The 70,230-nt window shown below is 30.8% G+C and overlaps 5 protein-coding genes and 1 long non-coding RNA gene across 9 annotated transcripts; 3 read left to right on the top strand and 3 right to left on the bottom strand.

Moving 5' to 3' along the window:
- Positions 1-10,403: 10,403 nt before the first annotated feature.
- LOC108480829 (E3 ubiquitin-protein ligase RZFP34-like) lies at positions 10,404-13,401 on the top strand. Of its 4 annotated transcripts, none has more exons than XM_053026504.1 (13): positions 10,404-10,628; positions 10,880-10,989; positions 11,122-11,209; positions 11,310-11,369; positions 11,911-11,943; positions 12,045-12,122; positions 12,211-12,254; positions 12,374-12,427; positions 12,520-12,602; positions 12,691-12,782; positions 12,872-12,941; positions 13,068-13,247; positions 13,353-13,401. In XM_053026504.1, exons 2-13 carry the CDS (start codon positions 10,986-10,988, stop codon positions 13,398-13,400), a joined length of 834 nt encoding a protein of 277 aa, XP_052882464.1. In that variant the 5' UTR covers positions 10,404-10,628; positions 10,880-10,985; the 3' UTR covers position 13,401. The 4 variants fall into 4 exon arrangements, with proteins under 4 accessions (XP_052882464.1, XP_052882466.1, XP_052882456.1 ...); XM_053026496.1 differs by having other exon boundaries at positions 10,406-10,628; positions 12,374-12,414; XM_053026506.1 differs by lacking the exon at positions 10,880-10,989 and having other exon boundaries at positions 10,405-10,628.
- A 13,804-nt stretch (positions 13,402-27,205) lies between these two features.
- Positions 27,206-30,543, bottom strand: LOC108480281 (protein SOSEKI 3). The gene is made up of 6 exons (XM_053026510.1): positions 29,771-30,543; positions 29,619-29,688; positions 29,369-29,484; positions 28,371-29,268; positions 27,683-27,948; positions 27,206-27,568 (listed from the first exon to the last, which is right to left on the bottom strand). The coding sequence occupies exons 1-6, from the start codon at positions 29,976-29,978 to the stop codon at positions 27,543-27,545; spliced, it is 1,584 nt and encodes a 527-aa protein (XP_052882470.1). The 5' UTR covers positions 29,979-30,543; the 3' UTR covers positions 27,206-27,542.
- Positions 30,544-35,598: 5,055 nt separating this feature from the next.
- Positions 35,599-43,972, top strand: LOC108483405 (DNA ligase 1). The gene is made up of 17 exons (XM_017786782.2): positions 35,599-36,676; positions 36,784-36,900; positions 37,287-37,388; positions 37,467-37,583; positions 38,143-38,373; positions 38,470-38,564; positions 39,190-39,277; positions 39,811-39,942; positions 40,753-40,865; positions 41,008-41,109; positions 41,202-41,263; positions 41,407-41,478; positions 41,568-41,641; positions 41,745-41,801; positions 43,191-43,268; positions 43,475-43,552; positions 43,683-43,972. Exons 1-17 carry the CDS (start codon positions 35,864-35,866, stop codon positions 43,749-43,751), a joined length of 2,400 nt encoding a protein of 799 aa, XP_017642271.1. The 5' UTR covers positions 35,599-35,863; the 3' UTR covers positions 43,752-43,972.
- Positions 43,973-44,092: 120 nt separating this feature from the next.
- Positions 44,093-46,083, top strand: LOC128291462 (uncharacterized). The gene is made up of 2 exons (XR_008281255.1): positions 44,093-44,400; positions 45,098-46,083. It is a non-coding gene; the product is annotated as an uncharacterized LOC128291462 (long non-coding RNA).
- LOC108482093 (uncharacterized) lies at positions 45,765-47,486 on the bottom strand. The gene is made up of 2 exons (XM_017785197.2): positions 47,291-47,486; positions 45,765-47,191 (listed from the first exon to the last, which is right to left on the bottom strand). The coding sequence occupies exons 1-2, from the start codon at positions 47,342-47,344 to the stop codon at positions 46,535-46,537; spliced, it is 711 nt and encodes a 236-aa protein (XP_017640686.1). The 5' UTR covers positions 47,345-47,486; the 3' UTR covers positions 45,765-46,534.
- A 16,457-nt stretch (positions 47,487-63,943) lies between these two features.
- Positions 63,944-69,595, bottom strand: LOC108480367 (uncharacterized). Its single transcript, XM_017783346.2, has 13 exons — positions 69,196-69,595; positions 68,584-68,761; positions 68,409-68,471; positions 68,169-68,274; positions 67,891-67,995; positions 67,727-67,803; positions 67,518-67,632; positions 66,858-66,930; positions 66,298-66,492; positions 66,023-66,143; positions 64,994-65,218; positions 64,866-64,917; positions 63,944-64,271 (listed from the first exon to the last, which is right to left on the bottom strand). The coding sequence occupies exons 1-12, from the start codon at positions 69,270-69,272 to the stop codon at positions 64,870-64,872; spliced, it is 1,383 nt and encodes a 460-aa protein (XP_017638835.1). The 5' UTR covers positions 69,273-69,595; the 3' UTR covers positions 63,944-64,271; positions 64,866-64,869.
- Between the last annotated feature and the right edge of the window lie 635 nt (positions 69,596-70,230).

The raw sequence follows: 70,230 nt of genomic DNA on the forward strand, positions 1-70,230 counted from the left end.
CAGATCGATCCGAGAGTAATGTTTGCTCGTCTGAGTGCGTATGATGATGGAAGTCTGTTGGTGAGTTGCAAGTGAGGCCAACTTTGGTGGATCAGATTAAGGAAAAACAGTTGAACGATGAGTCTTTGGTCGCTCGTTTTCAACAAGTTAAGGAAGGGGAACTTCGAGTTTGGGAGCGAAGAGACGATGCAACAAAGAATACCCTCATCTGTTTGGATTAGGTAAATTTCGAGGACGAAATTTCTCTAAGGAGGGTAGAGTTATAACGCCCCAATTTTCGGGAATTCTGTGAATGTTGACAAAATTTCATGTTTTGATTTTGTCATTTGTGAGTGAAATTATGAAATAGGACCTATGTGAAAATGTTTGAAAATGCTATAGGCTAAATTGAAGTGGCCAAATAAATAGGAGTGCAAAATAGGAGGATTTGCATGATAAACCTTCCATTTTACATGAAGTGGCTAGCCATCATGTTGTTGTAGACAATATGAGTACTTGATATCCATAATTTATGGTACAAATTGATACAAATTGATAATGGGTTAGGTAAATGTTCCATGATAATGGATTAGGTAAATATTCCATGATAATGGGTTAGGTAAATGTTTCATGATAATGGTTTAGGTAAATGTTTCATGATAAGAAATTCATGTCTTTTGTATTAAAGAATTAAATGGATGAAATATGAAGTTTTATTAAAAGAAAAAGGGGTGAAAAGAACAAAGTTTTGTCCATCTTTGTTCATCCTAGCCTAAAGTTAGAGAAGAGAAAGGAGAGGAGAAAGCTCTTAAATGTTCGGTCACTTGGGGAAGAAAATTGAAGGTAAGTTCATGGTAGTTTGCTTCTATCTTGATGTTCATGAGTTCTTCTTGATTCTATCTTAACTCTTGAAGCATATTTTGATTTTTAGTTGTGTTGTGAGCATTTAGTCATGAATTAAAATGAAGGAAATGGTATTAAAATGAAGGAAATGGTTGTTGTTTGATGTTCTTTTGATGAAAAATGGAAGATAGGTGAAGTTGAGCCAAACAAATGAGCATGCATGTGCCTTAGATGTTAAAGGGAAAAATCAGCTAACATGTTGTGCTTTAAAATGATGAAATGGAGATTATACTTAAGTAAAATCATAGATATGTGATGATTGATTGGTGATATACATGTTTAAATAACATGCATGCAAGTTAGGTGTGAAAGAGTGATTTGGTAATAAAATCTGCTTGGGACAGCAGCAGTAACGTGACTTTGGAAAATCACCATAAATTGTGGGAGAAGAAGTAGAAGCTGAATAAAATATGTAATTAAAGCTTATTGAGTCTAGTTTCTAATGAAATAAACAAGAACATATTTTGAATTCTGTACAATGAGAAATTTGATTCGTAATGAAGGGTGGTCAGATTAGTCAAACAGTGAAACATGGGAAACTTTGAGAAAAATCTGGTATTGATCGGCTAAACCAAAAATTCTGAAAATTTAATGGATAAAAGATATATGAGTCTATTTTCAAGGAAAATTAATGGCACTTGATTTGGAGTTTCGTAGCTCCAGCTATAAATAATTTAGTGACTGTTGCTCAGGAAGACAGCTTGCAGTGAAATTATGATTATGTGGTAAACATTGATAAAAATTTGTTAATGAGTTGCTTATTGATTTCTTATAAGCTTACTATGATCTGTAGGTGTGGTTGGCCGAATATTGTAAGGGATTAATACGTAGTTCGTATTTGAATAGTTAGATTAACGTGTTAGTAATCCAATTGTAGGCGGTTCGTGTGTGGATCTCAATCAAGATATCGTCATGCAAATGTGTGTAACTAACACCCTCTTTCTTAGTCTAGATCGGCAAAAGCCGAAAAGCCGAAATGCCGAAAACTGGTATTTTGTAGATTTGCGAGTGTGCGAATGCTCGTGAGGTAAATCGATTAATGTTTTTGGTAAGCTGTAAAATTTGGACTGCAAAGTGCATGATTTCTGTGCCCTCAATATTTTTGGGCTTAATGGGCCAAAATTGGAATGATGGGCCAACGGACCCAATTCGGTAAGAACCCTCGGTACGTGATTCTGTTAGTACGTGAAAAGTAGGAATATGCATGAAAAACCCTAAAATAGATAAATTACTGAAATACCTTTAAAAGTGGAAAATTTACAGTTTTACCCCTAGTAGATGAATTACCGAAATACCCCTAGGGTTAAATTGACCTAAATGCATGTTTGACTGTTGTTATTTACTGCATGCCATGTTATTATCTGATGCATGGGACTGGGATATTGACGGAGGAAGTACTGAAAGTAGCTTGTCCACGTCTTGGAGGCTTTGCCTCAATTCTTCGATAATCGAGCAGCGAAGGCTGCAAGCTGTGGAGTGTTAATGGGTGGGTTGAGCTATTCCCCACATGGAGTGTATGGCTGGTACGGGTAGAGTGTAGTGGTTGGTGGGTTGAGTAGTCTCCCAAATGGGCTTGCATATGTTCTTGATGTTGCATGTATTTTGAAATGGGCCTATGGGCCATCTCATTATCTGAATAAGGGCTAAGGCCCGTTTATTATAATCTGAAAAGGCTCTGGCCCAGTACCACTGTTACCCAAATGGGCTTGCATATGTTATTGATGTTGCATGTATTTTGAAATGGGTCTATGGGCCATACTGTTATCTGAATAAGGGGCTAAGGCCCGGTTATTGTAATCTGAAAGGGCTCTAGCCCAAGACCATCATTACTGAATGGGCTTAGGCCCATTAGGCTTGAGTGACTTGGGCTTTGAAGGGTTTTCCTTACACACTGAGTTTCCCCAAACTCACCCTTTTATTTTCATCCACGCAGAAATCCCCAACCATAGTGGGCTTGGAGTTGTGAGGGAATTGAGTGGCCACCCGCTCAAAGTTTGATTTTCTTTTGGTGAACTGGACATCCTTTTATTTACATTTGAAGTTTTGGGCTTTTAAATGTAATAAGGCCGCTTAATTATTTTGATGGTTTTAATATGTATTACTAAGATAGGTAATACTTATATTTAACTGTTGAAACTGGATAGCTTTAGTAGCGTTTTCAAAAACAACAGTTGATTTCAAAATAACACGACAACAAGCAAAGCTTCCGCAATGAAAGTATTTTTCCAAAATTAATCACTTTTCCTAAAAATGACTTAATCAAATCGGTTTCCTAGAAATATCCATGACATTAAGGTGTGGCAATGGCGGTATGCATGTCTAGGATTGGATCCGAAGGAGCTTGGTATAGCGATCCGATGGACTCACCACCTCTTTTAGGTTTCCTACGGTGCATAGCTTCCATTCACTTTAACCCTTAATGAATTAATCTTTTGAACATCAAGTACGATTTTCTGGACTTAGAAAGGAAATTTTTTTTTTTACGTTTTTGATGTGGCATGCCGGATCCGGCCATAACTTCTGGGCCGGGTTTGGGGTGCTACAGACATTACTTGTATAGTGAGAAATGCTATATTTATACTGATAATTAAAGTCTCAACTACCTTTTATCTCAAAAGGAGTTAAATTTGAGACAACATCGGTGGATAGAGCTTTTAAAGGATTATGATTGTGTTATTGATTATCATCCGGGAAAGGCTAATGTTGTATCTGATACATTGAGTAGAAAAGCAACGATTGAATTACAAGCAATGTTTTCACAGCTCAGTATTAGTGATGATGGAAGTCTGTTGGCCAAATTAAGAATTAAACTAGTAATTTAACCGAATTAAGTCAGTACAGTTAGAAGTTGATAATATAATGAAGAAGAAAGAAATGGTTCAGAATGGCATGTCAGAGAATTTCAGCATTGATGATAATGGATGTTTGAAATTTCATAATTGGATTTGTGTACCAGATGTTTCAGAATTGAAAGAGTTGATACTTCGTGAAGCACATAACAGTCTTTTTGCATTGCATCCGGGAAGAATAAAAATGTATCGTAATCTACGAGAATCTTATTGGTGACCAGATATGAAAAGAGATATAGTTTAACTTGTCAAAAAGTTAAAGCAAAGCATCAAGTTCCTACTGGATTACTTCAGCCTATTAATATTCCTGAATGGAAATAAGATTATATTACGATGGATTTTGTAAAGGGGTTACTAGAAGAAAAATGCTAGTTGGGTGATTGTTGATCAGCTAACAAAATCGGCTCATTTTATAGCGGTCAGAACTGATTAGTTACTTTAAAAACTTGCTGAAGTTTACATTCGAAAAATTGTGAGATTGCATGGTATTCCTGTGTCGAAAATCTTTGATCAAGATCCACGGTTCACATCAAGATTTTAAAGACAGTTGCGTGAATTACTTGGTACTCGACTCAGTTTTAGCACAGTTTTCCATCCACAGACTGACGGACAATCTGAGCGGGTTATTCAGATTTTAGAAGATATGCTTCATGCTTGTGTTATTGATTTTGAATCTGGTTAGGAGCGTTATTTACCTTTGGCTGAGTTTGTATAGAATAATAGTTTCTAATCAAATATTCAAATGGCTCCGCATGAAGCTTTATATGGTCGTAGATGTCGATCACCTGTATGTTGAATGGAATTGAATGAAAGAAAAATGATTGGGCTGGAGATAATTCAAGAAACAGGGGATACTGTTAAAAAGATTTGAGAAAAGCTAAAGGCAACTTTCGACAGGTAAAAATTATATGCAAATTTTAAATGTAGGGATATTGAGTACTCTGCCGGCTATAAAATATTCCTTAAAGTATCACATTGGAAGAAAATTTTGAGATTTGGTCGAAAGGGAAAATTGAGTCTTCGTTTTATTGGGTCGTATGAGATTGTGGAAAGAGTTGGGCCAATTGCCTACCGTTTGGTGTTGCCTCCAGAATTACAGAAAATTCATTATGTTTTTCATGTTTCAGTACTAAGAAGATATTGATCAAACCCTTCTCATGTTATTTCAACGGAAGATATTAAAATTTGACCTGATTTGTCATATGAAGAAAAGCCGGTTGATATTTTAGCACGATAAGTAAAAGAGTTGCGAAATAAACAGGTTCTATTAGTAAAAGTATTGTGGCAAAGTCATTGTATCGAAGAAGTAACTTGGGAACCGGAAGAAACTATGAGATCTCACTACCTCCACCTATTTTCAAGTAAAATTCGAGGACGAAATTTATTAAGGGGGAAAAATGTAACGACCCGAAATTTACAGTTATCAAAAAGTATATTTTCGGGTTTTTATTTTCGTAAAACAAATTCGTAAATATTTATTAAAAATATTTACGAAGTTAGTTATGCGGTTAATTAGGTTTTAGTTAGGAGAATTAGCTTGAATGAAGGTTAATTAGGTATAATGATTAAATTGAAGAAAGTGTGAAAGCTTAATTATAGATTAAAGAAAAGTGAAGGGACTAAATTAGTAATTAAACCATAAATGACAAGTGTATGGAAAATATAATTCCATGTGCGTAAATAATATACATATATTAAATAATAAATTTGCTTATTATATAAGTAATTATTATATTATATTATATTATATTATAATAATAATAATAATAACAAAACATAAAAGAAAAGAAAAGAAAGAACATAATTGGGAATGAAACAGGGAAAAGAAAGAAGAAAAAGAAAGAAAAGATAGGAAAAAATTAGGGTTTCAAGGGTTCAAACTCAAATTGGTAAGTCAATTTAGTCTCTTTTCTTGAGAATTTTATGTTTTTAGTATCCTAGAACTAAATACTACTTGATCTATGTGGAAATTTTAGAAGTTAGTGAATTTTTAGATGTTGTTCATGTTGAATAAATTGAAGAATTTGGAGTTAAATTGATAGAATTTCAAGTTAAAAGTGAAAAAGGGATTGAATTGTGAAACAAATTATAAGTTTTGAAGTAATAGGGACTAAATTGTAAAATTTTAAAATTAGGGTTTTATGGTGAAATTAGAGAGTTGAAATTAGTTTAAAGAGGAAATTGAATAAGATATGGAATTAGTTTTGGAAGAAAAAGAGTTAGTTTGATTTAATGACTAAATTAGAATTTAGACAAAAGTTGTGTATAAATTGAACTATTCAATGTTAAATTGTAGTGTATTGATAAATTTTAATTGTTTTGATTTCTATAGCTAACGTTGAGCCGGAGACCTCGGCTAGAAAAGGAAAACACAAGATTAACGAGGAGTAGCTCGAGAATTACGATTTGTATTTCTATAATCCGAAGCTAATTATTAATTGTTGTATTTATTATTTAATATATGGTAAGTGGAATTGATGTGAGTATTGCTATTTAATTGAATTGAATTGAATTGAATTATGAGTATTTGTGATTATTTGAAATGTGTATTGATTGGAAATTGAAAAGTTATTTGAAAACCCTATTAACTATATCGGGCTGAGTCGGATATAGTTGGCATGCCATAGGATTGAAAGTGTTCAGGGATACTTCGACCACGAGTCGATGAGACACTGGGTGTCAAACTATTACTTCGGATAAATTCGATGAGGTACTAGGTACCAATTTACTTCCACATAGTTGATGAGACATTGGGTGTCAATTTATTACCTAGAATTATCTGATGAGGCACTGGGTGCCATACTGGTGTGTTTTGGTTGGATTCGTGTATCCACCAAAGTCAAAGTCTTGTTAATAGGCTTGAATGAATAAATTGGCAATATGAATGATATTGAATGATATGGATCATGAAATTGGAATAGATTGAATTGAATTGTTCAAATAGAAAAACATGTATCATGGAAAGATTATTGAAATTGATAGATGATTGTGAGAATTAAGTTGAGAAAAGCTATTGAGATAGTTATTGATGAAGGTTGAATACATAATAAATGATTTATCTATGAATTGATTAATTGAATGATTAAGGATTTTAAATTATTAAAATGTTTATGTTTTATCATTTTATTTAAAGCAATCGGATTATAAAAATATCACTGAGTTTATACTCAGCGTACGGTTTGTTTCCGTGCACAGGTTAGGTTAAAGTCGAATTGCTGAATCAGCATCCAAAGCCGATCCAGAACTCAAAGTGGTGAAGTATGTTTCTTTTTGGTAATGGAATATACCTAGGATGATGTGTTTGTCATTTTGGGAAATGTTTGTAAATGATGTTGTAATATGATAATGGTTGGTTATATATGATATGTTAAGGTTATCAAATGATAACTTTTAGTAGAAAATTAGTATGAAATTAGAGTTGGTTTGAATGGTGTTCAATTAGATTGATTTGAATAATATATGCAAAGTACCTATGAAAGTACATTGGTTAGGTCATTACATTAATGATTTTCATAAATTTTAGATTTATTTGAATGTGTTTTGGATTGGTTGAACATTTGGTTATTGAGTTGCTTGTTATTTAAGTTTGCAGGGTTGGTAAACTTGATGTTTAAGGTTCATTTTGAGTCCACATGGCTTCGCACACCGGCATGTGACTACACCGTGTAAGACACACGGTTTATGCATAGGCATGTGGTTAGACCGTGTGTCCCCTGCAACTTAAAATTTTCAAAACAAAATTCTCAGGTATTACCACACGGGTAGAGACACGGGCGTGTGTCTCAACCGTTTGAGTAATACGACCTAGCACACGGGAGTGTGACTAGCCGTATGACCTAAGTTAGAGAGTTACATGAGGTCCGATACGGCTTAAAGCACGAGCGTGTCCCTGGGCCACATGGGCTTGTGAACACTGTATTTAGGAAAAATTTTGAAATTACACGAAAAATTTTCTATACTTTCGATTAAGTCCCAATTTGTTTCTAACATGTGATTTGGGCCTCGAGGGCTCAATAAATGGAAATTATGATTTAAATTATGATGTGTATGTTATATTATTATATGATTGTTCGTATTTGTTCTGAAATGTTCGGTAATGCTCTATAACCTTACTCCGGTAATTGATAAGAGTTAAGGGGTGTTAAACAGGTGGTCTTGTTCCCAAGCCCAGATTGAGGGATCCGTGATGGCTAGTCATAAAGGCGCCCAGATGGAGTTCGAGAGCTGGCTATGGGCCCTCTTCAGGTAGCTTGTCATGTTGACATGAGTCCACGTCCAAAAGGGGTATAACAAAAGTCTAAAAAATAATTAAATAATATGCTCACCATCATTTTAACTATTTTCTGTGAAACTTCTACCTTTCATATCTATTTTACGGTTTATATTTGAGGTTTAAAATTGTCCCTCCAAACATGTCGTTTCTAATATTTAAATTTACACTTTACTTTAGAAGTGAAATGTGCCATCCAACACTAGTTAATATTTTTAGCGTCCATTAGCTTGATAATAATCCATGCATCATTAACTTCATAATAAATTGCTTTTGAAGTTAATATGATTGCATGGGAATTTTTGAAAAAAAAAATACTAATAGTATATATAGACATCCAATTTCGCTCGAGTCTAAAATCAAAATTTTCTAAACCACTTTAGTTTTGCTAGATTTTAGTGGATGGAAGTTAAAGTCCATAAAATTAAACTTTGATTCGGCTTAATTGAATTCTTTTTATACAATATTAAGAATTATTCATAATTTCTTCCAAACCTTAAAAAAAAAAAGATAAACACATTTGTTAGCTTGATGGAATAAACCAAAAATGCCAAGAGTAGGTGAATTGGCCTTTAAAAATTTTGGTGAAAGCAAAAAAAAAAAAAAAACAATGAACACAGAATTTAGTGGCTCGACTCCAATTGTTTACTCCATTAACTTAGCTTTTCACCACTAAGGATTTTTTCAAATTCACCAAAGTTGATTAGAATCAATAAATGATGGAAGATGTGAAAGTTGATTTTTTTGGTATTTGGATTAAATTTAAATTCTACAGTAATTATTGTTGAGAAAATTTTATTTGAATATCATCTAATCCGAATAAGATTAGGTTGATCAAATTTATTTGGACATTGAACATCAATTGATCAAAGTTGATCTATGTCGGTCAAATTAGTCAGTACCAATGATTTTTATTTTTAATTTTCTTTAGAGTATGTATTTTTAAATTATTTTTGAAATTTTTAAAAGTAGAACTAAATTTTTAACCTTTTTTTAAATTTTTAAATTTTAAAATTTTCATTTTAATTTTTCTATAATTTGTATTTTATTTTTAAAATGTTTAAATATTTTTATATTTTTTAGATTTTTAGATTTAGAATTTTCTAATATATATTAATTAAATGTTGTTAAACTCCATCGGCTAAAATGGAGGACAAAATGAATTTTAAGTACCAAAATGTGTAAAAAATAGGTACTAAAGTGAAAAAATTGATATAATTTAGAGGTAAAATAGTGAACATAATCTTTTTAATAGAAAATAAGGATTTAATTTTTAATTTTATAAATATAGAGACTAAATCTTGAATTTATAAGTTTATAGATATTCATAAAATTTTATTTTAAATAAAAAATTATTGCGTTTAGTGTTTGAAAATAAATAATATAATTTAAATAAATAATTAATCTTTGTTAAATGAAATTAATTTTGATTGTTCAAATTTCTTTATTTTTATCTAAAATAAACTAAGAGCAAATATTTGGTACATTGTCAATGGAGTTTTAGATTTTATAAGTAGGATAAAGAGGTTGACAAATGTCTCATGAAAATTTAGTAAAATATTAAAAAATATTTTTAAAAATACGTAAGACTTTTTAAAACTACTCGTGGAATAAAAATATATATTATCAATGTACCAAATGTCAACCCATAAATTAATAGTAGGTGGAGTGTGTTATATACTAGGATTTTGAATTATTTCTTATAAATATTTCAATTTTACAAAAGTAATTGGTCCAATTTTAGTTGGTGTCTTTGCCATACTTAAAATTAAAATTTAGTTGTTATATTTTATTTTTCGCATAACCAATCAATGTTAAGTCTAATGGTATGACACATTGCACTTTTAAGGGGAAAGACGTGTATTAATCTTAAAAATAACATTATTAGAGGGGTAGCCATGAACACCGAACACATTGAAAAATGGACATAAAAAGTATCAAAAAAATTTATTTTGGCATAATTTAATATTTTATTTTTACAATGTTAACACATTAAACATTTCGATTAAAATATTTTGGCATAATTTAAAACACTCGTTCCAACACAAAAATATTCACAACACAAGGAGTTGTAAAAGGGGTTTTTTGGAAAAAAAATTTACCAACATTTTAATTGAAACAATTAATCGTGTTTATTAAAGTTGAGGGATGAAATTATGTTAAATTAAGTTAATATGAATTAAATTTCAAATTTAAGCAAAGAAAAGGGACCAAAACCACAATTTAATCAAAATAATTTCCATGATAAAAATACTATTTTCTGTAATTGAGGATAGTAGCGCGTGATACCATTTATGTGGCGCTTGTGATAGAAAACATTCATTTCAACCATAAAAGTTTCATCCCAAAACTACCCTTAGAGGGAACCACTAATTTTGAGTGGGAACTAAAAACAAAATATTGAACTTAAATGTAATTTACTAACCTTCCTTTTTGCCGTTGTTTTCCCGCCTGCCGCTTTTCCTTTCATTTTATAAAAACCATGGGAAACTTCCCCGTAACTCCGAACTCGGAATCCGGAACCCAACTCACTCTTAACTCGTCGAATGAGTTAGCACTATCAGCTTGTTGATTCAGAATAGAAGCTTTCTTTGGGTTATCCTAATATAAGATCGCGTTAATACCGGGTACGTTATCGAGAAAAAAATCACAGATATATAAGACAGTTTCTAATTATAGTGATTTAATGACTCGATACACACTAATATCTCCATCATCTGTTTGATTAATTGCCTCACCTGGTAAAGCTCTTGTTTGTATCTGAGTCAGCTCATTTCAAATCCACCCATATAAAAACCTTTGATTTTTCCCAAATAGTTTGTTCTAAAGAAAGCGTTGGATATTTTGTTTGGGTTTGGGTTTGGGTTTTTTTTTCCAGAGTATGGAAGGTGTATGTGAGACAAAGTCATGTACAACTGAGTTGAAATCTGTTGAATTTGGGAATCATCAAAATGGTTCTTTGATGGAGACTGGATTAGGGAATTATGGGTAACATCACGTTTTCTTTGCTTTTCAATTAATCTTCCGGGTTTTTTTTTTTTTGGTTTGATTGATTGATTGATTTGGTGATATATAATTTGTGGGTTGTTTTCTCTTTTTCTCATCGGTGTATATAATTAGGTGTTCACATTATAGAAGAAGGTGTAAGATCAGAGCACCTTGTTGCAATGAGGTTTTTTATTGCAGACATTGCCATAATGAATCTAAGGTAACCCGTATTTTCTTAAAGAAAAAAGTGTTGATATTTATGGGGTTAATAATTAGCTTTTAGCTGATCCTTCTTTTTGTTTTCTGGAAAAAAAAAAAAGAATTCCCCGGAATCTAGTCCTCTTAAGCAGCATGACATTCCACGCCATGAAGTTGAAAAGGTTTGTTTATATATATGTATATCTGTATATAATTTGTGCTCCTTTGAAATGGCTTGTTTACTGATATGTCAAATAGTTCTACATGATGGCAATGTGGAAGGGATTGCTGTAGAAATTAATTAATGAGATAACTCTAATATTACCCTGCTAAGAGTTCCTTTTGTTTCCATATCTAAGGGCAAAAATTAACACAAAAAAGGAAAAGAGAAATAGGACAGCAAATATGTGGTTATCAAATTGAATTCTTGCCTACGCTTTTTTCATTTTGGTGGTTCTTTTTTCATGCCCTTTTTGAGTGACAAAAAGCAAGTACGTAACTACAAAGAATCTGAAGGAGTTAACAATTATCATTATCTCCTTTATAAGTTTGTTGTATCCTTAACAATATGTTTGGTTCTTAAATTTATGTGACAAATATCTTTGCTTTGTGACTTACATTTAATCTCCAATAAAGCAAATCCTTAATTTGTTAGAAAGCTTATAATTATTTCTTTAGATTCTCATTTAAGATTTGTCGAACTTTCTTATTTGTCAATTTCAGGTCATCTGCTCCCTATGTGACACAGAACAAGATGTGAGTGATCCCCTAAACATTGAGATTAAAGTAATATCATTTTCTGTTAAAACCTGAAACACAAATCATTGTTGTTGTAATCTTTTCTTTTATCCGTTCAGGTACAACAGTATTGCATCAATTGTGGAGTCTGTATGGGGAAGTACTTCTGTGGTAAATGTAAATTCTTTGATGATGATGTAAGTCTTTTCTTTCGTTTCTTTGCTGTGAATCTGGCTTGAAAATCTTTAAATGATCGCTTATGTCATAAACTGTCGCATTGATCAGGTTTCTAAAAACCAATATCACTGTGTTGAATGTGGCATATGCAGGTGATTTTTTAGTTATTCTCAAACCTATAGTCTCTACGGAAACCATCTTCTGGATCAGGTTCAGTCTATAACTTGATCATTTTGTGTATCTCATAATCTCTTCCGTGCCTGTTTTGCAGAACCGGAGGCAAGGAGAACTTCTTTCATTGCAACAAATGTGGTAAGTGAAAGAGGTAATGTGTAGTTCAAAACAAATGAAATGCCATCTCCCTTTCTTTTCTTCTTCTCCAACTGTTACTTTGAAGACATTGAATCGCTGCTGCAGGATGTTGTTATTCAAATTTGATGAGGGAAGTACATCGTTGCATTGAGAAGGCAATGCACCACGATTGCCCTATTTGCTTCGAGGTAAACAATAAAGCATCATTCTTTTGATAGCGAAATTGAGGGTGGAAAAGCTGGCTCTTTGTAGGTTCACATCTTCCTTATTCTGCAGTTTCTCTTCGACACAATGAAAGACGTAACCGTTTTACCTTGCGGACACACAATGCATTTGGGATGCTTGAGAGAAATGGAGGAACATTATAGGTAAGCTTTGCTACTTTAATGATTAAAAATCAAGCAAGGATACCGTGAATTTCATCCAATGAGTTCTAATTTATTTTCCAATACCGTAGGTACTCTTGTCCCGTTTGCTCAAAGTCTATCTGTGATATGTCGAAATTGTGGAGAAAGCTTGACAAAGAGGTATACTTATAGAGCTTGTGGCATTGTTATTCTTTTCCAAATGACAGTGTGCTACTGCTTATATATATATATATTATAACTCATTCCCTGGTTCATGACCTTTTGTTATCTCAAACTTCAAAGTAGATTGCTTCAACCCCAATGCCTGCAGTATACCAAAATAAGATGGTATGGATTCTATGCAACGATTGTGGAGCAACTTCAAATGTACAGTTCCATATTGTGGCGCATAAATGCCCGAGTTGCGAGTCCTACAATACGAGACAGACACGTGGAGGCGCCGTTGGTGGTTCCTGCTCTGAGATGGTGAGGTGATCATAGTTTTTAACTTACAGTTTTAGATTCAGACAGATACATTATATTTTTTTTTATTAGATTCTTTACAACATTATATTCTCTCTGTATTTGTAGATGCATTGTGAATACAATCTCGTAGACAAAAAAAAAAAACTTGCATGAATTCGAATTTCAAGTCATTAATTTTATTGATTCCTTTCATCTTTTTCCCGTGTTTTTACCCTTTTATGTATTCAAATTATTGTTGGGAGAATATTCATATCTAATATCGGTACTTACATAAAATGAGAAGTCAAAATAGTATAGCTTTTAACATTTTAGGCTGCATTTGTTTCACTGATAACAATTATTGGTAAATAACTTCTGGAAAATGGATTGATTTTTTGGAAAACTTGTTATTTTCCTGTGTTTGAATGACTTTATTGAAAATATTTTTTGCTATTTAGTAAATTTTATTAAAATTATTTTCTAAAAACATGACATAAATATATTTGTTATAAAATATTATAGTACAATTTCCTGTTGACAATCTAAATTTATTTTACAATAAGATAATATTTTATAATAATTAATATCATATATAAACTTAATTTAAATTACATATATGAGAATACATTTTGACGCATTAGATTTGTAAGGGATAAATGTAGCGAAGCATTATTTAAACAAATATTTATATTTGTAACACACTAAACCCGGTCAAAACGTTCAAACCAAGTTCAGAAGTTACAACATGCATTTCCATGATTACGCAATCATAAGCAACCAAAGCAATCAATAATTCCACAATATTCAACACAACCACAATTTAAACACACAGTTTCCTAAATTCATAACATCATAAAACAAACATTTCTACTAGTAATAATAACTATGCAAGGATCAACGTTTAATATCAAATCGAGCTTCTGTGACACCAACCCAATCAAGCCTGGTTATTACCTAAAATTCAACAATAACATGATAAGTCATGAACTCAGTGCGTAAAACGGAATGAAATGCAACAAGGATAAATTATAAGGATTTCCAGTTCAGTTTTTCAGTTCAACACAGAAGTGTGTTCCTTTTAAGTTCAGAGCGGAGATTCCATAAACTTATATATGTATTATTACAATTTAGAAGTAGTTCAAATCAGACTCAATGCAATGTCCTTATTCCATCTGCTACACATCATCTTCAGCCATCCCAGCACACCACTATAGACATTTAATGCCCATCCATCATTGCACACCTTAATAGTGTTCAAAGACACTTTCACAGAAAACCAGCTTAGCTACTAGCTCAATAAGCAACAAGCACCAGAATCAGAATGCTACTTAATGTGGCATAGCCATGATTTTAGTACAGACCCCACACGTTAATACAGAATGCAGAATCTCCCACCACACGTTAATGCAGAATGCAGTAGTACATATCACATGTTCAGTCATAACAATTCAATACACAGTTAATTATGCAGTTCATTAACAGAGTAGTAGAACAGTGCGCATTCAGGTTTGTGACTCACAGATTGGTATCATATAAGCAAATTTAGTCATTCGTATATCGAGGGAACCAATACCAAAGTTAGGCAACCTTCTTGGCCTCAAAACAGTTTCCGAAAGCAAGTTAATGCCACACAGCCTGGGCACATGCCCATGTGCCTTGGCTGTAACGCCCCCAACCCGAATCCACTGGAATAGAGTTACGGAGCATTACTGGAGTTACCAATTTATTTATCAGATATTTTATTTCATCTAACGTTCATATTTGGAACCAATTAAAATTAAACATATTATCCCTTAAAAGTACTTATTTTTCTTGACATGTTTTACTTGAATTTATTACTCATCTCAATATACTTAATTTACTTGTATCAACGTATCAAAGATAATCACATATTTACATGACATGATAAATATCATTATCTTGCCATTTCTTCATAAACATAAATCAGGTAATTCATTATATCGATATTTCATGCATTTAAAAATACAATTCAAGTTACACTAACTTACCTCGTTGCTTGTTTATGTTTATAATTTTATTAATTCGATATCTTTTCTTTTCCACGTTCAAGTCTTGTATTAAAGTCATCCGGATCTTTATAAATAAATTTGATTTTCGTTTTCATTTATTTAATGTTCTAATACATTCAATTAATGTTCTAAACAAAATTACCATTTTACCCCTAAACTTTTAATTAATGATGATTTCATCCTTAGGCTCAAAAAAATAAAATTCTTGCAATTTAATCCTTATTTCCAGCCGTTATTCTCATACAAATTGATAACAACCCATGAATTCTATAAAATATCAGAATTTTCCATAATTTCAACACTTTTCAATTTAATCCTTAAAACATGTTTTTCCCCGATCTTGAACTAAATAAATAATTTCATTCAATTCTGCAATTTTAAATAATAAAATAATCCATTTCATACAAATTGGTCATTTCTAATATTTTTACAAAATTGCCCATAAAGTTTTACTTTTATTCAATTTAGTCTCTGAGCCTAAAACATTCAAATTAGTCATGCTAGCTGAATATTCATACATATTTTCCTCCTCCTCCTCTCCATTCCACATCCTTAATTTATATAACATGCTACAAGTAACATTATCAATAATTTCACTATTTACTTATATGTATATTCAAAATTGTTCATTTGTGTCATAGTCACTAAATTATTTATATCTTAAGCTACAGAACTCAAAAATAAGATCCTCTAATTTTCCATGAAACTCAACTTACATATATTCTTACCATAAAATTTTTAGAATTTTTGGTTTAACCAATAAGTACAGTTTATTTTTTAAAGTCACCCTTATTCTGTTGCCTGACAGTTCCAACTCTTCTTTACTGAAAATTAATTATCTCATTGTACAGGATTCGGATGATGTTCTTGTTTATTTCTATTGAAAATAGACTCATTCAGGATTTTAAAAATATAACTTTAAGAACCTAATTATTTTTATGCAATTTTTTATGATTTTCAAAAGTCAGAACAGGGGAACCCGAAATCATTCTGACCTTATCTCACAAAATTTATTATATCTCATGATTCAAAATTTCATTGCTTACATGGTTTCTTCTATAAGAAACTAGACTTAATAATATTTAATTTAATATTTTATTAATTCTCTGATTCGATTTATACAATTTTTGGTGATTTTTGAAAGTTAGACCACTGCTGCTGCCCAAAACTGTTTTAGTGCAAAATGTTAATTATTAAGTTTATAACACCCTTATCTCCTTTCTCTACAATATTTCCCACTACTTTCTCTTATTTCTCTTCACTAATATATCAATAACATAGAAAAATATATAAGAAAACTCTACTTTAGCTTTATTTCCATGCTTTTTCAATAATATCAAACTTAAAAATACATGGAAATCTTGATGTTCTTACCTTGTCTTATTGTTTTCAATCTTTTAACTTGATTTCCTCTCTCCTCCAGCTTCTATTTCTTGAATCTAACTTGATATTCTAGCTTCCCATAGTCTCCTTATTATTTTTCTCTGTTGGTAACCATGAAAATTCTTTTGATTTCTAGGTGAAAATGGTGAATTTTTGGTGGAAGGACTAAATTGTAAAGAATGAAAAGTTTCTTTTTTCTCTTCTCTTCTTTCTAACGTGGGATGCATGGACAATGATGGATGGTGTGTTGTTTTTTTCCACACACACACACACACACACACACACACACACATATATAGACTGTCGAAACCATTTTTAAATTTGAAAAATAGGGATCGACTTTAAAAAATGAATTATGGAGTCGCCACCAATCTTTTTTGGTTTAGGTGTGATCGGGTCACCTAATAAATCATTTTATTAAAGTATGGATTTTGACCTACGAAAAATCAAGAAACGGGTTCGGGAGTCGGTTACGCACGAGGAAGGATTAGCGCCCTCGTAACGCCCAAAATTGGTACCTAATTGATTAATTTATGTCCTAATGTCGAAAATTTGAAAAGATTTAAAAATGCAATCTCCTTTTAACAATGTTTGGATAATTCAAATTGGATGCCGAGATTCTCTTGTTTCGAAAGAAAAAAATATTATATCCAGCACGTTATGATACGACATTTCAAACTCTCTATACCAAGGTCATTTTATAATTTCCAAAATTCATGTACTGAAACTGTAGAAAGATATTTGGTTATTTGGTCCAACGATTAAATCGAAACCCAGCACTTTAGGGCACGATTTCTCGAATTTCCAAACACAAAATATTGCCTCATTTTTAATTTAAGAAAACATGGATGAAATTTTAAAAGGATATTTGATTATTTCGGGCAAATAGAAAATCGAAACCCAGTACGTTAGGGCACGATTTCCTGAATTTCCAAACATCAAATATTGCCTTTGTTTTGGGAGATTTTCAAATAAACAATTATAAAACTGGCTCAAAACGCCTTTACTTGTTTTACTAGAAATAAAAATAAGACGACCAATATCAATCAAAACATTGAAATTTGAATCATGATGCAATAACGTAGAAAAATCAAGGTTACAAACATGGAACAATATACATAGATAAAATATTATACAAATGAACAAAAAAAAAACAAATTAACATACACACAACAGTAATGAGCTCACATCCAAGAAACAAATTAGAATAAAATATAACAAGTTTCGTACATAGATGAACAAAAATTAAAATAATAATACAAAAGACTAATAAACGATATGCAACAATAATATATGAAATTATATGAAAATTCAAACAACACATAAAATACAAAATAATATGGAAACAATTTGAAAACTATTAAATATATGAAAATTTAAAATGAACAACCCATGATAGAAGAAGAATAAATTAATAATATATAGATGATTATTAAAAATAAATATTATGAAAGAAAAAGTTTGGAGCAAATAATGTACAAAAGAGAACACATAAGAATGCAGATAATGAAACAAAGTATAAATTATAACAAATTAAAAATGACAACAATGATGATAAAAAATAATAATAATAATATATGACGAAGTCTAAAATAAGTATGTATATACATATATAAAAAAAAGAAAAATAAATCGTATGAATAAAAGTCCAAAATAAACAATATATACATTTAAAATAAATGATATGTATAATAGTTGAAATAAGCATTATGTAAAAACTTGAAATGAACAAATAAAATTGAAATTTGTAAAAAAAATGAACATAAAATGACTTTATATATAAAAATGATAAGTAAATAAACAAACGAATAATTACTAAGTATTTAGCTAATTAATTTAATAGTATGACAATAATAATAATAGTAACAAAAAAATAATAACAAATATAATAAATATAATAATAATAATAATAATAATAATAATAATAATAATGACAGTAATAATACAAATAAGAATACTCAAAATAATAATAAACATAATAATAATAAATATAAGACTCAAATTAATTAATTGTATAGTAAAATGGCAAAAATAATCAAAAAAGGGACCAAATTGAATTGAAACCGAAATTATAAGGATGATTCGAAATGAATAGATGATAATAGGACCAAATTGAACACGTGGGCATCAAAGAGGGACTGAAACGGGAAATAATCTGTAACACTCCCTAACCCCATACCGTCGCCGGTACAAGATTACGAGACATTACTGGTCATTACAGAACATTTTCAGATAATTCATGATATTTACTGTTCATAGTGAAACTGTCCACTTAAGTCATAGTTACTAAATTATTAATATCTGGAGCTACAAAACTCCAAATTAAGTTCCGTTAATTTTCCTTGAAACTAGACTCATATACCTTTCTCCCATAAAATTTCAGAATTTTTGGTCTAGCCAATTGGTACAGTTTATTCATTAAAGTTTCCCCTATTTCAGTTTTTAGCTACTCTGACCTCTGTTCATTACGAATCAATTTTCTCTCTGTATAGAATTAAAAGGGCTATGATGTTTATTTCTATTAAAAATAGACTCAATAAGGAATCTATACATGTAAAGTATAACTCCTAATTATTTTTTTACAATTTTTATTGAATTTCTAAAATAGGAACAAGGGATCTCGAAGTCATTCAGACTCTGTCTCACAACAATTTAAATATCTCATAACATAAAGTTCAATTGCATGTAACGTTTCCTCCATGTGAAGCTAGACTCAATAAGCTTCAATTCCATATTTTATTCAGTCTCTAATTCACTTTCTACTATTTTTTGTGTTTTTTCAAATTTAGACTACTGCTACTGTCCAAATCTGTTTTAGTATAAAATGTTGATAACTAAGTTTATAACATCTTCATTTCTTCTCTCTACAATATTTACCATCACTTCCTCTTATTTCTCTTCACTAACATATCAAAAACATATCATACTTAAGGTTTGGTAACATTTACATAACATACCAAAATATCACTTAACAACTTAGGTACTTTCAAAATGACCAAAAGACATCCTAGGTACAATGCCATTTTCCAAAAAGATAGAAACTTCACCAATTTGAGTTTGGGGATTGGCTTGTATATTGAGTCCTTATACTTTATTACCTAGCTCACAGACGAAACAAACTGCACGAGAATACTCTCGGGTATTTCTATAAACAATAGCTTAATCAACTTTAAAACATGGTAATTCAAACACATTATTGCTATTATTCAATATCAATCATCATTTCAATAACATCAATCAATCAAGACTTTAATAATATTTACTTTATTTAACCTTATTAACATAACTCGGACACCGATGATACACGGATCCAACCCACACTTCGGATAAGCACATAGTGCTTCATCGAACAAATCCGAACTTTAACATTATAGTACACAAAGCACTTCATCGAACAAATCCGAACTTTAACGATGAGTCGACACATAGTGTCTCATCGACTCAAGGTCGGAATATCCCAATACTTCCAATTCCTATGACATGTCAACTATATCCGACTAGCCCGACACTGTTAATAGGGTATTCAAAATAACATTCATTTCAATATGGTAAGAATACTTACCTCATTCACATTTTCATACAACATAAATATCAAATATAACAATAACGATTAAGCTCGGTTTATAGAAATACAAACCACTATTTATCGAATTTAATCGGTATCTTCGTTCACTTTCTCTTTTCCCTTCTTGGATGACGTATCCGGTGCTACGTTAGTTACGGACAATCATACAATTAAAAATCATCAATATACTAATTCATAAAACACATTTTCACTTTCTATCAAACTTTTACAAAAATTCCAATTTCGTCCTTTTCCCATTACTAATCTTCTTTTTTTTCTATAACAAAATCATCATGTTTTCATTTAATCAACTCATTAACAATTTCAAGCTCATAAAAAAATCATCATAAAACATAAATTTTGAGCTCTATACAACTTAGTCCCTAGTTAAACCTAACTTAAAAATTCCTTTAACAAATCACTTCTAACTTCAATTTCTATCAATTTAACCCATAAAACCTCAATTTATTCAACTAAATCAATATCTAAAAATTCTCTATTTTTTCTTCATTTTAACCTCATACATTTAGAACTTTGAATTAGGTATCCATAAACATAAAAATCACAAGAAAATGAGCTAAAACAACTTACCAATCAAGCTTTAGGGCCTTAATCCTCAAATTTTCCCTTTTCCTTTTCTTTCTTTCTTTCTCACGTTTACTCTTTGTAACTCTTTCTATCTTTTTCTTTTCTTTTCCTTTATTCATAAATCTATATTCAATATAATAATATTAATAATATAATATTATTCTAATAAAATAACTTAATCTATAAGAAAAACTACTTTAACACATTTAATATTTTTACCAACTATTACACATGTCACTTAGGGTCTAATTTCTAGATTAGTCCCTTTACTAATCTTTAATCTATAATTAAATTTTTATACCTTATGCAATTTAGTCTTTATTCTAAATTCAAGCTACTTAACTTAATCAAACATTAATCAACCACTCAACTATATTTCATAAATATTTCTAATAAATATTCATGAATTAATTTCACGGAAACAGTACTCAAGACTCAATTTCCGATATCGTAACTTTCGGTTCATTACATAATCCCCCCTCCAAAACGCTCAGCCCCAAGGCAGGCTTAATTGAAAGTCTAAATAAATTATAAGGCCAAAATTAGAAAATGAAAAAAACTTAATTGCAAGCGGATAAAAGGCGAAAGGACTAAAATAGAAAATATCCCATTAATAAAAAACACGCGGATCCTCTAGAAGGGTCGGGTCAGTGCGCTAGTAAGGCTCAAAATGATGCCGTTTTGGGCATTTAAGGCCAGCCCCAAAACGGCGTCGTTTTGGGGAGCCTATAAAACTCACTTTTTTGACAAAAAATTCATTTATTACCTTCCTTCAAAAAAAGAACAAAGTTTCCCCTCACCCTTTTCTCTCTGCAAGTCTGCCTCACCGGCCAAACTCCGGCGCCGACCACCGCCGTCCGCCATCGCCGAAGGTAAAATTTCCTCTCTTTTTTGTATTTTTTAATTATATTTTTAATATGAAAAATATAAATGATTTGATAAAATAAAAGCAATAATAATAAAAGGTTTCGAAAATGAAAAAAAGATAAGGGGAAAAAAGACATTTGCTCGAAAATGTATTTGAATCCCTCTTTTTCTGAACACGTGTGTGTTTTCTATTAAGTTTTGTATGTATTTTTGAATTCAAATCGTCCCCTTTACAATTAAAATTTCGAAGGCTTTATAGCCAAAATACAAGCAGTTTCCTGCTGTTTCTTGTTCAGGTCGCAGGTCGTGGAGAGAAGTGTACGGACGTGGGGCGTGCAATACGCGAGTCGGAAGTCGTGCGCGGGGCATGTGTGGTAACTGCTGGTGGCTGTGGCTGCTGAAGCTTCTAATGTTTAGGGTTTGCTGAAAAGTGTTTTGGGCCTGGGGTATTTTGAGGCTGTTTGGGCTAATTGGGTTAGTCTTAGTTTGGGCTGGGTTTTATTATTTGTAAAAGGATTTGGACATTTAATTTATTTGGTTTATGGTTTTATTATTATTTTTTGTTTTGGTTTTGGTGTGGGCTATAATTGGGTATTTGGGCCCGGGTAAAATTTGGGTCTCACATAGACTAAATAAAATAATAAAATATCCTATTAAAATATTAAATAAATAATAATTATCTAATAAAATATCACCAACATCATCATTACTTTCTAGATTTCTCTCTCTTTCAATTGATCATTTTGCCCTTTGTGATCTTTTAAAATTTCATTCTTGAGTCATCACTTAATTTGGTAAAATTACAATTTAGTCCCTCATAATTCTTCACCTATTCAATTTGGTCCTAATTCATCAATTTTCCTTGGTTTCTAGATCATTCCACCCTTAAAATATTTTCACTATTATTCCTTCAACTTTTTCATATTTACACTTTAATCCCTCAAATTTTAAGTATTTACTCTTGGGCCACAAAACTTTTCTCACTTTTACAATTTAGTCCTTTCTTGAATCAATATGTCATAATATATTTCCCATTGACATAACTTAATTTTCCTCTTCTTGTCACTTTATTTCCTTATTTTACTATATTAAGGATAATATATTACTGTAGAAATTTTCAGGGTGTTATATTGGTCATGTGGATTTTATGCGATGAACAGTAAGTTACACGGCCTAGGCACACGCCTGTGTCTCTGGTCGTATAGTTTTATACCATAAACAGTGAGTTACACGGCTTGGGCACACGCCCGTGTCCCTGGCCGTGTGGTTTTATACCATAAACAATGAGTTACAAGGCTGTTCGCACTGCCTGTCACACGCCCGTGTGATGCACATGGCCTAACCACAAACCCATATGTCTGGCCGTGTGTCATTGATGCCTCCATTTTTGGTGATCCAAAACTTGAAAATATAGAGTTTTCGGTACGCACCTAAGATGATTCCAAAGTAACAACAAAATAGAGGAGTTTCGAAGCCTAACACAACCATTCAATAACGTAATTAATCAAATTTATCAACGGAAATGCACAACTATTCCCAAATACTCATGTCAAAGGCTTCGACACAACTTGCAACAAAACCACACTTACAGCAGATCAAGAACAATTACACAAATTAACGTGATGAGGTTCGCTATTCTCAGTATCCCTGCCTATTAGGGAAACAAACAATTGACCATCAGAGACTCTTGCAATTCACTCGAACAACCATTTCAATTATACAACGAAAAGTAAGAAAGAAACTCGAAAACTTTAAGAATTGACACCAAAACTGACTCAACAACCTCCCGATAGCAAAAGCTAACAGCGCAACGTCAATTAGTTCGAAATCTGTACAACAATTAAAGAGGGAAAACAAAGAAAAAGAAATAGAAGGAAGAAAGGAAGGAAGAAAGGAAAAAGAAAAAATGGAAAAAGAGGAAAGAAAGTAAAACAAAATGGAAAGAACCAATATTAATTGATTTGTCAATTAATTTCCATCCAGACTTCCAGCAGTTAGCAAAAATATTCTCCCTTCATTCTTGTTACCCTTTCACAAAGAATTAAACTTAAGCGACTTGAACTCCATACCTTAAACTCAATCATAAAACACAGAACTACAGATACAGAAATTAATTACTACAGATTTTCACAAACAAGTTCTTAAGATTTTGGGGCGTTATAATATTTATATAATTAAAATATTCATATTTTATATTATGTTAAAATATGTCATAAGTTCCTATATTCTTCATAAATTTAAATTTTGTCATTGTACTTTTATTTTTGGGAATTTATCCTTACTATTTAGATTTTAAAATTTAAGTTCAAATTGTCAAAGACTATTAAAAATATTTTGTTAAATTCAAGTCTATTACATCATCTTTTAGTTACATTATTGCCAAGTGAGTATTTTTATTTGAAAATTGGAGGGACTAAATTCCAAATTTGTGAAGAGTGCATGAACTTATGCCCTATTTTAATCTTTATTTTATAAAATATTTATAATTAATATATTCATAATTGTAATAGATATTTATTATTAAAATATTGATATAAATATTTTAGTAATATATAAAGAATATTATATAAAATTTATTATTGAAATAAAATTGTAATATTAAATAATTTATCAAAATAATAATTTATTATTAATTATATTTATAATTTATTATATTATTAAATATAAACAATTAAAATGTATGTTTAATAATATTAAAAATTATAATATTTTATATTAATGTTTTAATGTTTTTAGATATTTTAAAATTAAAATAATGTGATAATATTATGCTTGATTTAAGTTAATTTTATATAAAAATAAAATTACTTATTCTTTTCAAGATTGTAAGTCAATTTACAGGAAAAATAGCTTATTTTTCAGTTATATTATTTTTATTTTTAAAGAATTTTTATTTTTTCATTTTAAAAAATATAATTTTTTTGTTTAAAATAAGTTTTTTTAATTACGACGTTAAAAGGGTGTAAGACCAAATTGACAAAAAACTGTAAATGTTGAGAGTTAAAAAAGTTTAAAAATTTTAAAAACTAGTAGACTCACGAATTGGTACGAACTACTTGAATAGGGCTAAAATATTAGTTCAAGCTCAATCAATATTTTAAATAATTTTATTTCTTCAAGCCTATTTTTTAGGCATAATATTTTTGTTCAAATATTTTCAAATTTTGGACAAGCCTTTGAACCTAAAATAATCTGACTTTCAAGTAAATAAGATCAAAGGTAAAGTAATGGAAAGCTTGGAGCAATCCCTAATTATCTAATGAAGTGTCGTTTACTTCTAGTTAGTATGTGGATCAACTTGATCGAATAAATAGGAATTTCTTTGAGGAGGCTCGGAAGATCAAAGAAAAATTCACCTTCTAAATTGGGATACTTAAACCAACCCAAAAAATGAGAGGGGAATTGGAATCATCTACGAAAGAGACAAACTCTGGGTCTCAGTTGAGAGAATGGAGTAATCACTGTGTCCCCAACACGAGCCGCTCTATTAGAAAAAGGCCTGAGATGGCAGGTGGGAAATGGTAACTTTTGGTAAGATAACTGGAATGGGCTAGGTCCTCCCCAGTCATTGGTTTCTTTAGGTATCCTTTGCTGTGCAATGGAGTGAACTCTACTGTTCCATTAACACTCTGCTCAGCTTCTCTAGCAATTGTAGAGAACACATATTTGGGAATCTCAATAGCATGGAATGGTGTTTAAGTCCAAAAATCCCTTGGTTCTTGCTTTGTGGAAACTATGGCTAATGCAAATACTTTTTATTTTTTTTTATAGAACCTCCTTAAGAAATAGAATTATGGGTAAAATATGAGAGAAATTTTGACATTCTCCATCGCTTGTTCAAGTGATTAGTTGAAAATAAACACGAATGGGTCTTGGATGGGTAATCTAAGTAAAGTAGGGGTTGAATTTATTATCGGAGATCACAATGGAAATTGAATTACAGACTGTTTTCAACATACCTCGCATGCCACAAGTGTTGAAGCTGAGTTATGGAATTAACTGAACTGGCTGTGAATACATGGATGGTAGTTCAATTATTAGCCTAATCTGAAATGTGATTTTGTGCCATGGGCTCCTCTAGCGGATGGCTACATTACTGTTTCTACTAAACCTACTAATAATAGTTGTTTAATGCAATCAACTGTATCTTAATCATCAAACCATTTAATAGTTGTCCCTATCTGTTTATTGAATTAAACCTGCACAAGAACAGAGCATCTGTACTGTGCTGACAAAGTGTAAAAAACTCGTGTATCCTTTTATTGTTTATAGTTAATGTGACACAGAAACATCAAAATTCTCTTACATCATCACATTCAACCAACCAAACATTATATTTTGTATACTTATTAACATAATCCCAAAATCAGTGCTTTGTCGTCTCGGATTAATTACTTGTCAGAATACATTTATTATTTCAATTAATACATCACTTATATCCCCTGCACTTTGGAAATTTATTTCCGATTCATAAAAATTTTAATTAACATTTAACGAGATAAGAATAATTTCATCACCAATTGTACCCAATTTTTTTTTTAAGATCCTTAGGCATCTTATTTTCAAAAATATATCTTTATAATGATAGACTAAACCTGAAATTTTGAATTAAATCTTTGAATGAATTTTTTTTCAAAACTAATTTTTTATCCATAGAAATATTAAATTTCTTATCAGTTGATCGAATCAAGAAGCAAAAATTATTTAGGGATGTTAGCTGATTTCTTATCAGGTTTTTTTTTTTTTTTTAAATCGATTAAAAAATAAACTGAAAACATATACTTCAGGTACTCTCGAATTTGAATATAATTTAAAACAAGGGACAACGCTAAATACGAAATCTTAAAACCAAATTTCGCAACTTTATTTTATTTTTTTCACTAAACTAGCACTTGATGAATAAAACCAGTGAGATGGCTGACCTTGAACTACGATAACCTCCCCTCACCTAAAACTTTTCCTTGTATATATAATTAAGGCAATTGTGAAATTGCACTGTTGGTCCCCACAAACCTAGCATTGGCAATTGTTACATTATTTAGGTCAATCTCTGCTAGTTTCAAATTCAACAATAAAGGCACTTTTTTTAACTTTACAAAGTGACCCCCACTCAAGGAACAACACACTAGAAGCTCGAAACTAGAGCCATGCCGCTCAAAAAAGCTGTGGGTGGGAAAGTTTGGGCTTTTTTATTTGACCTTTACAGTCAAAACAAACCAAAAAAGGGTTCTTAATCTCAGGGTTAACCTGAAAGTCAACAACATAGGATCTCAAAGTTTCCCACACTCAATGCCTAGGCTCAAACGTAATAATCTACCATGTAACAGCATCCTAGAAGGAAAAGACCTGAGTCACATTCAAGACTGTAGCTATGTTATTTAAGGTTAAATTACTTAGTGGGTCCTTGTACTTTATACAATGACTAAATTGCTTCTTTTTATAGTAGATGGAGTCATTTCCTCTTAGCATAGGGACCCGACGGTGGAATAAATACAGTTTTTGAATCTTTTGAAGCAACAAGCAGGGAACTGCTATGGTGGTAAAAGTTAAAAAATTGCAAAAAGCATAATGAATTAATGATACTGCAACTGTAGTTACATAAAAGCAGGATCTCATAAAAGAAAGCTGATCCAAAAATTTAATCCCTACCATCAGGACTGATATCTACCTTTCTCTTCTTTTCTGCTTTTTTTTTTTTCTTCTCTAGTTTTCCTGATATTTATCTAACTTAACATCATTTGAAATTCAAACCAATTTTGAAAACCCTGTAGTTTTCACCTTAAACAAGATTTGTCAAAAAGGATCCAAGGCCTGATCTTACCTTTAACATGCTGCTTTCCTAGGAGAAACCAACAATGGTATCACAAGGTGCCTTGGATTGGATTATAACCCGAGCTCCTGAAGCAAGCCTGTTGAGGGAAATTACGAGTTTGTCAAACAATACGAAACAATAAATACCATTCATAAGAATAATTCCCGATCATCTGTCTTGAAAATTCTAATGGAGGAGTTATATACTTAACTTTCTTCAATTTTGATCACCTGCTCCTCTTCTCTGAATGAATCCAACCTTTTCGATTGCTTTTTATTAACAGGCTCGGTGAGTCTTCTACTGTCACCAGTGGATATCCCATCAGAGGAGTTTCTTGGTTTCTCAGAGATAGGAGATCTCATGGACTCACTTCTTGGCTGCTTGCTTAGCGAAGCCTTGATAGAGCGGGGGATGCATTTTGAATGACCTGAATTCATCTCTTCTTTGTCTTCAGCTGATTCCAACTCCTTACGAGCCCTACAATTCAACTTTGTTTCATGGGTTTAGCATGAGATACAAAAGAAATGCAGCTGAAGCAACATTATACATATACATGTAGGTGAATCTTTATATATGAGGCATCCTATATGGACAGAAAGAAGGATCTTGTTGACATAAGAGACGCCTAAAGCAGAAAACAATGAAGTTAATGCATGGACTTCACCACATTCATAGGGTCCTAGACTCTAATATATAAGATCTAATCTGAAGCAATTGGGTTAAGTCTTATTGTGCCAAGCTCATAGTTATTTTGAACTATGTCCCCCTTCCCCTATTCTAGGACCTGTGTGATCACAACTGTAAACAAGTATGACCGAATTTCAGAATTCCTTGCTATTTCCGTTAAGAGTTACTGCATTCATTTAATGTCTAATAAACAGATTAAAACACAAACTCACCTATCATCATTATATGAAGAAGAACGTTTCAGAGTGGTATGCCCTTCTCCTTCTTTGAGCATCTTCGTCTCAATCAAGCTACCACTGAAATATTCTTTGTCTTCCAATCTCAGGCCCATCAACCTCGGATTCTCGGATAAGCAATCAAGCTCACCCAACATGATTGAAGTAGAGAACAATGGTGAAGAAAATTTTGAATGGGAAAACCTAGGCCTGTAGGTTGGAACAAGGCCAAAACTATGGTCTTTCACAGATATCGAACCACATGAGATTAACTGCATCAACATGCTTGTTGCCTTGAGCCTAGCATTTGTTGGCATTCGAATATCTTCCTCTTCAAGAATCCTAAAACTATTGATTTTACTAGCATCCGCTCGGATTAGAGATTCCAATGTTTCAGGTTTCCCTCCTGTAGATGATGCACTAGAAGTGGATGGTGGAGAAACTGGATTCCTGCATATCTCGGGATTATCTTTTACACAAGCGTTAGGGACCTGGCTTTGGAAATTCTCATTGCATTCGGGTTCCAAAGACCCATCGTCAGTCGAAACACCCCTTGTACAAGTTTCTCGTGTCTTAGTTCTGTCCGTGTTTTCCTCAGTCTGTGTTGAAGCATCAGCTAACCCATCACTCTTACAAACCTTATACTCGGTCAAACTAAGTGAACAGCCCCAGGAAGAATTCTTTCCATATCTAGACTCTGGCGACGCACCAGATGAACCGGGAGTTGGACGGTTAACTGGAGAAGAGAGCTCATCATCCTGAGAATGCTTTGTTCTCTTCCCAATCAAACTGGAAGAAGATGAAGAATCATCTTGGCTTCTAGAAGAAGACGGTGGTTCAGGCAACTGCTTCAGATTTTGCAATCTACTGCTATTCGCAACTGGACTAAAACGATCTGAACACAAAAATTAACTAGCATTAAAGCTTTAGCCTTACATTTCCTTTTTCTCCCCCTTATGACATCTAATAAAAGTATATCACAAAATTATATTAACCTGAGTTAGATTCTTCGAATAATTCGGAGCCTTTGAGAACGTATTCATTTCCATGGGCCGGAAGAATTAAATCATCTTCAGAAAGATCATGCCATACAAATCCATTCCTATAGCTCCTGCAACAATTAATACTCCAAAAACTAAGGAACCAAAGAAAATAGGATTTATCTCTATTAATTTCCCGGGGTTTCTCAGCAATCAAACAGCATTTAATTTTTTTGAAAGTCTACTTTTAAAAATCTTTTATTACCTTTTGCAAGACCAAGAATACAAGGAAGCCATCCCTCTGCCTCTAAGATTATTAAGCCTTTCAATCACATCTACACAGCACAATAAATCAAGAAAAAATGTATAGAAAAGGAAATTAAAAGAACAAATTTGAAAGTTTTAAATTAAAATTACCCCTCAAATAAAGTCCATCAGGAGAAGAGAGAGGAACTTCAATGAAATGAGGATGCTCGAGCTGGCGATTCCTACAGAGATAATAAACAACCGGAACTTTCCGGTTATGCTGATAGTACTTAGGCGATTTCTCAGTCCAAACTTTAGCTCTCTCCGGACTCACTTGCCTATATTTCTTCATCCTCGTCTCCATCTCCGATCCAAACATGGGTTCCAAACCCTAAACCAAATAGCTTCAAATCTCTAAATTAAATTGAAAAAAAAAAGAGTCATCGAGTCTAGCTCTTCTGTTAGCAAATCAGATCCGTGAAGCGAATCAAACAAGCAAAAAAGAAGGAAAGGTTTGAAACACTGAAAAAAAAGGGGGTGAGAGAGTGGTGAGAGAGTTGGGCTGTTGTAAAGGAAAGAGGAAGAGAATGAAATGATACGGGGTTTCTTCTTTTATTACGGAGGGAAAGCGACGGAGGGGAGAAGGGTGAGGGAATTAATGCCAAAATTGATTGTTTGGACGGTACTGAGAGAAAGTGCAGAAAGAAGAGAAGAAGGAAAAAGGGTGGTGGGGAACTCCAGGGGAAGACTGGGTTTCTTTGGCTGTTTTCGACTGTGATTTGGCAGTCTTGACTGAGAAAGCTTTTGGCTTTGTTCGATCAAGCAACTAAGCAAAGCAGCCTCCCTTTTATACCGATGATTTTCAAAAGTAGGTTTTTAACAGCGATAACATGAATAAAGAAGAACTAGACATCTCCCTGTCTGTTTGTTTAAGTTCGGATTTATTTATCTATGAATATTGTTGTGAATGTATTTTTTAATTGATCGAGAGGTAGTTTGATTTTTATTAGTATTGTTGTCGATGCAGATATATTTAAATTATAATAAAATGTATAATTTTTTATTTATGGACTAGACATGATATTGGAATAAAATTATTTAAAAATAAAAAGTTGAATATATTTATACTTTCAATATTTTTATAAATTTAGTTCCTAAACTTGAATTTAATGAAAGCATGATGATGTCGTTATATAGACTTTTTATAAATATTATAATTTCTTTATATTTTTCATTACATATATTTTAATATTTTCAAGTGGTGATCTTAAAATACCACAATTTTACACATTGAAAAAATTCAAGTTTAGAAGTCAAATTGAAAAAAATGTTAGATTGACTCAAAAAATCAAGGATCAAATTAAATATTTTACCACACCCAAGGGCTACCACAATAATTTATCCTTTTTATATATTTATTTTAAATACTAACGAGGTTTCGCTTATAAACTACAGCATGGAATTGGAGGTTTAAATGCAAAGATGATGACATTGACATGACACGACATAAAAGAATTCCTTGTTATGAAGGGTACTAATGTGACCACTCCTACACCTTACCCCTCCTTCTGTTCATCTGTCCAATGGTCGGTTTATTTTGCACTCGCCTATTTTTAATATGAAATTAATTATTATTTATTGGATAAAGTTTAGAAAATAATAATATTAGTTTTGTTTTTTAGGCCTGTATCCGGCCTGATCTGAAAATAGGTCTAATATTTTGTCTAAACTTAATTCGGATAAAAATATTAAAGTATGAGTTCGGTTTGATGCATGCATATTAATTTTTTATAATATTATTTTATATAAAACAAATTTTAAATAAATAATACATCAAATACACTAAAAATATCACAAATAAATATTTCTTGAAAAATTAAAAATAAATTTAAAAGAATATTTATATTTAAATAACACTAAAATATATATAATTTAACAAGCAAAAATCTTTAAAATAATAGTAAAACTAACAATAAAATAATAATTATACAACACCCAAACAACAACAACAAAATAGTAATAATATAATAGTAAAATGACAGCAAAACACAACAATATTTTTTTTTACAAATTTAGGTCAAGTCGGGGCCAAAAAAAGATTACTTGAGACTTAATCCATTTAAAAAACTGACCTCGTATTTTGCCTATACCCATTTTTTAGATCTATATTTTTTATCAAACCACTTTTTAAGCAAACATTTAAACCGAGCAGATGGACTTACACATTATCAGATCTATGTAGAGGGGTATAAAAGAGCTAAAATAATAAGTAAAGTATTGACATCACGAAGGACCACTAGGTTTTCTAATTAGAGAAACAATATTTAAAATGAAATTATCACATACTAATATATTAAAGTCTTTGTCCACCCAAAACTATATAATGCTATGATTGAGAAATTATAGTGACCTTATCTCGTTGGTGAGGGTCATAAATAAAAACTACTCCACTTGCACCATCCATCACATGCCCTCAATTCTACTTTAACACTGACCTATTGATAACAAATAATATAAGTCTATGCGCATAAGATTATTTTTGCGAGATAAACATATGAATTTTATTTTAATATATAGTTTAATATATAAATTTTAATTTAGTGCAATTATTTACATAAAATTATATTTTTATTCAATTATACACATTTAAAAATAAATATATTTATTTATTTTCATATTGAATTAATATAATAGTTTGTTATGCAATATATCAATGTAAAATGGTGCTAATTTGATCGTATTGTTAATAAATTCTAAAATTTTAGTCAAATCAATATTTAATGTATAAAATTGCATGAAATTAAAGTTTATATATAACATTGCATGTTGGATCGAAATTCATGTATAATTTTAATATTTATCTCTTTTTTGCTAACGAAGTTTCGATATTGTTGATAAAAGTAGAGATAATGTTTCAAATTTAAATTTATGTAAGTTGTTTTTAAAATTATTTTGATTTAAATTTCACTTGATTTTGAATATAGTTAATTCGGATAAATATATATATAAATTTAAGGAAATAAAATTAAAAATTAAAAACCTCTAATTTAATGTATTTACCATTTATTCAATTATTGGGATGAATTTGAGCTTCGATATATAATGGTTTTAAGTTTATAATATACTATTTCTTTTTTTTCGTATAATGTAATTTATATCATATAGAAATTAATTATATTATATTATAATATGAATATTAAATGACATTAAGTAAAATTTTAATAAAGAAAAAAATCATTTGTACAATAATAAAATATATAAAATTACCATATATTAAATATAAATATTTTAAAAAATGCTTGAGTTGACCATTTATAAATATAGATATATTTTGACAAAATTTTAAATCTATATTTTAAGCTAAACCGAACTTAAACAATTATATATAATATAGTTTGATCCAAACCTAACACTGTAAACACCTCTACACAATACTCGGTAGACTTTATCCATGTATGGTATTAGAACATCTAATGCTTACATAAAGCTTGACTTGATTTAGAACACGGACTTCAAAATTATTTCTAATCACTAATATATTTTTAAATGATTAACTAAATTTGTTTTAAGCCAAATCATATTATCACTATTTTTTTTCAAAAACTCATGCTAATTTTAATTAATATCCAATAATTTAATATGTTTTTTTCTTAATTTTTAAACATTTGCATTATATTTCTTAGGCTAAATGATTTTAAAAATCATTTAAATTTTCTCAAAAATCAATTAATGTTTTATTTTGTACTTAATTGAGCCATTGAACATTAAAATTATAATTAATTAAGTCATTTGACCTTTAAAATTAACGATCAACCATTATAGAACAACAACAACCGTTTTTCAGGTGTTTTCGCCATGTGGAATGTTAGGATTATGCCATGCAAGTGAAAACTAATATTTATATTAAAAATCATAAAACATTAAAATGTATAAAAATTGTGCAAAATTATATTAAATAGAAATTTATAAAAATATAATACATATAGTTCTTGAAAATAATTAAAATTGCAAAAATATATATTAAAATTAAAAATACATAACTTGTAAAATATAAAATTTGTAAAATTATGATTTTTAAATATAGAAAATTATAAAATATAAAATTAATGAAATTTTAAAAATACTATAAGAAGCATGAAATTTATAAAATAAATTAAAATATAGGAAAAATATATAAAATAAACTAACTTTTTTTTCATTTGCATACTAATCACCGTTAACAATACAATACCTATTAAAAATTATGAAATATTTTTTGATCTTTGAAGCTATTTGTTGCGCTCATCCACCTCGGACTTCACCGAAACTTATACCCTTTTGTCCACTGTCAATGATAAGAGGGTGTGTAAACTAAGGTAGAGAAATGAGTTAAAAAGGCAAATGACAATTGAGACTATTTGTGTATAAAATTGTAAACATGTTTTATATTTTAGTACTTTATTATATTCTAATATTTTATTGCAATTTCACATCATTTATATATATATATATATATATATTTGAATATTTTAAATATTTTGTAGTGATTTTTTGTAATATTTTATAATGATCTATATTTTATTTATATTTTTTGCAATTTTCTATATATTTTAATAATTTTCTATATTTTTAATATTTTTATTTATTTATAATTTATATATCATGTTAATAATTTTAATATTTTTCTCCAATTTTTATATCTTTTCTCATTTTAAATAAATTTTGTAGTTTTCTATATAATTATATTTTTTTGCACTTTATTTTTCTTCTATTTTTATAATCTTTAATATGTTTAATATGTTTTTAATAATTTTATATATTTGTATGAATTTTTATAATTTTAATAAATTTTCAATAATTTCAAATATAAATATACAAATTTTCACCATATGGCGCAATTCTAGCATACCATGTGACTAAAACGTCCAGAAAAAGATGCATTTAAATACTTTATAATGGTTGACCATTAACTTTAACAGTTAAAGGGTTTAATTTGATTGTAATTTTAACATGTTGCAATTAAGTGAACAAAATACAAAGGGTTAATTTATTTTTAGAAAATTTCAACGACTTTTTTTAAATGTCTAAATTATAGTATTATGTGTTCTTATAAATTTTTATTTGATATAAATTACATAATATACAAAAATAAAACTATATATTACATAAATAAAAAAAATAAATTGGACTGGGCTGAAATATTAGATGTTCAGAGTGGTAACCTCGAACCCCGAACATGAACCGTAAAATAGACATGAAATATATATATAAAAAAAAAGCAAATGAAGTAATACCAAAATTTAAGCACAACTTTTATTTTAAAGTAGCTTAGATATTTTAAATTTAGGTGTTATTTGATAAACTAAAAAAAAATTAAGTATTGAATTTTTAGTACCAAACTTTATAAGTATTAATTTTATATTAAAAGTTGTTTGATATATTAATAAAATTAAGTATTAGACGTAATTATATTGTTTGATGAAATTAATATTATTTTTAATATTTATTTTCTTAAATTTAGTCTATTAATATTAATATATTATTTTATTTAATATAATTTATCATAAAAATAAATATAACAAATTGGATAACCCTTTTAACAAAAAAAAGGTATATAATTTATTTTTAAAATAAAATCAACTTGATAATGATTTATCAAATGTACCCTTAATATTTTTATAAACTTGAGATTTGGGGCTAAGATAGAGGCTGATAATGACTTTAGCTCACTCAAAATTAAAAAAAAATCTATATAATCCCTTTAAAATTGATAAAACTATAAATTAATATAATAATAAAACTATATTTCAACCCTTAAAATTTATTATTTATTTTTCGCCTTCACTTCACATTTTCTTAAGGTGATATAGTACTAACAAGGGTAAAGATTTATTTTGATAGCTTAAGTATTATAAATACAGTACAAAGTAAAGTATAATATAATTATAAATTTAAATATATAAATTAAAATTAGAGTGAAATTTAAGTCAATTAATATCAATATTATTATTAATATTGAAGGAGATGAATTTGTATACGTTGACAATATAAACAAAACCCTAGCATAAGAAATAGACATAGTAAATCCAAATCCACAGTGGATAGGATAGGATGGATGGTAGCGCTGTGATAGAAGGTAAAATGGAGGGGGAATTCCATTTCCATATAAAAAGTTTGATCACACTTCCCGCCATTTCTCTAAATCATCTTTCAAAGCTTTCCCAGCACTTTTCTCTATCCGATTCTATTGTGCGTGTGTGTTTTGTTTCATTTCATTCCAATTGAATGCTAACGTTTCGCCCATCCCATCTTCTCCGCTATACTTGTTGTATTACTCGTCCTCTCACCCCTCTCCTTCCTCCCTTTTCCTCCCATATCCTTCCTTCCAACTCGCCTTTCTTTCGCCCCAAACCCCTCTCTCTTTCTTCCTTAAACCCTCACTCCAACATGTCCACTCGCCCCTCCGCCTTCGATGCTTTAATGTCTAATGCTCGCCGTTTAGCCGGTAAGAAGAGCTCTTCCTCTTCTTCGCCCACCAAGAAACGCAAATCCCCCGATTCGTCGCCCACCCAAAACCCTAATCCCCCCAAAACCGTCGGCTCCACTGAAGTCAAGCACGACCCAGAGGTTTCTAGTGATGGAATCGGAAAGCCCATTAACGATTCCCCAAAACCCGATTTAGATGAGGCGAAGAAAACCCCGGATTCGAAGAAGGTGAAGGTGGGGAGCACCTCCGAGAGAAACGCGGAGATGAAAGGGAAAATTGGTTTGTTGAAGAAGAAGCCGGCGGATTTTGATCCCAATATGGTGGCGTGTTGGGAGAAAGGAGAGAGGGTGCCGTTTTTGTTTCTGAGCCTGGCGTTTGATTTGATATCCAATGAGACGGGTCGGATTGTGATAACGGATATTGTTTGCAATATGTTTAGGACTGTTATTGCTACCACGCCGGATGATTTGGTGGCGACGGTTTACTTGGCAGCAAATAAGGTTGCTCCGGCGCACGAGGGGTTAGAGCTGGGAATCGGTGATGCATCCATTATCAAGGCCCTAGCTGAGGCCTGTGGGAGGACTGAATCACAGGTTAAGAGTCAGTACAAGGTACAGTTTTATTTATTTATTTATTTTTTACTCTTTAACTTGGGGGTTGATTAAAATTTGTTAACATTCTAGTTTGGTATATATTTGTATTCCTTACTTTTTGACAGGATAAAGGGGACCTGGGCCTTGTTGCACAGGCTAGCCGTTCATCTCAATCAATGATGCGCAAGCCTGATCCATTGACTGTTATCAAAGTGTTTGACACGTTTCAGCTAATTGCTAAGGTTCACCACCTTCTTCCCCAAATTGAAATATTTTTATATAAAGGGATGCTTTTTGCTCCAATAAGCGATATCTTAGTGTGATCCATCCATGGTTAAAATGCCTATTTAGTTACCTCCTGTTCAATGAATGCTGGATGTGCGCATCTTCATTAAATGCTGGATTTTTTGGTGCTGACATAATTGTTCATTTGGTATATACAGTACATGGATTAGTAGGTCAACCATTTCCAGTATTACATTGTTAATGCACTTATAATTCTTGGGGCATTCTGCAGTACAGCATTGCTCAATACGTGGGGAAGAGAATGCATTAGTTATTCATTATTGTTGGTGAATTTTTATACTCTCAATTAACTGGTTTTAGCTTTTTTGGTCAACTTATACAGGAATCTGGAAAGGATAGTCAGGAGAAGAAAAAGAATCGTATCAAATCACTTCTTGTTGCTGCAACTGACTGTGAACCTCAGTATTTGATTCGTCTGCTTCAGGTTGTCACTAGGAAAGCAATTTAGTACTGTTTTATACTTTGTTCCTTGATGTTAAGGTATCTTGGGTTCATCACGCAGACAAAGCTGCGGATTGGATTTTCAGAGCAGACTCTGTTAGCTGCATTAGGACAGGCTGCTGTATATAATGAACAACATTCTAAACCACCTCCAAATGTTCAGTCTCCTTTAGAGGAGGTAAGTAAATTCTACAGATGTAGAAATTCAATCTGGTACTTTTTCATGAATCACCTGTGCAGTCTTTCAGCTCAATACATCATGCATTTTGTAGTTTATTAATAAGAATTACATTATAAGATTCCATAAAGGCTTTGAAAGCATGTGCCTTATATGTACATGGAGTACTAAGTCATTAAATGTAGAGGTGGGGAAAATTTCTGGTACCTGAAATGTGCAGCTTGTAGTGCTCTGATATTTCATCAGTGTTGTTGGGAGGTAGGCTGTTTGTCAGGGCTTGCTAGATATAGAGATCAAATCTGGTTAAGAACTTTGTAAACTGATTGTGGTGAAGGTTTAAATGAAATTGACTGGTGAAATAATTCAACATCTCTTAAGGCCTGGAAATGGTTGAAAATTTGAAAGTTGAGTTTCGTTTCACTGTGGTTGTACTTTTTACCTTAAATTACTTCCTGATAGCTTATTCATTGTATGGCTTCCTGTTGAGGATTCACCTTTTGCTCTTCCATATTGATTTTTGACTAGTGCACTTCTATTTATTTTTGGTGGTCTCATGCAGGCTGCTAAGATTGTCAAACAAGTTTTTTCTATCCTTCCAGTCTATGATAAAATAGTCCCAGCACTCTTGACTGGTGGTGTATGGGATCTGCCTAAGAGTTGTGGCTTTACGCCGGGTGTTCCCGTTGGACCTATGCTAGCAAAACCAACCAAAGGTGTTGCTGAAATCATAAATAAATTCCAGGACATTGACTTCATATGTGAATATAAATATGATGGAGAGCGTGCGCAGGTAATAGAATTTAAGGTGCTACTTCATTTTATTTGTTTCTGTTAGTGCAATTTCATCATGTGAAAAAAGAAAAAAAAAATTATGTGCCTTATGTAGATACACTATATGGAGAATGGTTCAGTTGAGATATACAGCCGAAATGCTGAGTGTAACACTGGAAAGTTTCCTGATGTTGTTGCTGCAATTTCTAGGTAGACCTCTATCTTTATGGTGACTTGTTCTGTTGATTCGTGCTATTTGTTTTTTGTGAATGCGTTCAGTAAAGGTTAACTTCACCTCCCCTCCACCAAGCAAAGCATACTGGTCAAAACTTCTCTTCTGAGAGTTTCCTTACGATGCCTCTCAGAAAAGTTTCTAGTTAAATGAAACCCAGCTTTTACCACCTAATATTTTAGTTTTCTTTCCTACATCTTTTATCCTGGTTTGACTGTTTTTAAATGTATTAGCAACCAGAATTTGTAGCAATGGTTGTAAGTTATAGGCATTTGTTCCATTCCATCTGCTATTGTTAAGTTGGTGTTCGCTAATGCAAGTCTTGTTACTTCTCATTTGTAAAATAGTGTGACTTGGTAGAATTATATTGAGAAAAGCTAATGAAAACTTCACAACTAGCATTGAGTTTTACGTGAAAATTATATATTGACATTAGATGCTAACAGTCCTAATAAGGGCTTGACAATAGAGATAAGCACACATTTCATATGCAGTTATTATCCCTTAAAGCTCTTTTGCTTGCTTGATGCTTGCCAAAAACTTTTTTGTATGCGACTGCTTCTGCAATGTTGTTTTACTGACTAAAATTACTTTCTTGTGTAGATTTAAGAAGTCCTCTGTAAAATCATTTGTTTTGGATTGTGAGCTTGTTGCTTATGATCGTGTTCAAAAGAAAATATTACCCTTTCAGGTAACGTGTTGCATACTTTGCTATTAGAATTTATGCTGGTTCTATTTTATGTACAAATTTGTTTGTCTTGGGAAATACCATTTATGTATTAGTTGGCTGATCCCTTGACAATCAATATGCATACAAACAGTGGAGAACATTTGTTGCTCTAAAGTTTCATTAAGTTAGAAAACTCATTTGTTTGTCATGAGATTCAAGATCTCATCATAATATATGAATATTATTTAGAATCAAGACTTGTTTGCACTAAGCTTTACCAATGCAATGGGTGTATTGTTCTGTATGGTTGACTACATAAAATGCAACACATGAGGAATTAAATTTCGACTTTATTCAGTTACTATCTAGCATTTTGGTATTAACAAATTTCTTAAATGTTTGGATTAGTTTAGTGTTGCAGTGATGGCCATATTTTTTCACTGTTAATCATTTGCTAATTCATTTTTGGATGTTTTGGAAGATGTTCACTGAGCTGGTCTAAACCCATGGTCTCTAAGGTTGATTTTGTTGGCGGTGTCTTTTTTGATATGCAGATCCTTAGTACAAGAGCACGGAAAAATGTGGTAGTGAGTGAAATAAAAGTTGATGTGTGCATATTCGCTTTTGACATCTTATACCTTGACGGGCAACCACTTCTTCATGAGCAACTGAAAGTTCGTAAGGAGGTATGCATTATACTTTTATGGTTCTGGAATTTTTGTCTGAGTTTATTAAGTGTACGGATGGCAAACCCCTCTGAATCTGACAGGTTTTGACCCTGCCCAATTCGTTAGGGTCGATTTTTTTTGAAAAATCGGGTTCGGGGCAGGTTGGGTCGGGTCGGGTTTGAGGTAAATCTGCCCCACTTTGCCTCGGAATATTTACAAAAATGCCTCTAATATATATACATATATTAACTTTTTGCTTTCAATAGATAAATATATAAATAAAAAAATTAAGTATATCAAGTTTTAAGTGTAAACTAAAAAAAATTCATCTTATTTGATTAAAAAAAAACAATTAAAAAGATGTAATCTTATTTTCTTCAAAATAAAAAAACAAAATAATTAAATTAAATTTAGGGCGGGGCTGGGCGGGGCAGACTTGGGTCTCCTTTTAAATTTCTTTCGTGGTGGATCTTTTTTTAAAAAGTCGGGGTTGGGTCTGGTCAGGTTTGATTGATCAGGTTTTGAGTCGGGGTTGGGGCAGGCAAAATCTGCCCTGCCCCGTTGCCATCCCTAATTAAGTGATTGCATCACTACAATGTAATTTGATATACAGCTTAATTATCATCTTTATCTCAACTGCGAAATTTCAATAGTATTAGTGTTAAAAAGAGTCCTTTGAAGATTTGTGTTAAGTGAAAAGGAGACAATATTGTGCTGCATGGTTAAGTAATTGATTTGGAGTGTTATTTGTGTTTAGAAGTGCTCATTCACTGCATATCATATGGCTTATTCAGCTCACTAGGATCTTATTCCATTTGCCCTTTGCAGAGGCTTTATGATTCATTTGAGGAAGAACCTGGGTTTTTTCAATTTGCAACAGCCTTAACATCAAATGATCTTGAGGAGATTCAAATATTCCTTAATTCTGCTGTTTCTTCAAGGTGTTTGTTTATTTCTTCCCGAAACTTTTAGCATGCAGCTAGAATGAGCCCAACAAGTATTTTAAAAAGATCAGAGAAATAATTTTATTTTTTCCATAAAGTATTTTGGGTTTCTATGGTGCTGATTAGTCTTAGTTTTCAGTTGTGAGGGTTTAATTATCAAAACATTGGATAGAGATGCTACATATGAGCCATCGAAGCGGTCACTCAACTGGCTAAAATTGAAGAAAGACTACATGGAAAGGTAAGGTGTCAGAAATTTTTACTTGTGGCGAATTACAATCAGGTGTTATTTTGCTCATGTGTAACTTTTATGTTCCTTTATGTACCATGCAGTATTGGCGACACATTAGATCTAGTACCTATTGCTGCTTTCCATGGCCGTGGGAAACGAACTGGTATTCATTTCTCTTTATTTATCATATCAGATGACCGGAGCTCACATAGAGTTTATTTTCTGTTAATTCTGTCAGCTTTCATCTTAACTCTGTTTCTGCCATTGGCCCATTTGTGTTGATGGTGCCATTATGTTTATCCTTAGGCTTCTATGGTGCTTTTCTCTTGGCATGTTATGATGAAAATAATGAAGAATTCCAGAGTATCTGTAAAATAGGTTAGTGAAATTTGAATTGCTACGATTCAACATTTTCATTGTCTTTCCAGCTGATTGTCTTCATTTTCCTTCTATTTGATGATCTATAGGTACTGGATTTTCTGAAGCAGAGCTTGAGGAACGTTCTGCCAGTCTCCGCTCTAAAGTGATTCCTGAACCAAAGGTTTGTCTCTTGATATTATCTTCTGTTGTAAGAAAGGAAATAATGGGCAAATAGGGTTAATTTTTCATAAACATACAAGTTCTAAAGTGCTTGTTGATTACAGTCATACTATCGTTGTTCTGAGATGATGAAGCCGGATGTATGGTTTGAGACTTCAGAGGTAAAATTACACTTCTTTGAGTATCTTTGGTTGTTTGTAAATTTGTTAATTGCATGTCCCTTGATGTCTATTTTCCTGTAATGCACAAAACTGTTCGGGGTGTCCAAACAGTCTGATTAATGGCTGAACGAACTGCCATTAACTGAGTAAGTTGAAGTTTTAAAACTCTTAACTGTTAACCGAACTGAAATTTTTTCGAAAATAATTAACCAAACTGGATTAGCTTAGGTTAATTTGGTTAGTTTTCAACTTAACCAAAATTTGTAACATGTATTTTCTTTTTGACTGAAACAAGTTTAAAACAAGACAAAAATTACAACGGTAGTGTTCTTTTTTTTTTTTTAAGTTCAAAGAAGTTTAAAACATGACAAAAGCAACAAATAACACAATGACAATTGGCAACTCTAAATTAAAAACATAATATTTCTATTTTAATTTTAATTAAATTTGTACCAAAAAAGTTGATTAAATTCATAATATATATTTGCTTTGGCCCATTATATCAGATTTTATTGGGTCCATCGAATTTGCGTATATTGGGCTTGTATATAATATACAATATTTATTATTAATTTCAGTTAATTGGTTAATTTGTTTAATTAACTGCTTTCAAATTGAATTAAATGATAACCAAACTTTCACAAAACTTTTAAGACCGAACTAAATTTGACATTCAACTAATCAACCGATTGGTTAATTTGGTTTTAATCAAACCATGCATGCCCCTAATCAAAATAGTTGAGGATCAGTTTGATTGTGACTTTTAAGTGTGCTGATTGCCACAGCTCCAGTTAGAAGTGCACGCAAACCTATTCCATCGTACGGTTAGGAGTGGTGGGAAAGTTGTGCCCTTATTCCAATCTGATGGTCAAAGCAGCATTCCTATACATGTCATATGACATTAACAATGGCAATTAACCCTAGTTTTCTTGATCAGGGCACTTGCAACCCATGTCATATGTTACATTTTTTACTCCACGTTCTCCATTTATCCTGTCTGCCAATGTCGATGGCTTGTAGGGATTTTGTGTGTGCACTTTTATTCTTCAAGGATCCATTTATTTTTGCCATTTGAAATAATTATGAACTGAATTTGTAGCAACTGTTGTAAATGCTTCTCATTCTGTGTGCTTGTTTCTATTTGTTGAAATCTTGGTTGCTGAATATTCCTATAAAATTTATCAATAGAATGGTTTTGTGGACTCAATTGAGATGGATTGAGAATTGTAATCCAAGTTTTTTGTTTCTGTATCTATTGTAAAATGTCCTAGGTCTGCTAATCTTCCTTTGCATTCAATATTATTGATTATGTACCTTAGGCTATTGCTATTCGTTTTTTCAGTAGTTTCTTCATTTTTTAAATCTTTTTGTTTGTTTAATTTGTTGCAGGTTTGGGAGGTAAAAGCTGCTGACTTGACCATTAGCCCTGTTCATCGTGCTGCTATTGGGATTGTGGATCCTGATAAGGTGCGACAAAAGTTGTCACATGTTGAAGCCTTTCAATTTTATTTATTTATTTTAATTCACTTCTCAGTTTCCTGTATGTATGATTTGATAACTGAAAACCTGGGGTTGACTAATTAGTTTGGATCCTGCAATTTTCTTTTTTCTCAAAGTTTTATCAGATACTAAAATACTGAACTCATCTAATTCCTTGTAATTCTTGGTAAAAGGGCATATCTCTCCGATTTCCACGTTTAGTTCGTGTTCGAGAAGATAAGACACCAGAGCAAGCTTCATCATCTGAGCAGGTGAAGAACAAAAAACTTATGTTAATTTGCCCACATGATTTATGGAGGAGGAGCAACTATATTTGTGTGTGTATGCTTCACTTATTCTTTTTTTTTTTTTTCCTTAATTACTTTTCTTGAATATTTGCAGGTTGCTGAGATGTATAATGCTCAAAAACACAATCAAACCAATAACGAAGATGATGGTGAGGATGATTGAGGAATTCTGACAAGCGTCTCAACATTTTTCCTCCCCGAGTAGGTGAATAACATTTTATCTTGCGTGCAAATGGGACTGATAGTTATCCAATTTCTAGACTTTGCAATGTAAATACAAATACTCCTTTTCTCTGTTGCAATCAAGAAGCTTCCTCTTGCTGGACGGAGTAATTTTTTTACCAATTTTATCAAAAGCTGAAAGCTGTCGATTTTATCATTCAACTTGCTGCCTATATTGAAAATCATGTTGGAATTGTTTTGTTAGTATTGCTTTTGATTTGTTCATTGTATTGGTCCTGATCCCCCTTACTGGGTACATAATGTCTGCGCCGAATTGGGTCAAGCCTGGAATAATTACCCTTTTCGGTGGGAATTATTGAAGGCTTAAGACTTGGTCTCTTGACGCAAACTAATAGGGCATAGGTCTAGAGCCAAAATTTTGTTCTAGGCTTGTGCTTTTCTTCTTATGTCTGAGCTGTTATAATCATTGTAGACCATAATTTCTACAAGTGGCGGGACCTAGAAGCCAAGTATCTCTAGTCATATCAGGGTGCCACTCATTGGAGGTGGGTTTGAGTCTTCAGTCAAGTAAACCATGCTAGCTTCTTCATTTCCTAGCCACTGCTGTATGGACTGGACAATTCCATCAGGTTCTTTTTCGATTTTCTGCCTAATTTTTTCAAGCAAAGTCTTGCATGAACTGCACTTGGATGCTGCAATCTTTGTTTTTCAGTTAGAAATTTCCTTGAAATTTGAAAAATCCATGGCTGCTCCTGTTTTTTTTACTGCTTGAATGCTACGATATTTCCAGTTTCCTTGCGCCTAATCATGGCATAGCTTGGAAGAGCAAAGTTAGCCCACAATTCGTTATCCATGTTTATACTTAAACCAGTTGGGGATGTCTCAGAAAAATTTAGGATAAGTAAGAAAATGAAAATGTCATTATCTAGATGCTCTCTACTTGCACAATGGGCTTGACCTATGTTTGAGGCCTTGCCGAATTTTGATGTAACGGGTAAAAGGGGGAGTAGGGTCATGGGAGTATGGATTTTGATATTTGCAGATATTTAATTTGTCTTTTTTTTAATGAATTTGAATATTTTAATTACTATACGAATAGGATTTAGAATAGATGTGGATATTAGTGCATGGATATTTATTATATCTAAATTCTCTTTACTCTTGTTGATAATTGATTCGGATTCAAATGTCATAGGGTAGGGAGGCCATTTCGAGGTTTGGGGTGTATACAAAATAAGATTTGGGATAAGCAAAAATTAATCCATCATGTTGATAAGAAATTCATTCATAATTTGATGTTAATACTTTTAGGGATCATGGATTTAGATGCAGGTATGTAAAGCAATAATTTGGATGGATTTGGAATTGAATGCTACAGATATTCAATTCATTTGCATGGAGGGAGATTGGTGGTTTAGTTATGAGCATATATTGGTTAAGAGTAGAAACAAAGTTGGTTGGGTTGTCACCAATGAAACCCATCCAATCCCTTCAATTTTGTCAAATGTGAATACAAGCTACCCCATTGTAACACCTGCCTCTTAGCATTGACTAAGCATCCTAGAATGGAGAATACAAAATGAGTTTCTTTTCCTTTCACTTGAATTTATGAGAAATTCAATATACGTTTGTTAAAGGAATTTCACTAAATTTGCCTAATTTTAAGTGGCTTACACTACAAAGTCATGTACGTGAAAAACTTTTATCTACCCATTGTTTACCATTTAGATTTGATGACCCTTATGGCTTCATTTCCAAAATGTATTAACTTGAACTAGAAATAATTGAAATTGGTTTATAAGAAATGACTCAAACAAATAACTTGGAGTGATTTTAAAAACTCGAATAATAAACTCTAATCTAAAATAATACAAAAATTTTAAAATCTGAGTTGATCTGCGAGTATGGTTTCATTGAATTTTTCATTAGCAAAAGAACGTGTCCCCCTTATCTTTGTATGGTGAAGATAACATGGAAATAGAAATCTCACTCATTATTAATACAATAATATTAGTATTAATGAAAGGAGAGCATCATTTGGAGAAACATACACCTACATATAAAATAATCATACTCAACAACAACAACAATCATAGGTGAGGCCATTAGCGGATCCTGATTCCGATTTGCGGGAGCCACTAATCGACAAGCGATCAAACAATCCCTCTTAGATCCTTCTTGGTTGTTGGCCATGCCCATCTTCCCATTTCAACCACTCCACACCCAATATTTCTGCCCTTTTAGCATCTTTTTTGTTTCGTTTTCGGTGTTCAATAGTCACGTTAGATTCCGGTTAAATTATTTCTTTAGATGAAGAATAAGACTCTCATACCTTATTTTCTTCATCCACGAGACTTGAATCCATACATAAGAAGCATTAAACTCTTAACCATTTCGTCCACAATTTTCACATACTAATCACAAACCTCAGTAAAAGAGTAGGGTAGCTAAATGTTATCATACTACTAGTAATTTTTTACTTTTCCACAGCAGTTTTGGAGAAATCACAGCTCCCTTTCACATCAATGGAGCAAAAAAAAAAAAAAAAAATTGTGAAGAAAAAATGGGTTTTTTTTTTTTTGGGGGGTAAGAAAAGGACAAATATCTTCACCGGGAAACATTGGCAAAAAGCCGAGGAAATGAAAGCTCTCCAAAGGGTAATTAGGAAAATGGATAGTTGTTTCTCCAAAGCAATCCTTTGTACAAAAATACTTCATCAGTCACCATAAACTAGTATTATGTAGACTACTCTTTTGTTTGCAGTCAATGGAGAACTATTCTTTGGTACTTGGTCTCTGTAGGAGAATCAGAGCCTTCCAATAGAATCCTTTTTCTGTTAACTTTACCACAGGCGTTTAGGGTGGTGAAGGAGTCTTGGTGGAGCCGATGTGGTGGTGGTGGTGGTGAAGGGATGGTCACAGGTGGGATGTCAAAGGAATCAAGTGGTGGTGGTGGGTGTCTCCATTGAGGCAACGGTCCAGCTAAAAGAAGGGTTTGCAAGAGTGGACCAGCTTTCATCACTGCCTGCAAAAGCTTTCCCTTTTCAGGCAATGGCCTATCAGGCACCAGCTCTATGGTTGCTTGTGGTCCTTGTTGAATTGGGTCAACAACAGGGGATGAAACAATACTTTCCTCACAATCAGATGATGAGAAGCCATTGTTTGAATCAATCCCTCTTCTGGGTTCATCTTCAATGCTGGAAACCTGTTGGTGTTGGTGGTGATGATGCCCTAGTTTCTCAAGGAAAAGCCTTTGGTATTTCTCCTTGGCTTCATCTCTCTCTTTCATAGCCTTGCTCAGCAACTCCTTGAGTTCAAGTACTTGATCATCTCTCTTTCGAAGCTCCTCTTGAACTAGGATCTTTGTTTGTTCAAGCTCCATAGTAGTACATAAAAGTGAATGCTTAAGCTCTTCCATTGTCTGCAATCATTAAAAACAACCCCCAAATTGTTCATCATCAAGCCAAAAGGGTAAACACTAATGAGTTAAAAACAAACAAGAAATGGGGGCATTAATTACCTTAGCTTGACAAAAATAAGCCCAGCTAAAAGGGGAACCATGCTGAGTATCCATGGTCTCAGAGTTGGAAACACCCAAAACAAGTGAACTTAGAATTGATTTGTTCCTATTTCAGAATTGGAGAAAGAGAAACAAAAGGTGGGGTTTATCAGTGGTTTCGTCTGAGTCTTATAAGAAGTGGACTTGCAATAGCAATAGCAACAGTAACTAATGTTTTTTCTTTTTATCTTTTTGGTCAAATTATGTCAAAATAATGGTTTTTGTCCCTCTTTTATATTCAGCTCCACAATTTTATCTACAAACTTTAATTAGGTATATTTTAGTTATTATTATTATTATTATTATTATTATTATTATTATATTAGTAGTGATTCAACTATGCTTTTTTTTTTAATCACCAAATTATTTGTAAATTTTTTTGTCATCCAATTATGAAAAGTTACAAAATAATCACTTAACTTTTCAATTTTGTCTTTTTTAATCACCCAACTATCTTACATTTTTTAGAGTTTTTAGGGATGGTGCCAAGGGATTGGGGGCCTGGCAGGGCCCCGGCCCCCCTACAATGACAACTCATTTTAGTCCCTTAAATAATTTTAAATTATAAGTTAGTTTATTGGGCAAAATACACTTTGGCCCCCCAAGATGAAAAAAATTCAGCTTAATCCCTATAAAATTCTAAAATAACATGCATATACTAAGGTAAAATTGTATTTTGATCCATTTAGAATTTTATAATTAATTTTGGCCCCCAAAGATAAACTTTTGGCTTCGTCCTTAGGAGTTTCCATTTTTACGTTAGTCAACTATGACAAAAAGGACAAACTTGAATAGTTAAATGATTATTTTATAACTTTTCATAATTATGACAAAAAAAATCATAATTAGGTGACCTCTATCATAATTTATCCTTTAAAAAATACACCTCGAGATTGAGTTGGATTTTAAAAAATAAAAATTAGTGAAAAAATCTTTAATAATAAAAATTTAATGGTGTTTGTGATTCGGATAAGGTGGGAAGTTAAATTTTTTTTGGAATTAGAATTAAGTTCAAATATAAATTTAAAATTTTAATAACTTATATAGATTAAATTAAAATTTTATAAACTGTTAAAATACAATTTTAATTTTTACTAAATAAAAAATTTTAAAATTTTAAAAGTCATAAAATGAAATTTTATATTTTAAGAAAGTCGGGCCTCTGAATTCCCTGGTGCTGCCCTTGATTTGGATTAAAATATAATATCGACAATTATAAGAATAAATTATATCAAATTAAAATATAAAAATAGAATAAAATGATTTTGTTTTGTATCAACAATCCAAATGGGGGATGGAGAAAAGCAGAAAAGGCCAAAACCATACCAAATTGGCAATTGTAAAATAGATCCGTTTCTTCCAATGGCCAATGCTTTGCATTTTGTTTAGTCTTCCGTTGGTCTTTTGTACTCGGTCCACTCCATAGGGTTCTTATCTTAAGCCATGCATCCCTCAACATTCAACACTCAACATGCAACATGCAACATGCATGCATGCATCCATCAACATTCAACACAAGTCTTAAACCATGAACCATTAGCTATGCATCCATCAACACTCAACACTAGGGGTTTTTAAGCCATGCACCATGCATGCATTCATCAAAGTCTTGGCCTCTAAAAATTTTAGACCCCAGACATCATGCTATTGGAAGTAGAGTTGTAAACGAGCAGTCAAGTTGAATAGTAAGTTCGAGCTCAACTCGAAATTTAAAGTTCAATACGTAACTTGAGTTTAACTCAATATTCAATTGAGCTATTTGAATTTGAGCTCGATTAAACTTGTTCATACTTAAATTCTTTCTATATAATAAGATTAAAAATATAATTTTACAAAAAAATATTTAAATAAAATTATAAATGACTCATTTAAATAAAGTATTATGACAACTCCAACAATAGTTTCAACTTGAATTGATAATTATTAAGTCAATTAAATTTTTTTAATCAAATTCGGATAGCTTTCAATCATCTGGATTTCATTCACGGCATTCATCATAAACACTCAACACCAGGATTTCTCATCTTAAATCATGAATCATGCATGCAAGCATCCATTAAGATTGAATAATGAGATATGAGTGGAAAAGAAAGCCAGTGGGCTTCTCTTTTGTTCTTTTTACTGACTAATATCCTCCTTTCCATATCTTTTACCAACCTTTATACAGTGGTAGGAATTAGAAAATTTTTTTGGGAGGTTGGGGTCGGAATTAAATTGTATATTTTTACAATAGTAAAAATATAATTTCATCATTTTGATAGGCTATATCTTTATAAAATTTAAAGGATTAAATCAAATTTTTATTATTTTGAGAGGCCAAAGTGTAATTTTACTATTATTAATTTAAAATTTTATAAATTATAAAGAGCCTAAATAGAAAATTTTTCATTTTAGGCTTGCCCTCACTTGGCTCTTTCAATGTCTTTATATATGAAATTTTGAACTTGGAATATCTTACCTATTCAATAATAAAAATCAACAACCTTAATTTACTTGTCTTTGCTTTTTGGTCCCTTCATTCTATGTATCAGTTTGAAAACCATGGGACAATGCTATGTACTTATGATCACAAACCCGAGAATTAGATAAGGTTCGGGTCACCTACTTGCGACCTGGCTAGGGCTCACCAAATGAATACATGCAAGCCTCACAGTACGAAGACAACAAGGGTTGCTTGCAAGGGGAGCTTGTGGTCTCAGCTCGCATGTACCCAAGGAGTTCACATGTGGAGGCCACGAAGTTCAGCAAACAACCTAGAATAATACACGTGTCCAACATGCATAAAATCTACTAAGAACGTCAATTCCATAAATAGTAACCATTTATATAAATATTTGATTGTCTCATTTAATGAGACACAACAGAAAATTACTCAAACAGAGAAATACTTTGATTTGTGTTGCTGCAAAACAAAAAAGTTACTATTCCATGACAAAAATGAAAAGTTGTGGACGTATTTGATATTTCAATACCCACACACATACAGGAGTCACACTAGTAGTGGGGTTAAATTTTAAATTATAAACTTTTTGGACTAAAAGATAATTTTATCATGGGGTGGACGGCCTCTGCTTGCTCGGCCCCAAAAGTGGAAATTTACAAAATTTTAAGTTACTTCAATGAGATAATCGCATTCTACTCCCTAAAATTTAAATTTCAATTTTTAACCCTCTAAAATTGAAAAAAGAAAACTTATATTTCAACTTTCTCAAAATTTTATAATCCAAATTCAATCCTAAAAACTAATTTTCGCTACTCATATATATATATATATATATATACTTTTTTCCCACAATGATTTATGACAATGATATATCATAAGAAAGGCCTTGCAGGATAGTCTTTTTATACATAAAGTCAACCAAAGTTGAATAAAGTTGGATAGGCATAGCCCCTTTCTTTAACAATATATTTCCCCCCAGTGATACATATAAAATTAGCACAAAGTCATGGTAAACTGATTTTAGGTAGCAAACTTTAGCTTTCACTTTGGAAATTGGAAAAGCTTTTGTTGTTTTATATTGACCCATCAGAATATTTTTACATTCAATAAAATACTCCTCCGGACCAAAATAGATATAAATATATATGGTTGAATATATATTTTGTAGAAAATTATTTTAGGGTCGAAATTAAATTTTAATTTTTAAGATAGTAAAATTTAATTTCATCATTTGAATAGCCTATATCTTTATAATTTTAAAGGATTAAATCGAAATTTTATCATTCTTAGGAGATTTAAAGTACAATTTTACCTTTACTAATAAAATTTTAAAAATTTAAAGGGCTTAAATGAAAAATTATCCATTTTAGCCAAACTTATCTAATTGTATTTAATTAGTATTTTTTAACCTAGTTAATATCTAAACTTGTATGCCGTCAATTAAGTTGATACTTCCATACTAATACCATTAGTTTATACTAACGTAGTACTGTTAGCCAACCCAAGTGCCATATAGCAACCTCATAGTATGCCACATGTCAAACATAACTTTAAAGTATATATATATATATATATTTAAAATTATATAAATCAATAAAAAGCTTAATTTTTCTTGGATTTGAACAATCATTTATCTAAGATCATTCTTGATGTGTTTTTAACAATTTTATGTATTTTTATAATAAAATATCAGGTTATTGTTATTTTAAAATTAAGAATTTTAAAATATACAAATTAATAAAAGTATAAAAATTAATCTAAAATAAATTTAGACAATCGTTTGTCTAAATTCATTCTAGACTTATTTTTAGTTCTTTTATTATTTATATATTTTATAGATTCATAAATTTTAGCATTTTATAAATTACATATTATAATTTTTATATATTTTTCAAAATATTATAGGCTTTTAATATACTTCTAATAGTATATATTTTTATAAATTTATATTTTTATATATTTTTAAAATAATAATTTAAAATATGATATTTTATAGAAATTAAAATATAAAATTACTAAAAACTCATCTGGAATGAACTTGGACAAATGAGTATTCAAAATAGATGTATCTGGACATCATTTGTCCAGGTTTATTTTTTATGTGAAAAAATTTATATAATTTTATTAATTTATATATTTTAAATTTTTTTACCTTTTAAATTTATGTTTGACATGTGGTATATTGAAATACTGCCACATGGCACCATTGAATTGGCTAGTTGTGTCATGTTAGCACAAACTAATGATATTAGTGCGAAGATGAAAACCTATTTGATAGAATGCAAGTTCAAGCACCAACTAGGCTTAAAATTGTTAAAAACACATCAATATATATAAAAGCAATTAGCTACTAATGAACAAATTTAAAAAGCAAAATATATGTTAACTCAATATACATAAGTTTAGGTATATATATATACTTGTATTTTAAACTCACCTAGAATTTAGATATATCGGTTGGGTCGGACTAAAACTAGTTTGAATGAAGAAAGGTTAAAAAAGGCTTCAAGTCCATGTATTCTTCGTAAATTTAAAATTTAGTTATTCTATTTTTTTTTTTTAGAAATTTAGTCTCTTTGCTTTTCAAATTTTTAAATTTAAGTTTAATTGTTAACATTGTGTGAATTCTTCTATTAAATTCACCGATATGACATTTTGAAATAACAAAATACTCACTTTATAGTTGTGTAAAAAAACAAAATAAACTTAAATTTAATAAACAATTTTAATGGTATGAACAATTCACTATTTACGTATTTCAATTCAAAAGTAAAATTAAATTAAAAAAAAGAAATCCTAAATTTCAAATGTATTAAAAATAGTAAAAGAAATAAAAAATGTTAGAGCGTGGCTCAACCTAGGAATAGTTCTAATTATGTATAAACCTAATGCAACTCCATTATTTAAAGAAATTTAAGACATTGAATTGAAGTAGTAGCTGGTTAAATTAGTCATTTTTTTGGTATGTGAATTCTTAATTTAAAGTTAAACTGAGTTGAATTTTTTAAAATGTGATATTTTTTATTTGAAAAAATATAGAACTAAATTTAAAATTTTATTTAAAAACATCGAATTTTTACCATTTGATCCAACTAAGTAATAATAGTTACTTATACAAGTAAATTCCTATCACCCAAACAACTCATTTTAGAGTTAAAAAAGAAAAGAATGTTAGAACATGCAATTGTTGTTTTTGGGAATGTAATACAATTTGGAACCCTAAAAAGTAGACAAGTTTCCATCCCAAAAATATCTCTTTCATAGTGTGCCTTTGTCTCTCAATCATGTTCATATATTGGAGTCAATGGTTGATTGTTTCATTGGTGCAAAAATGGGAGCTGGTAACCAAACTTTCCCACCAAAATTTGCCAAAGCTTTTAAACTTTAAAGTCCTCATTGTAGGAAATTGAAGGGCTTCCCTTTGACTAATTCAAGACCCCTTTTTTATTCATTAATCAAATACTTAATGTAAAAAAAAAAACCCTCTTAAAATGGCACAAGTGTAGGCTATAAACAATGTACCCTAAAATAAAAACAACCCTTAAAATGGTTAAGTAGTAGGTGATTTAATCAAAGGGTTTAGCCTTTGATAATTAATGGACTAGTTTTTGTATATATAAATTAGGAGTGAGTAGTAAAAACCAAAACCCAAACAGGAGGAGAGGGAATAAAATGGGCACCATGCCATGCCTTGCCTTTATGTCGCATCATTAGTCCATGGGGGCATTGTTGTATAATTATGTCTTAAAACTTTATCAAAATGATTGCATATATAAGATATGAGTGTGTGGGCTTTTGCCTTGGGAAACGGCAAACTCAAGCATCAAACCAACACAATTTACTCATCCCACCCTTGCCTCCTCTTTTTTTGCCTTTCTTAATAAATAAGAAATTTCTAGTTTTATAAGTAAGAGTTAAAAAAATTGTGATGTGTTGCATTTATTTAATTTTTATTTTTTTTAAGGTTAAAGTTATAAAAATTTCCTTAAAAATAATTTGAAAATGAGTTGAGTCTCTAGTCGAAAAATACAATCACTTAAACTCTTAATTCAAAAATAACAATCAATTTGACTCTTTAAATTGTTACTTCCTTTAAAGCCCTTAATAGATCATTAAGTGCTAACGTGATAGGTAACATGACGAATGACATAGAAATTTTGATGATGTGGTAGTGGGCGTGACGACTGACGTGGAAGACTTAATTGATTTTTAATTTTTTAAGATGGCTTAATTAATTTTTAGGGATTATATAAATAAGTTTAAAAATATTAAAATATTAAATATTTTATAAATTATAAAAAAATTATATAAAATTACTAGCCTAAAATTTGAAAATTATATAAAATCCATTAAATTATTAAATGTCATAAAATATTAAAAAATTTAAAAACTATTAAATATTATAAAATACTATTAATAATTTATGAAAAATGAAAAATTAAATAAATACTATAAAAATTTAGAGTTAATTCCATCAGCCTCTTGAGTCCCATTGAGAATACTAAAGCCCAAAAAAAAAAAAAAAAAAACTTCCCACAATATGTCAAAACTTTTGATAAAATAAAATTAAAAAAATATCAGTATCGGATGTCTTTGTCGAACGCATTGATTTTAAAGCTTGAATCACCTCTTCCATCGTGAAAGGACATTTAAAATTGTATTCAAGCTCTTAGATATGCAATAATCAATTTTTGATAGAAAGTAAAACAGATTCGAGCGCTCTTGACTATCAAACAAATTTTTAAATCAATCATTGGCAATTTCGAGCATAACACCAATCTCATCTCGACGATTACCTAAACTATCTTGCAAGCTAGCAACTCAGTTCAATTACCAACGATGGGACGCTAAATAATGAAAGAAAACGATATTTTTATCCACTTGCTTCAGCTATTTTTGACTCCACAAACAAGTAAACATATTAACATATGTTTTTCATACTAATAGCATACTTTACTAAGCCCATATTAGTAAAATGTTGGATGACACGAAAAAAAAAAAAGAGAGTAAGAATTTAAGTGAGTGACTAATAAAATTGTTTTATGGGTCGGATCAAGTTGGATTAACTTAAAATTTTAAGTTCGTTTTTTAGGTTTGAGTTTAACTTAAAAAAATAGGTCTAAAATTTTATTCAAAGTTTGGCCCAAATAAAAAATGTTAAACTCAATCCCGACTTATGCGTATTAAAAAATTTATATTATTTTTATATAAAACAAATTTAAAAATATAATACATTAAATACACTAAAAACATTAAAATAAATGTCTCCCACCAAATTAGAAATAGATTAAAAAAAATTCTTTATACTTAAATAAGACTAAGATAATTGCAACTTAGTAAGCAAATGACTCCAATAGTAACAAAATTAATAACAATACAAGAATTATACAATATTCAAACAATAACAACAAAATAGTAACAATATAATAGTAAATAACAATAAAATAACATCAAAATGGCAACAAATAGAAACAAAACAACAGTGAAAAAAAAAGTTATACAAATTCGGGTTGGACCGAGCTCGAGCAAAAATTCTTACCCGACCTGTGTAGAAAGCGGGCTTTATTTTTTATCTAAGCCTATTTTTCAGACTTATATTTTTACCCAGACCCCTTCTCCCAACCTTTTAGGCAAACCTTTAGACTTGGATAAATGGCCTGATCTATTATCAAATCTAGGCACTAAGTACCTTACATCATTTACATGTTTTTACTTCATTTAAAGAAAAGAGTCAAATATGCTATTACTATTTGTACTCTAACAAATTTAAGATTTAGTCTATATGTTTTAAAAGTTAAAAAGTAAGTTTTTTTAATCATTTTGTTTAAAATTATAGTTCAATCATTAATATAGTTAGTAATTTTATTAAAAATTGTTAATTTGACATGTTGATTAAACTATCATTATATGATGCTAATTATAATTGATGAAAATAAACATGATAAGTTAACAAATATTAACAAAAAGTATTAACGATATTAATGATTGAAAAAGCGTTCTAAATTTAAAAAACAAGTAAAATATAGAAATTAAATCTCAAATAAGAATAACAACAACCTATTCTAACTTTTAAAAAATCACTAGGTGAATTACTTAACCACCTTTTTTAACTTGCTTTTTTCACCGGGTGTGCAATGATTTTTCTTTCATTGCAAGGGGTGAATTAGTTGAAAATATTGTTTTTAAAATTAATTAAGGATATAGGCCATTTTTCCTAAAAATTAAGAAAATAAGTTAATTTTAGAAAGAGAAACAGAAAATATTTCTAGTAGGACGCGTTTTCTTCCTTCCAAAGATTATTTTTTCTATGTTGGGTGTTGGAAATTTGGGGAGAAAGATTTATTTGTGTTTGTGTTTTAGGGAGACGTTGTAATAGTTTTAAGGTATAATTGAGTTTACGGTGATGCATTAGCCCTCAAAGACCCATACATTTCATTTACCGTGTGAAGAGTACACCATCACCTTACAACTCGAGTTCCCAATTCACAGTAACTAAATTTTTAAAAAATAAAGGTAAAGCAACTATATTAATTGCATGTGACATTGGCAATAAAAAAAGCAGTGTGTGGGTTCAGCTAAGAAAGAGGGAGAATTTTCACAGAATTTAAAACTTAAAATATTTTTGTTAACTATATTAATTGCATGTGACATTGGCAATAAAACAAAAAACAAAAAAAATATTAAAATTAGTCATTAGATGATTGATTTTGAAGATATGATAGCAACATTAAGGATTTAACATATTACCTACAGAATTCTTCGCAAATCAAATCAATTTGATAGAAAATTTTCCCAAAGAAATTTTGTAACCACAATTTAATTTTTATGTAATTAATAAAATATCTCATTTATAACACTTACTTATTTTAAAATTAAAATATTTCAAAGTTTTTGTTGGGAATAAAACCAAATTTCGTTAAATATACAAATTTTTAGTTTTTGGGTTAATTGTACAAAACATCTTTAAATTATCACACAATTTTAAAATATTCTAATTGAGCCCTAAATCATGTCATTTTCATTATTCTAGTTGTCGATTTAGGTGTTAAACGTCAGTTTAGATTTGACTTAGAGCATATTAAAATGTGGATCAAATTGTAAACACGTAAATATCTATTAAATAGATAACTTAGATTTAAAATGTGTTAAAAGAAATGCACGTTGGGTATAAACTATTTGAGCAATAAGTAGACACATTTTTATAATTTGATATGATGTTTTAAACATAATAGGCATGGGATTTGAGTTGAAATTTTAACTCTTAACTTAATAGCAAGATTAATGAATGATCTGATTGACACAATATTAATATTATGAAGCTCGATTAAAATATTTTAAAGTTTAAAGACTAATTTAAAATTAAGCTATAATTCAATGATGTTTGATAAAATTAACCTTTAGTTTTTTTAGAGCAGAAACGGTCCAACGATCCCATGAAGTAATTTTATTTTTCTTGGAGTTTAAAAGTCCCATGAAACGATGGCGCATTTGTCCTCTTACAAAATGCATGTGAGGAGGAGGGTTTATTTTATATATAAACAGAAAGGTCGAGATATTTTCACGAGATTTTATTGGTTATTATTATTTTTAATAATTTTATTATGAGTTCTGATTATTTCTGTTCTTTTTATACAATACTTAGAATATTCATAATTTTTCTCTAATTTATAAATAGGAGGATAATACGCTTTAACGCACTTAAACATACATCTTCCTATATTAGTAACAATACTCATACTAATTAAACTAAGAGTCAACCGACACGAGATATTAATAAAAGGGTGCATTAACAAATATAAATTTAACAATGGGATGTATAAGATATGATAAGAACCATACTTTAAACAGGGAAAGATGAAATTAAAAGGGTTTGGTCCCACACGGTTTTGTTATTATTCTATCGAGTGTTGGATTAGATGTATGAAAGCATTTTGGTATCTAAAGTTCAGAAAGGGCCATTCTTATATTGACTTGACACAAAATTTGGTAACAGCCCACTAATTGTCTGCTTCTGATTTTTCATTTCAAATTTGCATTTATTTGAAAAGTCTTGTTTATGCATAATTTTCAAATTTTGAGTAAGGTTACAGTCCAATCCATCTACTTTTTAAAAAAAAATCATTTAGTATGATTAAAACTATAGATTCGGAAATAAATTATATGACATAATGATCATGAAATGTGATAAGATAATTGTTCAAATCATCTTTTAATCATGAGATTAAGGGTTTAATCTTTGTCAATAAAAATGAAGTATAGTCATTACTATCATCTTATTGTAAAATTGGTCATTAGGGTAACATATATTGAGAAGTAAACAAAAAAAAAAAAAATCAAATCATATTTGTACATAATATTTTGATCAAATTTATTATCCACACACAATGAAGTGATTGGACCCACTATCTCTTGAGATCGTATCATGCTTCAAAGCTCAATGGAAATGAAAAATCCAAAGCCACTGGGCTAACAAGTAGTAACCCACTAACTATGGATGATTGACTCCCCTCTTGTAAAAATAATACTTCATAAAAAATAAAATTTAACAGTTTTATAGTTTTACCTATTTACTTCAAAAAAAAAAAAAGTATGAAGATAAAATTGTCATTAAAATACTAATGTAGCAATGAATCAATGAAAAATTGTTTGGTTCATCATGATGATGATATAACATGAAAGATGATATCTCACATGACATTTGTAAGATTTTCTTTTTTCCATTACCTTTTTTATTTTATTTTTCAATTCATGCTCTTTTACAATGATTCGGTAGTTAAATAGGACAAAATCCAGTTGTTTGTAATAAGCTAGGACATTAAAGGAATCTTCTAACAATGTTCTATACGTTGCTGTTGGGGGATGAAATTGCTTTACTTTATCACAAAAAAAAAAAAAAACAGATTAGTAATACTAATATTTAGCAGATTCTTTATAAACAGTTGCAGACTTTCATTCTTGTCAAAAGTTAATTTTGCAATGTGATTAAAAAAATCTTTTTATAGCAAATTATTTATTAAAAAAAATCGAAAGGCTTAATACAAAAGCGGAAAAAGAAATAATAATAATTTGGTCCAGAATAATCGATCATATTATCACTATCCATAATGGAAACGAATATTTGTCCATTTATATAACAAATCGTATGGTAGGACATAAATTGGGAGAATTCGCACCAACTTCTATGTTCCCTTCTCTAGGAATATGTACAAATTCCCGTTGAACCATTTTCAACAAAATCCATTGAATATGTCTGATAAGTACTGAATAAAAAATCCTTGAGAATGCTTCTTAAATGGTCTAGATAATCTTCATATTATCTGTATGAATCGACACTTTATCTCATCGCTTGTTCTGAAGTACAATCAAGCCATTTAGAATACCTCATAATTTAACACTGAAAATAGAATAAAATCCTAAACTTCTATTAAAACCAAGGATCTACTGACCATGTTGGTCCCCGAGTCCACCTCGATTGCGCCATCAGAATATAATCGGATCCAATTACCTGCATTAACTTCAAAATTCATGTCATATCAATATATATTCCAAAATGCTTGTAGATTTTGGTTTTGATTTTTTTATTAATTTAATTTTTATATTTTAATTTGATATAGTTAATTCCTTTTTATTTTTATAATATTATTAAATATTTAAAATATTCAACACTATTAATTATTTTGATTAAAATATTAATATAATTTTGTTCTTAAAATTAAAAATACCTTTTTCAATTTATCATATTAACATGTATTTGTTTCTTTTCTTTATATGTGTTGGTTTCTTAACATTTTAAACGGAATAGTTAATGTTTTAATTATTTGGATTCACTTATGTCATTGCAAAAATAAAATGAATCAAAGCCATAAAAAGTAAATCTTAAATGTGAGTATAATAGAGGGACCAAAACTATAATTTAACCCATTTCTTTTTTATTGAAAAAATTTGCTAAAATATCCCAAGTTCATCACTTTGCAAAGAAATGCTAATCAGCAAACCTTTTGAAATTACAAAATAATCAATCCTAAAGCAACAAAAATCAATTTAAGCTCCAACAACAATACATGAAGATGGCATTGGCAGCAGTTCAATCTGTTCTTCACATTTTAACAATAAGTGGGAATTCTTCGTAGGAATGCACTATTTCGGCTGCTTTTCGTAATGGTCTTCCAATCGAACATGTTTCAGGTATCTGGTTTCTTCCATGGAAGAAGGACCATCTTCATGCATTGGAGTATCAAGTTGGTGAGTGCCTACAAATTTAACATCAACAACCTTCTACCTTCTATTACTAGTAGTAGATTGCCTTCTCAAACAACGCCTACAAAGATCAAAATAAGGAGACATGATGTAAGAAAATCCCCTTACATGACCAACAACATGACATGTCAATCAAGGTGTAATTATGGCTTTAGTCCTTTGACTATACTTACTTTTATCTTGCATATAATTTGATCGCTCTACTTTTATAATGTTGCTATTAGTAAGTCCAAATTGATATATAATACAGTTATTTGCTGTTGTTAAAGTGATGAGATGGAATTTTTTTTTGCCATTATTCAATCAACTATGTTAAACCAATAATAACCCTACAAAACAATAAATGTCTAACTATGGTTTTAGTCCCTCTATTATGCTAAAATCTCTCTAATTTGATCCTTTTACTTATTAGTAGATCCAAATAGATTGCACCCTATATTATTGTTAAAGTGATAACATGAAATCATTTTTCACTATTATTCAATTACACAATCAAGATCATACGAAAATCAAGTCAACTAATAATAAAAAAAAAACAAAATTTGTTAAATTTTAGCATCATAATCAAGTCAATCATACATTCTTCAACAGCTTGCTGTCCCCCATGCCCGTGTAAATTATTCTGTTGACAGCTGATATCCAATTTTCCCTACTCTCATAATACAAGAAAAACCACAATTTTAACTATTTAGAAGTGAAGAAAATGCAGGGAATGAACTTAGAAACAGTGTGAAAACTGTGAAATGTTTGGTGAAATTATGGTCTTATCCATTTAGATACTCAATTTTGACTTATTAGTATTTTATCTCTTCTTTGAAATAAAGAATATTACATTTGAGGAAATTATGCTATCAAGTATATCTCTTCCAAAGCAAAATAGTTGTTATTCAGAACAACTGTTGTTCAAGAATAACTATGTTCAGAACAAGACTTTAATTAGAAAAACTGTCATCTAGTATAATTATTTAAAAACAACTACTAAAGAGAACAACTAAAATTCTGAAAAGCTCTTGTTTAGAATAATCACGATTGAAGAATAACTATATTTAGAACAGTTATTGCTTGGAACAACTTGTATTTAGAACACCTGTGTTTTCCCGGAAGAGTCGTTATTTAGAACAAGCTTTACTAAGAAAAATATCACCATAAAACAATTTTTATTTGAAACAACATCTACATTGAGAACAACTATATTGAGAAAAACTCAAGTTTGGAACACATCAAAATAATCATTATTCAATAACAACTCTAATCCAAGAACAACAATTGTCTTATGTTTTAAGAGATGTTTTGTGAAAGATGTTTCATATATTACCGCTTCACCAAAGTAGAAGAAGTGGAAGTAGCCCCAGAATATGGCAGGGTTCTTGGGTTATCCTCACTTTTGAGATGTTTCGAAGAGCTTGGCTTGATGAATCAAATATGGAGGTAGTTAAGAGTTCTCCTCTTAACCTTTTTATAGAACTTGAGTGTTTTTCTCTACTTTTAGAAATATAGTGAATTCTTTTTCAATATTCACCATCACCAACAATTCTTAATTCTTAATGTAATTGTAACTGGAAAATATCTATCATTACTCTTATTAATTATCATATTTGTAACTCTTATTCTTGAAACACTATAAATAGGAACTTTTCACAATTGGTGAAAATACTTTTGACACTTTTGCTTTTTCAGCATTTTGAACTCGGATTTTTTTTGAAATTCTCTCAACTTACTTCTTTGTTAAGCCTGATCATCAGCCATATTTCTTTTTCTCCATCTTATCGACCATCACCTGCCACTGTGCTTAGTGTTACCGAATATGCTCCAGTCTTCCTCTTCGCCTTCTCCTATGCATCCCTTTCGCTTGTTTGCAACGCTTCCTCTCTCCATCAAAGGACCCTTTATAGTCCCTCTACTATGCTCAAATTAAGTATTTACTACTATAATATCTTTAGTTAGTATATTGAGTTATAACATATTAGCATACAAAAAAATCATGTTAGCATAATGAATTGTAATTAACATTCGAACGATTTAGATTAACTTATACCATTAACAAAGTAGAGAAATCAAATTTAAAAAAAATGTAGAGAAATCAAATTGAGATCAAAATAAAAATTTGACTGGAAATTTTAAGTCAATCCTTTGGCAATGGTAGTAGTTTTTGTAAGTAAGAGATGCCATTTGGTAAAATCCTTATGCAATGTTTTTAGAATCGAATTCGGGTCAAATTGAGTAAGTCACTAAATTTCAATCCGATCATCGATTCAATGACTCAGAGATTAAAAAAGAAAAAAAAATTGTGAAAGATAAGTAAAACTAGGGAAATAAAAAAAAATAGAAAAATTAAGGAAAAAAATTAAAAATTATAAACACAAATAAATAACATTAATCACGTTAACATCAATTTTTACACTCCAATTCACGTTAGGTTTTTTTTTCCTCAGCTTTAAAATATATATTTAAGTATTTTGGTGGATTGAACTGGTTAGGCTTTTTTTTTTTTCGGTTTAAGCCATTAATTTGGGCTAATATATATATAGTCGGTTCAACTAATTTAAGATTCAACCTTGATTTTAAGTGGTTCTACTCTAAAATTGATTTAACGATTTTATCCGAATCAATATACCAATTGATTCTTAATCCAATTAATCTAATCTAATCCAATTTAAACAACTTTATCCTTGGTTGTTTATAGCTAATGGTTGCATTGCAACATTATTTTACTATTAATTCCAATAATTAAAATTAAGATTAATGTTAACCTTTTTTTCCAGGCTTTTTGCTTTAAGTCTTTCCTTGCATACAATCTCATGCTGCAAAGCTTTTACCTGAAAAAAATACACCAAAATAGGTTTAATTCTCCAGGAAAGTATAGGCAAAATACCTTTGTTTTGGTTTTTTTTTTTAAATTTCTAAAAGATTAAAGAGTTCCAAACAAACTTACCCTAAATTAAGCTCCTGAAAAACAGTCTAATTATGGTTTTAGTTCTGCTTAATTAAGATTTAATCTATTTACTTTTGTAATGTTAGAACTTATAAGTTTATATTGATAATAATGTTAACTGTTCTCGTTAATATGTTTAGATCTTTCTACTTTTATAATGTTACTAATAGGTAAAAAAATTCATGTCATCACTATTAATGACGGTAGTTAACACTGTAATCAATTTTGACCCACTACCTTGGTTAACATTGGATGCAAGGTTTGAACTTCAAGAGCCTAGTGGCATTGGGTGTTCACCAAAAAATCATAAGAGTAGCCCTATTTGTGATGTGTTAAAAAAATATAAAGATTAAATTTTAAATTTTGATACGTTGGAGGAGTAAAACCAAAATTAGACCCAACAACTAAGTACTTCAGAAAGGAAATCATAAATAGAAAAAAAATGTATATATCAAAGAAAGGCAAACAGACCACTAACATCCGAGTGTTAGATTGAGCAAGGTTCCAAATTTGAAGCTGTAATTTTTGTAAACAGATTCTCAGATTCTGCAACTCGGTTCCACTCAATTCAATAATCTTACTGTTCAATCAAACTTAAGGAAAAAGAAACCTTCCATCCATTCATTGAATTCCACAGAAATGGGGAAAGAAAATGATACTTTCTCTCCTCAATAAGTTTTGTGAGTGTCATCTTTTCCTGGTTCAAATGTAAAACAACAACAATTCAAAAAAACTAGCATAATTATTAAAAAAAAGGTTATAATTGCATGATTATATATATATATATATTGCTTTTTTCTGTTCTTTTACCTTTCTTTGCTCAAGATTTTTCTTATTTTCTGAAAATTTCGCTTTTAACCAACAAAAATGGGCATTTTTTTTCCCATTCTTTTCATTTTTCATCTTGAAGATTTCATTTATTTTTCTGGTTCATTTTTTGCCTTGTATACTCCAAGGTTAGAAACATAAACAAAAGGCTGCATTTGATTAGACCATTAGCTTGGATTGAACTTCAGATAAAAGAAAAGAATACAAAAATTAAGGAAAGAACATTTGATTAATTGATACATTAACCACTAATCTAACATCTCATCGTGTCAGACGTATGAAGTTGCAGTCATTGTTAAACTTACATGTACTTAAGCTACACAATTAGATACATTAAACCGGATTAATTTTGGAATAACCTCTTCATATAGAAATGAATTATTCCAAAATTTACCAAAAAATAAACACCCAAGAATGCCAATATTTCTTCAAAGTATCCAGATTTTGAATCGGGGTGATTCGGTCAACACTTGCACCCTTGCCTGCAAAAAGATCAAATTCCATCAAAAAAACCAAGTTGGCAACAAAATAAATGCGCCAAACATTAACCGACCGGGTGAGGTTGGTTTTAAATCAAATCAATCTGGGTCAAACCATTTTGGTATTAAAACTTTCACATTAAGTTTCAAGGTTGAGTCCTTTCAAGTTTCGGTTGTTTCAGGTTCAGGCCATTTCTTTTCGAGTCATCTTGGGTGCAAGTCATTTGAGTTTGATGGTCAAGTTTCCTGGATCGATTCATTTCGTTTTGTAATTTGGATTAAGGTAATTCCACAGGTTGTGCAAGACATTTTGAGGTCATTATGCTTGGTTGGGATCAGATTCGAATTCGGGTCTGACTAGTCTATAAACAGATCCTTTGTTTCTTTTCCATCAATGAGGAAAGAAATTTTCAGTGCTTTGAAATACAAAATTAAAATTTGCTAGAGGGTGTTCATAGCAGCAAATGCAAATGGATTTGAAGCTCCTTTTATCGAAACATTGATTATATTACAATAAGAATATGGTTAGCTTCTTTTAGATATCTTTTTTCTCAAACAAGTCTACATTATTTATAGGGGATGGATTAGAAGACATACTTGATTAACTGTTGCCAATGCCTTGTAGAAGAAATGCAGCTTTATTTCGAACCTGCAAGGCAGAAGGAAATTAATAAATGGAAACAAGCCGAGTTTTGGAAGTTAGAAAAGAATGTTTGGTTCCATACTTTCGATGCATGAGGCCTCAAATCCGAGCTGCTAATTTGGCAAGAACAGTTTCGAAGAAAAACACCCCACATTTCACAAATTACTGGCTTATCGCTAAACATTTCATCATATCGAAGCCAATTTTCAGCCAAAACCAGATAGATGTACATCTTGAAGAAATCACAGGCCTTTTCTTTCACATTTATCGAGGTAAGCAATGTAAGGATTCCTATATCATCATGAACCTGAGCAGGATGACAAAGTCAACCTCTTAAGTGTTAGAAACTCATTTTAAACACTAAGTTGTGGTGTATAAGATGCTAAATTCAAACTTAAAAGTCACAAATGCTATTATCTTATCGTTTTAAACAAACTAGTTCTTAATATCGCATGTGCTGCACTAGATTTCACATGTTTATTTTTAATTATTTAACTAATGTAAAATAATATTATTAAAATGTTGAAGAAAACTAAAACATATTAATTATTTTTATAATTTACAATAATTAAAAATTCAAACCATAATTAAAGTTAGAATGAAAATTATAGTGAAATATGAAGTCTTTTCTGAGTTCTTTGCTAATAATTAAATGAAAATACTTAAATGTTGAATGCTAATGCATCTATTTTATAATAGTAAGCCTTAGTTGAAATATCAGTAAAAATGTAACTCAAAATTAGATAATTTAAATCATAGTAAAACTATAAAGAAGTGTAATTTCAAATTTAATAAAATATTTTTCTAAGATTAAAATTTAATACTAAAGATTAAATATTTCTTTAATGTTAATGTAATGACATAATAAACAATAAAGGGTATTTTATCAATTCAAAGATTCTCTAAGTACATTATAGATAGATAATGCATTATAATTACCATATTTGGATAATGCTGGTATGACATCAGAAGAAAATTAGTATCATCACATGGCATTAGTTCCTCAAAAACAACACTTTCTCATGGCGGTAATCTCAAGTTGGAAGCAACTAGCAAGAAAATAAGAACTTTCAAACAGAGAACTAACGAAAAAGCAAGAACAGAGGGCTACCTTGTTCTCGAAACAATTAACAAGAATTTCGAAGGCAACAACGCTTTTGAGATGTTTGGTACGAGGATCAACTCCTGAAATGCATTGCACTGCTCGCAAGCAGTTCAAGTCTGTAGGAACTCTGCATTCATGTGAGGCAAGCATAAGCAAGAAAGTAGAAAAAGGAAACAGCAAAATGAAAGTTAATGCAATCGACAATAAGCACTCAAGCATTGAGTGAGCAATGTTGGGGTGGGTAGGGTTGGGCTAAGAAACCATCACTAAAGAATAATAACCTTGAGGCAATAGATTTCGCTATTCTAGAGTAGCTGTTAATCCATTCTTCTTCTGTGAACGAACTGATAATTGATTGCATACAGTTCCTCATAAGAACGGAGAGACCTTGAAGTCGCCGGTCTAAGAATAGACAAAGGATAACTTCCGCTAGCTCTTGACAGTCTGAAGTCAAAAGGATAGACTGCTTATTACACCTGAAAGGAGAGTAATGTCATACTGAACTTCAAAATCAGAAATATTTGAGAGCAAGGAGTAACTGTTATCACATAATATTGAAAATTCAACTTGTATGAAAGCCAATACACGATTTCTAATTCTATAGGTGGTCAATCTCACAGTAATATACAACACTAGGGAGCAAACCATACATCACAAAATTTTGTTAATCTCAAAACACTTGGGAAATATGTAGCAGCCATTCAACATTTCTATATTACATGTTGGACATTAATCACCACTAACAGTCGCATTCATCTTACAGACAAAACCCAAAGAACCTAGGCAGCTTCAAATGAAAGTATTCATACACTTCTGATATTAGAACCCCACTGTCACGTACCTTACTTGACAATAAACAGCAGTAAATTTGATCCAGGTTATGATATTTTGAGGTGGCCCTTTACAACCAGAACCTAAGCACCAAATTTTATGTGAGAAAGATATGAAATCAAACAGTCCTTTATTATTGATTAAAAAGGAAGAAAGGAACAGGCCACAACTCGGATGAGGCATTGACCTCAAGTGTGTTCACTATAGATCTAAACAATTGAATTCAATATATTGAACAAGGGAAGAAGAGAAATCACAATGCATAGTGTATGCAAAGTCAGACGACCAGAGTTCAAAAATTGAGTCATTGAATGTAAGATCAGGAAAGAAGGCAAAAATATATGTAAAAGAAAAGGATGGCAGGCAAAAAAACATAGTGTATTAGGTATTAGCAGTAAAGCTTTATACCATGTATAATCAATTGTAACAACTGGATCTCGTCCTTAAGAAACTAACAGAAGAATTAGATTTGAGAAAACAATACGTAATCTAAAAAAGTATTTGTTCATAATGGTTAAACTATAAAAGCAAACTTTCTGCCAACAACATCAATAATCCTAACTTGATGTGTAGAAGATGCGTGATCATGGCCTATAGAAGATCGAGGATGAATCAATTTAAGTGCTAAACAAAATGGACTAGAAGCGGGAAAAGAGACGGCAGAGCTTACTATTTTCAGCGGATATGTTGGATGAAAAATTGAAAAGAAACCCATATGTTTCAAGGGCACTCTTTAGTTCAGGATAGCTGGGGTACCAGTCAATTTCAATGGGTCGCATGCCAACCTGGATAAGATTTTCAAATACCCAATTCAGAAGAAATATTCATTTACGTACATCAAAATTTATTTTCAGTTATTGCAGATAAACATCTGATCACCTGAATTTTTGATGAAAGAATGGCACACCAAAACTCACAAGCAGACGATCTCAACTCCTCTTTTGATGAATACAGCACTGACAGAAGCAATAGATAAGCACAAAATAAGCATCCACTGGCCATTAAAGGAAGAAGCTAGGGCCAAAGGTAATGGATATACTCACTTAAGAAAAAGGTCCATGTAGCTAGGGATTTTTCTACACAGCCACATTTAAATATCAATTTTAAGAGCCATCCATTTTTCAATAACCCTTCAAGGAAAGTGCACCCTAAAAGAATGCGTGAAAGAGGTCAGTGATACATGCAAGAACGTTTCTTCTCACCGAACAAAATGCGTATTATGGAAACTAGAATTGATGCAATCTGCAATCCAAAACTAAATGGAGAAATATATTTACCAAAAAAAAGGATATGAGAAAGCAAATACAAGAAAGTGAAGGACCTTGCTCTTTAGTAAGCCCCACCAGAGAGTTGAGCTCATTATTCATGAAAGACTGCAAAATTGACCAATTTCCAAGCTCAGGAAAAGATAGAGGTGGTGTAGTCTTCTGTAAATTGAACAAAGAAACCAAAAATAAAGAATTTTCAGTCACTTGAAATATCAAGTTTGTGAAAGAAGTTCTTCCACTAGTTGGAAAGCACAATGTCAAGCATGATAAACTAATGTTATTCACGAGAAAACCTGCTCCCCGAAGACACATAAGCCCCATTCAGACATCTCTTCTACGCTATGAATTGCTTTCATCTATAAAAGAAAAATACATTTACTTTCAGTCAACTTAAAATGAAACAAACACAGAATGCATCACAATATCAGAGCAATGAGGAAAAAAAGAAAAAAAAGGTTGTTTTTATGCCTGTTTTTGGCAATCATCGAGAAGACTTGCAAGCATAGCTTCTTTGCAATTCTTATCCTCATCATCAGACACATAACATTTCCGAGCTTTTGCCTGTTTCCTGGCTTCATTCTCGATAAGTTTGCTTTGCTCCTTGTAGTGTTCAGTCAAAAGCTCATCGAGTCCCATAAGGTTTTTCCTAAAAACCATTTTTACAGTACACATTACTACAAAGAATCAAATAGAACTGCATGATTAATATAAAAAAAGAACATAGTAAGCAGCTCAAATTCATTGGAAATGCTCAAAGCAATTCTCCTACAAAATAAAACAAATTTGACAAAAATGGGAAAGCAAAAGCATAATAAAGTAAATAGGTCCTAAAATCTTATTAAATTCATAAAAAAAAAATTAACAAAGCTACTATCTTTAAGGAAGCGAACCATGTTCAAACTGATGGGTTCTCAATCAACCTCATTAACTTAAAATCCAAACCGAAAAAGGAAAAAAAAAAACCCTAGCAACGCAAACCGGTAAATTGTATCAAAACATGAAACAAAAGAAAGATTAAGAATATATTAGAGAAATTTATTGAAAGAGAATAATTTAAAAATAAGGGTAACAGGTGAAAACCTTTTGCTGGGAACAACAGGGTTAATAAGAAGAGAATCTTCTACTTCAAAATCAAGTGGCTCATCAATGTCCATCATCTCCGATTCTCTGTAACTAAGGAAAATAAGAAGAAGAAGAAGAAGAGGAAGAAGAAGCAAACCCTAAGAGGGAAAAGCTTCGTTTAACTGTACTCTTTTCCAATTTATTTCAATTAGCGCCAAAACCGGAAACAAGTTTAGTAGCGAGCGATTTCAAAGATGTAAATGGCTTTCATCAAAAGGGTTTAGCAGTTACTGCTGGACCAATATTTTCAGGTTTTTTGGGTCAAAACGACAAAGAGTCCATAACCCCCTCCCCCCTTCCTTCTTTGCTTTGAAGTCCATTAGAAGGAGGAGTCATGTCTACTTTGCTAAAATTTCAGATTTAGTCTATGTAATTTATTTTATTTATAATTTAGTTTTTATTTTAATAATATTATTAATTAGCCCAAAATATTACTGTAATTAATTATTTTGTTAAAGTGATAATATGAACTTTTTTTTAAATAACACTGTTAAGTATTTGGTTAACATGTAAATTTTTTAAGCATTTGTTGACATATTATTATTTTTAAATACATGTGTTCACATTTTGGAATAGATAATAATAAAATAAGTTAATTAAATTTTATCAAATTAAAGTAAAAAGATTAAATATCAAAGGACCAAAACTATAATAAAAGGACCAAAACTATACTTTGATCTAATAGTCAATAAGGCTTAGTTTCTAGTTTTTAAATATTAGGGAGTAAACCGATTGAGTATTAGCTCGATCGGTATGGGAATTATTGTTTATACAAGAGGACGTGGGTTTGAGCACGCTAAAGTACGTTATTCTCCTATTTATGAATTAAAGAAGGATTATAAGTAATTTTAGACATTATGTCAAAAAAGAGTTATTACTTGAATACAACAACGATGGGTAATACAACAATTAAAAATTGTTACATGTTATTTTACCAATTTTTAAAATTTCCCCAAATGAACATTACAGTTTACTTTCTTATATAATTTTAAA

The sequence above is a fragment of the Gossypium arboreum genome, chromosome 1 (genome assembly GCF_025698485.1).
Source record: "Gossypium arboreum isolate Shixiya-1 chromosome 1, ASM2569848v2, whole genome shotgun sequence".
In the NCBI taxonomy this organism is placed as follows: Eukaryota; Viridiplantae; Streptophyta; class Magnoliopsida; order Malvales; family Malvaceae; genus Gossypium; species Gossypium arboreum.

Coding starts and splice junctions, on each gene's coding strand:
- LOC108480829 (XM_053026496.1), top strand. CDS start 10,883: ATGGAAGGTGTATGTGAGACAAAGTCATGTACAACTGAGTTGAAATCT. Junction 11,210..11,309: donor ATTGCCATAATGAATCTAAG/GTAACCCGTATT, acceptor AAAAAAAAAAAG/AATTCCCCGGAATCTAGTCC. Junction 11,370..11,910: donor CACGCCATGAAGTTGAAAAG/GTTTGTTTATAT, acceptor TGTCAATTTCAG/GTCATCTGCTCCCTATGTGA.
- LOC108480281 (XM_053026510.1), bottom strand. CDS start 29,978: ATGTTTGGATCGGAGATGGAGACGAGGATGAAGAAATATAGGCAAGTG. Junction 27,949..28,370: donor TCTTCATATAATGATGATAG/GTGAGTTTGTGT, acceptor GTTGAATTGTAG/GGCTCGTAAGGAGTTGGAAT. Junction 27,569..27,682: donor GGTGATCAAAATTGAAGAAA/GTTAAGTATATA, acceptor TTCCCTCAACAG/GCTTGCTTCAGGAGCTCGGG.
- LOC108483405 (XM_017786782.2), top strand. CDS start 35,864: ATGCTAACGTTTCGCCCATCCCATCTTCTCCGCTATACTTGTTGTATT. Junction 36,901..37,286: donor CGTTTCAGCTAATTGCTAAG/GTTCACCACCTT, acceptor CAACTTATACAG/GAATCTGGAAAGGATAGTCA. Junction 43,269..43,474: donor GGATTGTGGATCCTGATAAG/GTGCGACAAAAG, acceptor TCTTGGTAAAAG/GGCATATCTCTCCGATTTCC.
- LOC108482093 (XM_017785197.2), bottom strand. CDS start 47,344: ATGGATACTCAGCATGGTTCCCCTTTTAGCTGGGCTTATTTTTGTCAA. Junction 47,192..47,290: donor CTTATTTTTGTCAAGCTAAG/GTAATTAATGCC, acceptor TAATGATTGCAG/ACAATGGAAGAGCTTAAGCA.
- LOC108480367 (XM_017783346.2), bottom strand. CDS start 69,272: ATGATGGACATTGATGAGCCACTTGATTTTGAAGTAGAAGATTCTCTT. Junction 68,275..68,408: donor TATGTGTCTTCGGGGAGCAG/GTTTTCTCGTGA, acceptor TTCAATTTACAG/AAGACTACACCACCTCTATC. Junction 67,996..68,168: donor GGGGCTTACTAAAGAGCAAG/GTCCTTCACTTT, acceptor GCATTCTTTTAG/GGTGCACTTTCCTTGAAGGG.